The 64,777-nt window shown below is 39.4% G+C and overlaps 3 protein-coding genes across 3 annotated transcripts in view; 2 read left to right on the top strand and 1 right to left on the bottom strand.

The window, feature by feature from the left end:
* Positions 1-965, bottom strand: part of OOSP3 (oocyte secreted protein family member 3) — a 17,719-nt gene extending 16,754 nt beyond the window's left edge. Inside the window, 1 exon segment of the mRNA XM_054437356.2 lies at positions 893-965. Within this exon segment, the coding sequence (XP_054293331.2) occupies positions 893-965 (73 nt within the window).
* A 12,148-nt stretch (positions 966-13,113) lies between these two features.
* TCN1 (transcobalamin 1) lies at positions 13,114-26,769 on the top strand. Its single transcript, XM_054439888.2, has 9 exons — positions 13,114-13,222; positions 15,524-15,703; positions 16,896-17,036; positions 17,914-18,069; positions 20,328-20,518; positions 23,519-23,708; positions 24,741-24,924; positions 26,256-26,374; positions 26,541-26,769. Exons 1-9 carry the CDS (start codon positions 13,144-13,146, stop codon positions 26,600-26,602), a joined length of 1,302 nt encoding a protein of 433 aa, XP_054295863.2. The 5' UTR covers positions 13,114-13,143; the 3' UTR covers positions 26,603-26,769.
* Positions 26,770-33,688: 6,919 nt separating this feature from the next.
* On the top strand, positions 33,689-49,990 carry CBLIF (cobalamin binding intrinsic factor). The gene is made up of 9 exons (XM_054440785.2): positions 33,689-33,813; positions 35,160-35,336; positions 36,064-36,177; positions 36,629-36,769; positions 37,881-38,062; positions 41,905-42,082; positions 43,247-43,448; positions 47,480-47,598; positions 49,718-49,990. Exons 1-9 carry the CDS (start codon positions 33,735-33,737, stop codon positions 49,777-49,779), a joined length of 1,254 nt encoding a protein of 417 aa, XP_054296760.1. The 5' UTR covers positions 33,689-33,734; the 3' UTR covers positions 49,780-49,990.
* Positions 49,991-64,777: the final 14,787 nt, after the last annotated feature.

The following is a 64,777-nucleotide window of genomic DNA, read 5'->3' on the forward strand; positions in this document are numbered from 1 at the left end:
CTGCCAATAAGATGAAGATCTGCACCTGCTCTGTCTTCACCCTGTATCCTTCTATGATGCAAAAGGAAGATAGTCTCAGATTAAAACCTTGTGTGGTGAGTCTGTCAACTCAAAACATTCACAGCTGTGGTGCTGCAACAGCATTTCTTCATTTTGTGTCCATTAATTCTACTACCAGAAGCATATCCAAAAAACATTTGTAGACAAAAACATGTCCTATAGATACAGCAATTCATCACTGTATTTTCATGATTAAAAAAAACTAGAAATAACAAAATTACATGTATTTTATATGTATTATTTCTATCCAATAACTTTTTACATAAAGAAAAATATATAGTTTAGATGAGAAAAGATTACTGTAAAATATGGAAAAAGTAAGTGGAATGCAAATAAAACTATTAATATTAATGATAACAACTTTATGACTTAGGGAGAATAAGAAGTGAAAGGAGAAAGAATGAAGAACTTTATTTTCTCAACCTGATTTATAATCACTAACTCATGACCACTTAGGAGGCAACAGGGCAGGACAGGAGGCAGGTGGCAGGATTATGAGTGGGAGATCAGGATGGGAGGTGGAAGAGCAAGTTGAAACCTTAAATAGAGAAATATTTTTCCACAGGTAGCGTGAATAGGGTGACAAAACACAACAGAAAACACCTAAATCCAGAGGAAGAATAAAACTAGCTCTTTCCCAAGTATTAGGATAAACTAGATAAATCACTTGTTTTGTGGGGTGGTAGAGAGCAAACAAGAGAAAGCAATACCACTACAGCAGTCAGAAAACTATATTGGAAAGTCACTTCTACTCAACACAGCAAAGAGTAAAAGGCCCACAACCACTAAGAAACTATGCCTTCAAACAACAAAACATAAAGGTCACTTGTACCTGACTCTTGCTCAGAAAGAGTCAAAATCGTGCACAAAAGGAAAGACGACTGTAACCTCACAAAATCTTTCATGACGTCAGCTGCCAACTAATGACCCCTGAAAAATTCAGGAAATTGGAAGCAGCTGCCCTGCTTTGGATACTTTTATACCTGCTTCCACACCCAGCTGACTACATTTACAAATCACTTCTGCCAATGGCTCATATTTTCCAGGAATGTATTGTTTTTGCCAATTTAAATTGCTTAATGTTTGGAAAATACAGTAAGTATAAAGAACAAAATTAAAACTCTTTATAAAAACCACTATTTTTATATTCACAGAAAGAATTTTTTCTCCCTGCTGAAACTTGACATTCTCTTGATCACTCCAGAACCAAAATCAGGGCTGCAAATAAAGTGTCATTGACAAATCTTTGAGAACTGTGACTTCTTCAAGCCCTCCAAAGTTCCTAGAACAGAATGTTCACAGAGGGTCAATGCATGTTTATTGAATTGTTGGGAAATGATTTTCAAACTTTAGCAGCACCAAAAACACCTGCAGCACTTGTTAATACACCGATAACTGAACTGTGTTCTGGAGATTCTTATTCAGGGCTGGGAATGGGAGGGCCAAGAATTTACATTTCTGAAAGTTTCCAGGTGCTGCTGATGCTGCTGACACCAGGATCACACTTTGAGATCGTGCCTCAGGCATGGTCACTTTAGAAAGTATTTATTTCAATGGCTCCCAAATTTTAGATTAATTTTCAAAATTATCTGGAACACCATTTAAAAATATGTGTATTCTAACCCCAGTCTAGTCCATTGAGATCTGTTGTAGCTGGAAATGTAAGAATGCATATGAGTCACTGCAGGGTCTTGTCAAACATGCAAGTTCTCACAGTCAAACTCAGTGGGGCAAGACTCAGGAATCTGCATTTTAAAACAACTGCCCCCAGGTGATTCCTGGAGGCTCACACTTTGAGAAACTCTAAGCAGAAGTCCTCAGGGCTGCTGATGAGGGCGGAGGGAGGCAGATCTCCAATTCTTTTTCAGTTATTTTCATTTTATTTATATCTGTTTTATATTAGATCCTTTTGGGTTTTTTTTTTTTTTGAAAACACCAACATTATAAATTCTCAGCATCCTTTGAACTGAAATGTAACATCATTATTTTAAATAAAAAATCAGATGTGCCTGGGGCTACTCATTAAATGACATCTTTGATGGATCAATAAGGAATAAAACAATGAATCCAAATCCTATTTCTCATCATATAGTCTCCTGAGACTTCCAACATCCATAATATAAACTTTGCAAAACATGTATGTTATCTGCGCCACCAGTCATTAATCTTTTGAGAATCTGGAATGACCTAAAAGAAAACAGAGACCAGTCCAACTAGCATGACATTGGGCCAAGTTCCAGAATCAGTAGTCTAAACAAAGCCTTCCCATAAGAGATATAAAAAATAAAATAAAAATTCCTTCACCCAATAAAACATGTCACATCTCCCAGCTTCTTCTACACACCCACAGATTATAACAGAAAAAAAGAGATGGAATAATTCAGTTTGCTACCATACCACTTTGAATCACCCTCAGATCTGGGAAGGAAGAGCCTCTGCTCAGGGACCCATGCATTAGAGGGTATCGCTCTGAACTTCTCCATCATGTTCTTCTCTGGGCACAAGAAATGTGTTGAAACAAAGGAACATGCCATCCAAATCCCAAGCCTTCATAATTTCCTGCCCAAATGGCCTTGAATGGCCATGGGCAGGGGAGGGTAGTACAGTGGAGATAGATGGTGGCTCTCACCACATTGCAGTGTTCCAGTATGAAATTCTAGAGATTCTAGACTCTGAGAATTCTAGACTAAAGTCTATCCTTCTATCTCATTATGAAAGTCAGTTTGTCAAAATAGGAGACATATCTTGTTTAACAGTTTCTTCATTTAAAGCTTTTATATAAATATACATGATATGTGCCTCCACTTGTACCCTTGCTCCAGTCCCCATGCATGTGAGGTGGGAGCAGACTTGGGGCCGTTTGTCCTCCACACAAAGTATTAGTTTGGTGCAAAAGTAATCTCGGTTTTGCCATTACTTTTAATTTGCAATGACTTTTAATGGCAAAAATCGCGATTAGTTTTGCACTACCCTAATAACTTGTCTTGGGAGAGATCTACTGATTTCCTTGGGAACCCTCTTAGGGACTTGTCTTGCTTTGCCAATAAGCCTGAAAGGACCTGAGTTTCACTAAACATCTTTGTGCTTAGGTCACTCGTCAATGTTCACCTTCAGTAAGTCAAGCAAATAATCAGAATTATGTAACTCTTACTGAGCATGGATGGAGAGAGGTGAAACAAAAGATATTGATTATTTCAAAGTGGATCTGCTTGATGAGATAAAGGAATTCTGGGTAAATGTCAACAACATACTTAATGCTTGGGTCACTTTGACTTTAACCCCGGATGTTTACATCCCCATGGCACTCCTGATTTCCATGGAAGGCCCCTCTATCATTTACTTTTTTCCTAGTTTGCTCCTGTAAAAACTTCTAATATTTATCCAATGAGATTATCTACCAGTATGTGTTATTAATTTATCATTTGGCTTAAGGATCTGAGGTTCCTTTCAGCAAACATTTTGATAACCTCTTACATCATAGGCGTTTTGCATGGTACAGTGGAGGACACAATAGTGAACGAGAAAGATGTATCGCTACCTTTGAGGAATTCGCAGTCAGGCAGGGAAACAAACATTAAATACACACAGTTAAGAAATAATTCTGCAAAAAATTAATTGCTATTCTCATAAGTGCTACAAACGAAAGTACAGAATGTCAAGAGAGTGGCTAACAAATGGCCAGAAAGTACTCGTTCTTAGAGATCACATTTCAAGTCTGGAGTTTTATTCAAAATGGAGTGGAAGGCTTCAAGGATTTAACCAGGAATGAGGATTTTAAAATATTTTTTAAAAACATCAGCACAATAACAACATATCTCTATTGCAAAAGAAAATTCAAAACTTCCATTTTCTTGGATTAAAAGTCTTAAGACAGTGTATTTCAGACTGTGTTCCTCAAGAATTCCTTCTCTAAATGTGGTCCATATATGACTCAAGTTGGAGAAGTGCTGCTGTAGGAGTTGGGGCGGAGAATGGCTTGGAGAGGGGTACAAGTGAATAGTAATACACAAATGTGGAAGCTATTTCGGAGAGGGCAAGAAACTGGAAATGTTGACCAGAGTATTGGCAGGAAAGGCAGGGCGAAACAGACTGTCCCAGAAGGTAGAATGTGTCACTCTGGTTGGTTGGTTAAGTGATCAAAGGAGACAGAAGTATCAGGCATAACAACCAGACTTTGGGCAGGTATAACTGAGTTGATGGTTATTAGTGAGACAATAATAGCCATCAATTACGTACTGCTTATTACGCACCAGGTACTACTCTAAGACCCTCCATATATTAACTCATTGACTCCTCATGAAAACCTAGGATATAAGAACTATTTTCTACATTTTGGAGACCTAGAGAAATTAAAGATTTACTGAAGGTCACAGAGCTATTAAAATGGCAAAGATGGCTAAACTGATAAAGAAGTAAGTTTGCAATGGAAAACTAAGAACTCAATTTTGGATATGCTGATTTTTAAATTGCTATAAGACATCCAAGTAGAATTACAGAGAAGGCATTTGGCTATAAGTTGGGACTCAAGAGAATCTAACATAAAAGTAAAAATTGGGAAGATATTAGGCTATTTGATGGTTTGAATGTGGGTGAGAACACCTAGAGAGCGTGTGTAGCATGAGAAATAATATTAGTACAAAGCTCTGAGGTCATACATCATTTAAAGTTTCAAAAAAGATTGGTAGTGAGTACAAAGAGGGAGTCAAAAAAAAACTGGGAGAAAAATTACAGGGCTAAGCGTTGATGATATTGCAACAGAAAACGTGGGGAAAATGTATCTAGAATTTGAAGGAAGAATCAACTATATTCAGTGATTTTTAAGAATTCAGGTAGAAAATACAACCCACAAAATGGGAGAATATTTGCAAATTAGGTATCTAGAATATACACAAAGAACTCTTACAGCTCACTAATAAAAAGATGTATGGAAACCCAATTAAAACAATTAGTTCTGAATAGTTTTCTCTTTAAAAAAGATGCCAGGTGTGGTGGCTTATGCCTGTAATCCCAGTACTTTGGGAAGACGAGGAATGCAGATCACTTGAGGCCAGGAGTTCAAGACCAGCCTAGCCAACATGGAGAAACCCTGTCTCTACTGAAAACAAAATACAAAAAATAGCTGGACGCAATAGCACAGACCTATAATCTCAGCTACTCGGGAGGCTGAGATATGAGAGCTGCTTGAACTCAGGAGGTGGAGGTTACAGCTAGCTGATATCGTGCCACTGCACTCCAGCCTGGGCAACAGAGCAAGACTGTCTCAAAAAAAATATATATATATATATATATATGTGTGTGTGTGTGTGTGTGTATTTGTATATATATTAGATATATACAAATATCCAATAACTTCATGAAAAGATGTTCAACATCATTAGTCATTAGAGAAGGTAGAGACAATGTTACCATAAGACCCAGGAATTCCACTCCTAAATATACACTGAGAGAATTGAAAATGTCCATAGAAAACTTGTAAACAAATGTTTATAGCAGCATTGGCCAAAAAAAATAGAAACAACAAAAATGTCCATCAACTACTGAAAAGAGTCAGGTATGGTGCTCACGCCTGTAATCCCAGCACTTTGGGAGGCCAAGGTGGGCAGATTGCTTGAGCCCAGGAGTTCAAGACCAGCCTGAACAACACGGTGAAACTCCATCTCTACAAAAAATTCAAAAATTAGCTGGGCATTGTGGTGCATGCCTGTAGTCCCAGCTACTCAGAGACTGAGGTGAGAGGATCACCTAAGCCTGGGAGGTCGAGGCTGCAGTGAGCGGTGTTTATGCTGCTCTCTACTCTGGGTGACAGAGTGAGCCCCTGTCTCAAAAAAATAAAAAAAGACTACTACCAAATAAATAAAATGTTATATATCCACATAATAGAATATTATTTGGCCATTAAAACTGAAGTTCTGAGCCGGGCATGGTGGCTCACACCTGTAATCACACTTTGGGAGGCCAAGGCAGGTGGATCACCTGAGGTCAGGAGTTCGAGACCAGCCTGGCCAACATGGCGAAACCCTGTCTCTACTAAAAGTACAAAAATTAGCCGGATGTGGTGGCAGGCACCTGTAATCCCAGCTACTCAGGAGGCTGAGGCAGGGGAATCACTTGAACCCAGGAGGTGGAGATCGCAGTGAGCCGAGATCTCGCCATTGCACTCAAGCCTAGGCAACAGGAGTGAAACTCTGTCTCAAAAAAAAAAAAAAAAGAACTTCTGATACATGCTACAACATAGATGAAACTTGAAAACATTATGCTGAATGCAAAAACTAGTTATAAAAGACCATATATTGTATGATTCCATTTATATGAATGTCCAGAAAAGGCAAAGTATAGAGGCAGAAAGTAGACAAGTGGTTTCCTAAGACTGGGAGGACTGGTTAGTCACTGCTGATGGGTATGAGGTTTCTTTTGAGGTGATGAAAATGCTTTATCATTGATTATGGGGTGATAGTTTGCACATATTTGTGAATACACTAAAAACCATTAAACTATATACTTCAGTTCAGTGAGATGCCAGAAATTTGTAGCCAAAGGCTAAGAGAGATAAGAATTTAGAAGGAGATTTACTATGTACAATATTAAATTGCCTCTAGAACCATCATTAGGATTGGATCCCATTATGCCCCAAGGAGACAAGTACAAAATCTCTTCCAACTCACCTGGCCTCTTTCTTTCCTGGAAAGGCCCAGAGAATACTACCTTAACTAGATATTAACATATGAATTAGTAAAGGGAAGTTGTTGGGATTGACAGTGAAAGATTTAGCCATTGAAATTATCTCAGTCACTGTAATGTGATTCCAGATTAGCCAAAATTAGATGGCAGTACCTAATCATCGAAGACAAGTTGTAGAAATTACCATAGCTGGCTACAGAATCAGAGTGACAACAGAAGTGCTTTGATCCACAGTGATTTATGACATCATCTAACAAAACATGAAGTAACTGGGAATGAAATAGATGGTCAGCTGATTAAAATATTGCTTGAACTATATAACTGGAAAAAATTCCAAGTATAGTGTATTATTTTTCTACTGCCACATAAACAACTACCCCAAGACTTAGTGGCTTAAAACAATCATTTTCTCGCAAATCTATGTGTAGCAGCTTGGGCTAGGTTTAGCTAGGCACTTCTACTGGTCTTGGCCAGTGTTATTCATGTGACTTTAGTCATCTGGTAGCTCAACTAAAGCTAAATAATCTAAAGGCATTTCATTCAATGTCAGGTAGTTGGCAGCCTACAGCTAGCATGTTTCAGTTCTCCTCTATATGGCCTTTCTAGAAGGTCACAGCTATAACAACTAGAACATGAGTTCAGTTTTATACACATTGTGGATCACAGAATTCAAAACACAAAACCCAAAGCAGAAGGAATTTTTAAATTTCCACCTATTTCATATTTGCTAACTACCTCTTTCATATTTGCTAACCACCTCTTGACCCAAGACAGTCACATGACCCGGCCTCAATTTAAATCTAAATTTAGAAAGATGTTCTATATAAAGATATAAATTTTAGAAACACTAGCATATAGGTGTCATTTAAAGCCTTGGGATTAAATGAGAGCAACATAGGAGAACGAAGAGTTTTAGACACTGAACCCTAGAAGATTGCAACATTTAGAAGTCAAATATATTAGGAGAAAGTGGCAAGAAAACACCAAAAAGGAAGAGTTAGAAAGGTAGAAAAACTCCAGAAAAGGATGGTGTTCCAGCCAAATGAAGTAAGAAAAAGAGAGTAATCAACTATCAGTTCAAGTAAAATGAGAATTTAGAAACACTGTTGGAAGCAGCAAAGTAGAAGTGACTTGTTAAAAACCAGTTTTAGAAAAATCTGTAATAGATACACAAAACATTAAGAGAAAGGAATTGAAGTATACAGCTACAAAGTCATCAAATCACAAGGAAAGCAACAGAAGAAAAAAGGAAAAAAAGAACTATAAAACAGTCAGAAAACAATTAACAAAATGGCAATGGTAAGTCCTTACTCATCAAAATTACTTGAAACTTAAATGGATTAAATTCTCCAATCAAAAGACAGAGTGGCTGCATGAATAAAAGGCAAGATTCTTGGCCGGGCTTGGTGCCTCATGCTTGTAATCCCTACACTTTGGGAGGCCGAGGTTACAAGAGACAAAGAAATCGTTACAAGAGACAAAGAAAATCATTATATAATGATAAAGGAGCCAATTCATCAAAAAGATATAAAAATTATAAATATTTATGTACCCAACATTGGGTGCATAAAGCAAATATTAACAGAACTAATGTGAAAAATAAACAGCAAAACAGTAACAGTAGGTGACTTTAATACCCCACACTCAACAATGGATAGATAATCCAGGCAGAAAATCAATAAGGAACTACCATATTTGAACAATACTTAGACCAAATGGACCTAACAGACATATACAGAACATTCCATCCAACAGCAGGGGAGTGGGAGTACACATTCTTCTCAGGCACATATAAAACATTCTCCAGGATAGACCACATTAAGTCACAAAATAAGTGTTAACAAATTTAAGAATATTGAAATTATATCAAGTATCTTTTCTGACCCCAATGGTATGAAACTGGAAATCAATAATGTGAGAAAAATTGGAAAATTTACAAATACATGGAAATTAGATAATACACTCCTGAACAATCAAGGAGCCAAAGAGGAAATTAATGAGGAAGTAAAAAAGTATCTTGAGACAAATGAAAAGGTAAACTCAATATCTGAAAACATATAGGATACAGCAAAAGCAGTACTGAGAGGAAAATTCATAGTTATAAATGTCTACATTAAGAAAAAATAAAGATTTCAAATGAACAAACTAAGTTTAAACATTAAGGAACTAGAAAAAGAATAATCCAAACCCAAAGTTATCAGAAAGAAGGAAACAACAAAGATCAAAGCAGAAACAAATAAAATAGAGAATAGAAAAACAATGGAAAAGATCAACAAAACTAAGAGTTGGTTTTTGGAAAAGATAAAAAAAAATCGACAAACCTTTAGCTAGAATAACCAAGAAAAAAAGAGAGAAAACTCAAATAAGTAAAATTATAAATGAAAGAAGTGAAGACATTACAACTGCTATCACAGAAATACAAAGAATCATACGAGACTACTATGAACAATTATATGCCAGCAAATTGGATAACCTAGAAGAAATGCATAAATTCCTAGAAATATACAATGTACCAACAATGAATCATGAAGACATAGAAAATCTGAACAGACCAAAAATATAAATAAGGGTACTGAATCAGCAATCAAAAATCTCCCTACAAAGAAAAGCCTAGGACCAGATGCTTCACTGGTGAATTCTACCAAATACCTAAAGAAGAATTAATGGCAATTCCTCACAAACTGTTCCCAAAAAATTGTAGAAAGAATATTTCCAAACTCATTTTACAAGATGAGTATTACCCTAATACCAAAGCCAGATAAGGACACTACCAAAAAAAATCACAGGCCAATATCCATAATAAACATAGATGCAAAAATCCTCAACAAATTCAACAGCACCAAATTCAACACACCAAATTCAACAGCACATTAAAATAAGATGCAAAAAAAAGCAATAAAAAAAATTTAGCATCCTTTCATGATAAAAAAAACAACTCTCAACAAATAGGGTGTAGAAGAATTCCACTACTGAGCAATTAAAAGGAATGAAATAACGTTAATAATAAGCAAGAAAATATGTTTTTTGGTTTTCCACTCCTGTGTTGCTTAGAATAATTGCCTCCAGCTCCATCCAAGTTGCTGTGGAATATTTGAGAAAATATTTGCAAACCTATATGTGATAATAGATTAATATCCAAAATATGTAAGAAACATGCAATTCAATAGCAAGACGAAAACAAAAACAAAACAAATAACCTGATTTTAAAATGGGCTAAGGACCTCAACATTTTCCAAAGAAGACATAAAAATGGCAAACAGGCATGTGAAAACATGCACAATATCACTAATCATCAGAGAAATTCAAATCAGATCATCATATGATATCACCTTATACCTGTTAGGGTGACTATTATCAAAAAGACAAAAGATAACAAAGTATCGACGAGGATGTAGAGAAAAGAGAATCCTTTGTGTTTGCAGAATGTAAATTTGCACAACCGTTATGGAAGATAGTGTGGTGGTTCCTCAAAAAATTATAAATAGAACTGCAATATGATCCAACAATCTTACTTCTGGGTGTATATCCAAAGGAAGCAAAAGCAATGTTTCAAAGAAATATATGTACTCACGAATGGGCACGGTGGCTCATGCCTGTAATCCCAGCACTTTGGGAGGCCGAGGTGGGTGGATCACCTGAGGTCAGGAGTTCTAGACCAGCCTGATCAACATGTTGAAAACCTGTCTCTACCAAAAAAAAATAGAAAAGTAGAGAAGCTGGCCTGTATGGTGGCAGATGCCTGTAATCCCAGCTACTCTGGAGGCTGAGGCAGGAGAATCGCTTGGACCCAGGAGGTGGAGTTTCCAGTGAGCCAAGATTGCGCCATTTGCACTCCAGCCTGGGCGACAAGAGAGAAACGCCATCTCAAAAAAAAAAAAAAAAGTATTACATATATATATATATATAAAATATGTACTCCCATGTTCATTGCAGCATTATTCACAATAGCAAAGACATAGAAACAACCTACGTATCTGTTGATGGATGAAAGGATAAAAATTGTGATTTATACACACACACACATATATGTGTGTGTGTGTATATACATATATATTTATATTTATATAATAGAATAGTATTCAGCCATAAAAAAGAAGGAAATAGTGCCCCTTGAGACAGTGTGGATGAACCTGAAGAATATCATGCTAAATGAAATAAGTCACAGACAAATACTATGATCTCATTTATATGTAGATTCTAAAAATTATCAAATACATGGAAACAGAGCGTAGAATGGTGGTTTCCACATATGTTTTATACAAATATATGAGAGAGAGAAAGAGATTTATTACAAGGAGTTGATTCTTGCCGTTATGGAGGCTGAGAAGTCCCACAGTCTACTGTCTGCATGCTAGAGGCCCAGAAAAGTCAGTGGAGTGATCTGAATCGCTCTGAGCCAAACTGAAAGCCCAAGAACCAGGGGAGCCGATGGTGTAAATCTCAGTTTGAGGGCTGGAGAAGATAAGATGTCCTGGCTCAAACAGGCTGGCAGGAAGCAAAAAAAAGGGTAAATTCCCCGTTCCTTCACCATTTTATTCTATTCAGGGTCTCAACAGATTGATTGATGCCCACCTACATTGGAGACGGCATTCTACTTTCCAGAGTCCACCAATTAAAAGCTAATCCTATCTGGAAACACCCTCACAGATACATCCAGAAATAATGTTTAATCTGGGCACTCAGGTGCCAGTCAAGTTGACACAGAAAATTAACCATCACAGAGATACAATGCAAACAGTGGCTCATTAAGTCACGACGTCCTTAGCTAGGCTGACAGTATTCTCTAATAGTTCTCAGAAGAACTGTGTGATAGGCAACACTTCTCACATGTAGCAACTGTCCTGGCAGGGCAGAAATTCACATTTGATGTATAGCTCTCTGGTTTTCCTCCTTGGTTAGGAAACTCTCAGGGAATCTATCTTAGGAGAAAAATCATAGTTTGGAAACCACTATGCCAAAGATACCCTCATGTGCTGGGTTCTCCAATACTGCCTGCTTCAATTTCAGACTTACAACTTTTACTTCCGTTTTCAAAATTTTTTATTTCAATTTTTGTGGGTATATAGTAGGTGTATATATTTATGGGGCTCATGAAATGTTTTGATACAGGCATGCAATGTGTAATAATCACATCATAGAGAAGGGGGTATCCATCCTGTCAAGCATTTATCCTTTATGTTACAAACAATCCAGTTATACTATTAGTTATTTAAAATGTACAATTAAATTATCATTGACTATAGTCACTCTGTTATGCTACCAATAGTAGGTCTTATTCATTCTTTCTAATATTTTGTATCCATTAACCCTCCCCACCTCCTTCCCACCACTACCCTTCCCAGCCCCCGGTAACCATCTTTTCATTCTCTATCTCTATGAATTCAATTGTTTTGATTTTTAGATCTCACAAATAAGCGAGAACATGCAATGTATGTCTTTCTGTTCCTGGCTTATTTCACTTAACGTAATTATCTCCAGTTCCATCCATTTTGTCACAACTGACAGGATTTCATTCTTTTATATGGCTGAATAGTACTCCATTGTGTATATGTATGACATTTTCTGTGTTCATTTATCTGTTGATAGACACTTAGCTTGCTTCCAAATCTTGGTTATTGTGAACAGTGCTGCAACAAACATGGGAGTGCAGATATCTCTTCAATATACTGGCCTTCTTTCTTTTGGGTATATAGCCAGCAGTGGGATTGCTGGATCATATGGTAGCTCTATGTTTAGTTTTTTGAGGAACTTCCAAACTCTTCTCCATAGTGATTGTACTAATTTACATTCCCACCAACAGTGTACGAGGCTTCCCTTTTCTCTACATCCTTGCCAGCATTTGTTATTGCCTGTGTTTTGAATAAAGCCATTTTTAACTGAGATGAGAGGATACCTCACTGTAGCTTTGATTTCCATTTATCTGATGATCAATGATGTTAAGCACTTTTTCAAGCACCTTTTCATATGCCTGCTTCCCATTTGGATGTCTTCTTTCACTTCCATTTTTATATGTTGTATGTGTTTGCATGATCAAATCTACTTTATCAGGAAACATAAAACATAAAGTGAAATGGAAAAAAAAGGAAAGATTACAGGAAACAGTCATTTGCCTAATATATGTTCACTGGGCAGAAAGCAAATAATAGATGTGAATCCCGAAGGTTTAGGACAGGAGACAAAGGAAAGTTATTGCCTCATTCTCCCTAACCACATCCTTCAAGTCTTCTTCCTTATTTATTACATCACATGGACAAATACACTTGACCACACCTCCCGACATTGCTCAATATTTGCTTGAGTGAAAAGAGACTGAGGCAACCTGAAGGAGGAGCTCTCATTACCTTCTGCCCATCACTTAATAAATAGCCAGCCAATTCCTCAACATTCTGGTACACTGTTGGAGAGATGAGACAGTCACACCAGCTGCCCCTAGTGGGGCTCTTACTGTTTTCTCTTATTCCAAGCCAACTATGTGAGATCTGTGGTGAGTAAACTTTGAGCTAAAATTACTCTAGAATGATAGTCTACTGAATACTGTTGACAAGAGACTCTATGTAGAGTTACCTGAGAAAAGATCCCATTCCAGTTTCATATGTGGTTGGACCCCATGAATGATGAAAAGGGTGGCAGGAGATGATGGTGAGGAAAGTCTCACAATGCATGTTGTTGTAAGAGGAATTATAGATTGTGTGTTCACTTGACTAACTGCTCTTTCTATGCTCAGATCCTCTCTAGCACAGCATCCCTACCAAGTAACTCTCTATTCATGTGAATTTCCAATGACAGAAAATGTATGCTCCCAGAAACTTTTCTAGATCATGGAAAGTTATATTTTGGTCTTGATATGCAATCTTTTTTTCCTGAAATTCAACGCATGATTTTTGGGTTAACCCCTTGTAACTACATAGAAAAAAATAATAATCTCTTTCAAATAGTGATGACTGCTGTCTTGTCATAAGTGAGTTTAGATGTTCCAAGTTGCATGTCCACCTTCCTTCAACTCTTTCCCAGGACACATGGGATAAAGTTCCATCATCTCTTGCATGGGTGTTGACCCCAGAGATTGTGTGGTTCTGTAAAAGAACATTAAAGTAAGAGAAGGGAAAACTGAATTCAGGTTTAGTTTGATCCCTTAGTTATTGAATGACCCAACGTTTCTGAATTTCTTTAGCTTCATTCATAAATAAAGGATAATGAGGGGAGACTATTGAAGCAAATTGTCTCATGAAGTCTGGTGCAGTTCTCAAGCGCATGACTTCTCTTTTGTGAGACTTTACTCTGAAATTGAGCTTCAAACCAGTCCAAAGATTACTAGGTGGCACTATCTGTGCTCTCTAACCAGTAAGAAGAGAAACCACAGAATACAGGCTTGTATACATACAGGCTAAAGCACAGACTCTTCTGACTCTAATTTTTCTTCTTGGCCTGACATTTCCCCTGTTGGATCCTAAGAATAGGGGATGGCTATGTAGGTTTTGGCTTTCAATTCATTTTAAATAATAATGATAATTATTAAATTTATCTTTGAGATTCAAGGAAGCTGATTTGAGTTGTTGACCAGGAACTAAAAAGTCTGTTTCAGGGCCAGAAAATCTGCTGAGCTGGATGCTTCCACAAAATCTCAGAGAATTGACTCACGATTGTTCCATTGTGTCTGCAACAAACCATGACCTTTCTACAATCACTCTCTTCAGATCTTCTTGACTCATTCTTTTAAAGTAAAGAAAACTGGGCAAGGGAAATTACATTTCCTTGATTCTCAAGTATAGTGATAAAAACCCCAGTTGAGCTGGAAATAATAGTATGTGCAGCATTTTACAGTTTATTCGGTGATTTCTTGTCCAATATCTGTAAGGTAAGTGTTAATAGCCACAATTTTTAAATGAGAAAACTAAGGGTAAAACGAGTTACATAACTTATTATTCACAGTCATAAGTTAAGGAGCACAGAATGTGACCAAAATCTGAATCCAAACCTCATGTTCTTCTCACTCTCCCACTAATCCATTAGATAATCTGGAGATGTGTAGGATTTGGGGCTACTCCTCAAGATTATGGAAAAATATATTGAGAAAGTGTCCTGTGTTTTAAACAGTAAATCTTTTTATTCTCCTCTATTTCCTTGGGAGCTATGGATTCTCCTACTTCCACAGTATAATGTGACTTCCCTCCATCTCTGGAATTGGGGCATATTGTAGGCTAAAACTGGAGAGTTTTTCACAGGCTGCATAATGCTAAATAATGATCTCGATGCCCAGACAGCTGAGCAATCAGACAATGAAGTTTTGGGGCCAATCACCAGTATAACATAGAATTTTTACCTGCATTTTCTCAACATTAACCCAATTGATTTAGAAGATGGAGAAGGAAAGAACTGAATCCAGGAAGTAGAAAGTCCTGCTTACTGAGAGTCGGAAGACATGTAGTCTAGTTTCAGCTCAGCCTCCAATTATGGAAATTTCTTTAAGGACACTCTATCTAAACTTCATATACAAAATTAGGGAATGATGCTAGATTTCCCAGGCAGGAGTCTGCCAGTACACAATAAGTCTGCACCAGTTGTTAAAATATTAAAACATTTTCATGTTGATTGTTAAAGGAGTAATGTCTGGCATGGGGGTGGGTTCAAGACCCACCTTTGTATTATTCCACCAACACAGTCAGCAGCCACTGGATTGGTCTAGGTCTGTGCCATATCTGTTACTAAATATTTTTATATAACCCCTGCTGCAAGTCTTACTATTTTCTGAGTATGTATTTCTTATTTCCTTTCTTCTCTGCCACAGAGGTAAGTGAAGAAAACTACATCCGCCTAAAACCTCTGTTGAATACAATGATCCAGTCAAACTATAACAGGGGAACCAGTGCTGTCAATGTTGTGTTGTCCCTCAAACTTGTTGGAATCCAGATCCAAACCCTGATGAAAAAGATGATCCAACAAATCAAATACAATGTGAAAAGCAGATGTAAGTTTCTGTATTCTCTGGAAGATTTAGAAAAAAAATCTACCTATTTAAAGATTATCTGCAACTAATCCTAAAAATTATGCATCCAAAGTATCCCTGCTACATCCCTTCTAATGGTACTAAACTTGAGGTAACAGAAACATGCCCAAAATACAATCCCACGCCACTCACCCTAGAGCTAGGTCTTGCTTCTTTTGGTCTTAAAAACCACTTTTTTTCAAGAAGCCACAAACAAAAGCTATGGATTCTTATCCATTAATGCTGTTATATAAGCCAGCTTAGTTCACAACCACATGGGAATATAGATCAAAACTAAGAAAGCTGGTGATTGACAGGCAACCATGGAACAATCCAGATTTGGATTGGGTGTGGGTGGGCCTTGAACCAGTCATGTTAATACTGAGCCTCAGTTTTCTAATTAGTATAAGGGGAAAAGAAGCCACTCTTACCTACCTCATAATATTATTATAAGAATTATGAGAATCCTGAGAGTTTGGATACTCTAAAAGGCAGAACATAAAAAATCAAGTATTACTATCCTAGCAAGCTGGTACCACAAAGAGAAAAAAAAAAAACCCCAAGATCTTGTTGTTTATCTATTTTTCCTCTTTTTTCACTTTCATAAGGATTGTATGATTCCAAAACGATTCTGGGATTTTTATGGAAAAGACCAAGATTTAGTTTGCATTTATACAGTACTGCTCTAAAAGGCTCTGCTTTGAGGATAAAGAAGAGAGGAATCAAATATTCGTACAGGAATGTATCACATAATGATGAATATATATGACTGTGGTCCCACAAGATTTTAATAGTGTATTTTTATTGTACCTTTTCTGTGCTTAGATATGTTTAGATGCAGAAATACTATTGGGCTACAATTGCCTATAGTATTCAGGACAGTAACATGCTATACTGGTTTTTAGCCTGAGAGCAACAAGCTGTACCCTATAGCCTAGGTGTGTAGTCAACTATACCATCTAGGTTGTGTAAGTACACTCTATGATGTTTGCACAATGACAAAATCGCTTAACAACCAGTTTCTCAGAATTTATCCCTATCATTAAGTGACACAAGACTGTATAGAGTGCAATAGAAGAAAAAAGTGATAGGCAATATAAGTCTCAAGGAAATCAGGAGGCCCAAAAAAATCACAAGCCTGTACCTTGTTAAGCTTGAATACTTTTCTTTTCAGTGTCAGATGTAAGCTCGGGAGAGCTTGCCTTGATTATACTGGCTTTGGGAGTATGTCATAACCCTGAGGAAAACTTAATATATGATTACCACCTGATTGACAAGCTAGAAAACAAATTCCAAGCAGAAATTGAAAATATGGGTAAGAATCAAATATTTAGAGACCCTAGACAACCTTGTCTTCTCCTCCACTGATTCAGAACTATATGAAGTTCCCCTCCACTCTTTCCTTCTCCTCTTCATCCCGTTCATCTCATTATGTCTTTGCAGGGCACTTCCCTTTTTCCCTTTCAGTATGCATCTTGAATTTTCTTTTTAAATATGTTCAGCTGAGCGTTGAACCTATGTCAAGTACTACTTTACATATGATGGCAGACACACACGCACACACACACAAGGCACCATTCTCTAATCGTCCAGGAGCTTGGCTTTAAGTCAAATGATGAATTACACCAGAAATAGCTGAACAATACAGGACACAGTGTCATAAGTACCAAAATATACAATGCTAGTTTATGAGCTAAAGGTGGCCGGAGTATATCATCACTGGGAAAAATCAACCGGCCATGGTGGCCACTAGTGAGGTGCAGTTTTTATTTCAGTTCCCACCCAATATTTATTCTATTTTTCAGTAAGTCCATTTTCCTTTGAGATGGCCTCCAACCTAGGTTTCTACTTACAGTTTCAACACCTTACTATTGAAAACGCAAGAGGCTTGGAGGTTGAAAACCTGTATTCTGGCCCTAACTCTGTAACCATCTGAATATCTAGATAGCATCTTAATCTCTTTAAGACTGTGTCCCCTCAGTTATAAAATGAAAGAAATTGAGTGGAATTTAGTGGCCCTTAAAAGCCTTCACATTTCTCAGGTTTTCTGATTCTAGGGGTGACCTCCCCCTTCTATTACCCATCTTTCCTTAAATGTAAAGAAATTGAAATAGAGTAAGTAGGAATAGATGGAAAATGCATACTCCATTACCACTTCCATGATTAAGGGAGGTATTTCTTCTCTTTTTTAGAAGCACACAATGGCACTCCCCTGACTAACTACTACCAGCTCAGCCTGGACGTTTTGGCCTTGTGTCTGTTCAATGGGAACTACTCAACCGCCGAAGTTGTCAACCACTTCACTCCTGAAAATAAAAACTATTATTTTGGTAGCCAGTTCTCAGTAGGTGAGTTACTAAGCCCAATTCCCTTGGTACAGAGGACATGGTCACCAGTAGGTCTTGCTCTTTGAGTTTTTCTACCAGTAAGTACCTGGATTTTATTTTCTACCCTCTTTGCTCTAGTCCCCTCAAAAGGGGATTTTCTTTTTGAGAAGAATGGATGATGGACGGCATTTAAGCTTCTTTCTAGATGTGTGGTGTACTAGAAATACCCGGTTTCTGCTCCAGCTCTTCTTTGGGTTATATAAACAATGAATGTTAACTCTTGATCTTAATTTTTCCCTCTGTAAAATGAGGATAAAGCATGAGCATATCCACATGAAATATTTTAGAAAGGGTAAGTTTTAGACAAGGGAAATGCAATGGAATTTGTTTATCTTAACACTGTCTCTTTCTCTAGTTTATTGGGACAATTTGGATACCTCGATAGTCTTGAACAATACCACCTCTCCAATGACAAAGTCCAATATTTTAATCAATAGATTATATATTCACCTTGGGAAATAAACCAGAAATTTCCCACTGTGTCAGCCTTAATATCCATAAAGAAGTCTTTAGACAGTTAGTATAGGTGCTTAGCCTCTATGGATCCAGATATACAAGTTCATCTTTCTCCAAATTCAAAGTTCAAATTGAAGTTCAAAGCAAATCACCATTTAGTATTTCTGGATAGTAAGGAGAATGTGAGATTTCTCAGACTTCTTTTCCCATGAGAGAGGAAAGGTCCCATGCTAAAGAACGCAGGAGACACCAAGTATCAAGCCAGAAAACGAGTCCTTATCTTTCCTTCTTCCAGTCTCTTGCCTCATCCTCTTTTGTAAAGAGGTTTACTGGGTAACAACTCTGTAAAGTACTATTTTCTAATCAGTCTAATGAAACCCTTGAGAGCCTTACAAAGACATAGTTTATTTGATGACTCGTCCTAGGTTTTCTCAGTCCCTCAGCCAACATAGCTAAAAGATTAGAGAAAGATGGAAAAGACAAGAGCAATCAAGATGTAAAAGTGAAATACTGTTTATGTGTATGCACCTACAAATCCATAGGTGTTTTATGACCAAAGTATGTGTAAAAAAAGAAACCCAGAACTGTAGTTAAAAAAAAAATAAGGCAGGGCGCGGTGGCTCACACCTGTTATCCCAGCACTTTGGGAGGCCGAGGCGGGTGGATCACCCGAGGTCAGGAGTTCAAGACCAGCCTCGCCAACATGGTGAAACCCCGTCTCTACTAAAAATACAAAATTAGCTGGGCATGGTGGCTCACTCCTGTAATCCCAGCTACTCAGGAGTCTGAGGCAGGAGAATCGCTGGAACCCAGGAGGCAGAGTTTGCAGTGAGATCGGACCACAGCACTCCAGCCTGGGCAGCAAGAGTGAGACTCCATCTCAAAAAAAAAAAAAAAACAAACAAACAAACAAACAAAACACTCCAGACAGCAGCAAGAGAGCTTTAGAGATTTGTGCTACATCCCACCCTAAACTGTTTTTAAGCTAATTTCCTGGCTCTTTACCTACTATGTGTGTGTGATGGGTCTCTTTTCCTTGGCAAGTTCTTAGATACTTTCCAGGATGTTTGGATTCTCAAAGACACCTGTTCCTCAGCTGGGTTCCATGGCCTGAGCTTCAGAGTTCAGGCAGCAGACATATCTTTGCAGGGCACTTCCCTTTTTCTCTTTCAGCATGCATCTTGAATTTTCTTTTTAAATATGTTCAGCTGAGCACTGACCCTATGTCAAGTACTTCTTTACATATGATGGCAGACACACACACACACATACAAGACACCACTCTCTAATCCTCCAGGAGCTTGGCTTTAAGTCAAATGATGAACTACACCAGAAATAGCTGAACAACACAGGACGCAGTGTCATAAGTACCAAAATATACAATGCTAGTATATGAGCTAAAGATGGCCAGAGTACATTATCACTGGGAAAAATAAACCGGCCATGGTGGCCACTAGTGAGGTGCATCTCCCTTAAGTAACCTTAAGTGGGAGGCCCATCGCACTACAGTATGAGGTATGAACTATGGAGTACATGGCAACTGAACATTGGGAAGAAATCTTTAAATATTTGAGTGGTTAGTGCTGGAGAGATGATTGCTGTATCTAGAAATCTTTCTTCACCAATTAGCATGACCAACCATCCCAGTTTTTCTAGATCGGTTTTTCTTTTAGCACTGACAGTCTCACATCCCAGGAAACCTCTCGGCCCAGGACAAACTGAGATGGTTGGTCGCCTATCAACAATGTTTTGTTTCCTGACAGATACTGGTGCAATGGCTGTCCTGGCTCTGACCTGTGTGAACAGGAGTCTAATAAATGGGCAGGTCAAAGCAGATGAAGGCAATTCGAAGAACATCAGTATTTATATAAAGTCACTGGTAGAAAAGATTCTGTCTGAGAAGAAAGAAAATGGTCTCATTGGAAACACATTTAGCACAGGAGAAGCCATGCAGGTAAGTCAGAGGGTGAAACAGGAGGCAGAGAAGGGAGTCTTCTCGGAAGAAAGCAGTATCTTTTTTTTTTTCTTTAGATGGAGTTTCGCTCTTGTTGCCCAGGCTGGAGTTGCAATGGTGCGAGCTCAGCTCACTGCAACCTCCGCCTCCCGAGTTCAAGTGATTCTCCTGCCTCAGCCTCCTGAGTAGCTGGGATTACAGGCACCCACCACCACACCCGGCTAATTTTTTCTATTTTTAGTAGAGACAGAGTTTCACCATGTTGGCTAGGCCGGTCTCAAACTCCTGACTTCAGGTGATCCAGTCACCTTGGCCTCCCAAAGTGCTGGGATTACAGGCTTGGGCCACCGCGCCCCACCAGTATCTTTTTCCTTTCTTATTGGCCTCCTAAGACCTTATTATCCGTTCTGCGGTTCCTATACTAACTTTGATTTTGCTCATATGATTCCCTTCCCCTGCCTAACATGTACTCTTTTCATCTTCAGCTTTACTTCCCCATAGCCAATGCTTCTAGGAAGCTTTTCCTAACTACAATTTCTCTAAGAAACTCTAGAGTCTACTACAATCTACCTTGTTGTTCTATCACACGTAGTTTTACACTTTCACACACACAGTAGTCCCCCCTTATCCACAGTTTCACTTTCCACAGTTTCAGTCACCCAAGGTCAACTGAGGCTTGAAAATACTAAATGGAAAATTTCAGAAATAAACAATGCATAAGTTTTACATTGTGCATAATTCTGAGTAGTGTGATAAAATCTTGCACCTTCCCGCTCTGTTCCACCCAGGAAGTGACTCATCCCTTTGTCTATGCTTGTTAATCACTTAGTAGCCGGTTATCAGATCAACTGTCCCAACATTGAAGTGCGTGTGTTCAAGTAACACTTATTTACTTAATAATGGCCCCAAAGCACAAGAGCAATGGTGCTGTAGTATATTATTATAATTGTTCTATTTGATTATTGTTGTTGTTAATCTCTTACTGTGCCTAATTTATAAACTGAACTTTATTATAGGTGTGGATGTATAGGGAAAAAACATAGTATATTTAAGGCTCAGTACTATCCATGGTTTCAGGCATCCACTGTAGGTCTTGGAATGTACCCCCGCTGATAAGAGCAAACTACCCCATTACCTCCATTTCCTAAACTAGGAGCATGAGTCACAGTAACTGTGTCAGTAATCTAACTAATCTCACAAAACCAGAAGGTGGTGTAGATTGGGATGGGACCTGGGCTGTTGTTCTCAAAACTCACACTCAGTACGTACACTGTCATGCATACGCTCTTTGAGGTCTGAGATTTTATTCCTGCATTCATTCAGCCATTGATTTACAAACTCTAAGGGGAAGAAGATATAAGAAGCGATCAAGGAAGGTTTGCAGAAAAAAAAAAAAAAAAACTTTACTGCATCATCAGTATGAATAGATATTTTCCAGGCTGACTCAGGGCTAGAGGACTTTCAAGGGAGAGATGACAGTGAGGACAAAGACCCAAAAGCACAAAAGAATGTTAAGCATTTTAAGGTCAAGGTGTTCGGCATGATCAGCACAGAGTCCTTGGGAAACATAACAGGAGGCTGGAGGTGTAAGCACCGGTCCAATCATAAGGTTATCTGTATTGTTGTTGTTACTATTTATGTTGTTGATTGCCTTACTAAGTTTGACCTGAATATAAACTGCTTTCCCATTTTCGTTGCATATTTGAATCACCTGAAGGAGCTCTTAGAAAACACTAATACCCAGGCCCACACCAGCCAGGTAGTACAGAAATTTAGAGGTGGAGCCTGGGCCTCGCTCTGGTTTAAAAGCCCTACAGGTGATACAAATTCACAGCAGGATCAAGAGCTAATTGCCTACAAGACATTGTTGGGTATTTTTAAATATTAATAACATTTAATTTATTGTTATGTATGTGAATAACATTTATTGATGTGTCTTAAGAGGAAATGTACTATGATGAGTTTTTCTTTTTTCTTAATATCCCACAAATGCTTGTGGACAACTTGGTCAGCTTAAGAACCTCCAAGAAAAGATGAAAACAAGAACTGTCCATCCCTGGGAAACTACAGAGCAGCACGTTCAAGTCCGACCCACCTTAGTTCCTGTCTTGCGTACCCCAATGCCCTCCTAACTTTTACTACCTCACAATTCTGCCCCTTCAATCGAGCTTACATTCTGCTGCCAGGACAGTTTCTGTTTAATGAACTATTAGACTCCCCATTGTCAATCAAATAATGTCAGACACCTCCTCATCGTTGTCAGTCAAATGAGGTCAGACATCTCACCATAAAATTCAAGCATATACTAGTCTAGCCCAACTTCCTTCTCCAGCCTGTTCTTCCACAGTTGCCTGCAATGTTCCCCATACACCAGTTCTCCTAAACCAGGAGGAATCCCCTGAGGAACTTTGCTAAAATGCAGATACTCTCATTACTGCCAGGTCATGTCCTGGCCATTCCTACCTAACACCTTTGTTCATGTTGTTCCTTTTGAGTGCTCTATCCTACTCTCCAAGTCCTAACTCAAATACCACCTTCTCCAGGAAGCTTTTTTTTTTTTTTAGCTTCATTAAATGTTTGTGAGCTCCTCTCCTCTTCTGAAAGAGGCATCCCACTAGATGCACCCCTTAGGGCATTCCTCTGGCATCTCCTTTTACAGTAGTTTGTTAATATTTATTGAGTGTCTCCTATATGACAGGTATTTGCCAGCATTGGGATACAGAAATGAATGTGGCGAAGTCTGCCTTCATTGGAACTATTATAGCTTGTGTTATTAAGCAGTTCCAACCTCCCTGCCCAAACTAGTTTATAAGCTTCTGGATAACAAGAAAGATAACTGAGTTATCTGAGGTGCTTCCTAGGTAGTCAATGTTCAATTAATACTGAATTAGTTATATATATAGTTATATATAAGGCTTCCGCCTTATTTGAAGTGTCTCATATTCTCTCTCTGTCTCTCTTTATCTCTCATCACCCCCCACCCCTGCCCTGCCTCATTAGGCCCTCTTTGTATCATCAGACTATTATAATGAAAGTGACTGGAATTGCCAACAAACTCTGAATACAGTGCTCACGGAAATTTCTCAAGGAGCATTCAGTAATCCAAACACTGCAGCCCAGGTCTTACCTGCCCTGATGGGAAAGACCTTCTTGGATATTAACAAAGACTCTTCTTGCGTCTCTGCTTCAGGTATAAGCATTAAACAGCACACTGTTTTGCTTTTCACCATAGCACCCAAAGCATGTGAGATTCAGGTGTCCTTTGAAACCAAAAGTGACCAGATAAACCTCCAAAACATAACAGCTGCCAGAGAGAATTCAGTTTTCATCATGTTATCAGGGATTACAGTCACCTGAGGATTTGTTCTTAACTGAGTGCTAGACGTCCTTCTTAGTTCAAACATTAACAAGGCAGACCTGATTAAATAATGCCTATCTCCAAAGGCGTATTTTCTGACTGTTGGATATAGAAGGATCTGAGCATCATTCTCATCCTAAATAAAGTATAGAGGATTGGTACCGTGACTCTGACTTTGCACAGTGAGTGATCCCTCAGGGAAATGAGACATCTGTGTGGAAGGGATATGCCAGTATTCAAAAATTGTAGCATACATTACTTATTCAAACAAACGACTTTGCAACCAGGTACGAGGAAAGGAGATATTGTCTTACATCTCTGTCCATTCCTGGTTCAGCCACTCACAGGTTTAGGAAACTTGGACAAAATGTTTAACCTCTAAGCTTCAGTTTTCTAATGTAAAAGTTGGGAACAAGGACAGTATCTAACATAGGTTTTTGTAAAGATTGAATGAGACAATCCATGTAAAATGATTAGTATAGTACCTGGCACTTCATATGTTTTCAATAAATGTTAAGCAATAAAAAGGAGAAAAGACAAGCATTATTGTACGCTGTGCCAAGGCAAAAAAAGAAAAAAAAAATCAGGATCCTCTGTGAGAAACAGAAGTTAGAGCAACTGAATTGCTTAAACAGCTGGGAGTTGGGCCAAGTGCCAACATTCACAAGCTGGTGAGTTTGGGTCTTAGTTTCTGTTTTAGTTATATGAGAAATTTGCCCCTTGAGTGATGATAATTGCTCCTTATAGTAAATCCATCTCTGCATAAAGACAAGGAGTCCTTGGATAGGGGTTGAGTAGGTCTGCAAACTCTAATATCATTTTCATTTTTCTGAGTATTGCTCTGGGCTTTTCTGTCTCTGCCAGGTAACTTCAACATCTCCAGTGATGAGCCTGTAACTGTAACACCTCCTGACTCACAATCATATATCTCAGTCAATTACTCTGTGAGAATCAATGAAACATATTTCGCCAATGTCACTGTGCTAAATGGCTCTGTCTTCCTCCGTGTGATGGAGAAAGCCCAGAAAATGAATGATACTATATTTGGGTAGGTCTGTACCTAACCTAAGGTTAAGACGTTTGCTGTCATTTCTAAAGATGCAGTAAGAATGCATTTGCACCTAAATACAAAGTATATTTAAAATGCTTCTGGGTCAGTAGCTTTGCTGTCCATCTACATCTCACAGCAGGAGTTTAAAATAGGAGGTGAGATATTTCATCTTCCTGCACATAATAGGTAGTAAATTAATGTTCGCTAAATAAATTAATGAATCTCAGGGCTCTCTCTTATTTCAGTAAAATTCTTTCAATAACTGTAACTTCTAAAGTCAAACATTTGAGATCTAGAACAGTGGTTCTTAACTCTTTTTGAATCACTGACCCCTTTGAAAATCAAGTGAATGTAATGAATGTTCATCCAGGAAAAAAATGAACATACACACAAAAATCGGCATTTGTTTATTTATTTATTTTACAGACAGCATCTTACTATGTTGCACAGGCTGGTCTTGAGTTCCGTGGCTCAAGAGATCTGCCCACCTCAGCCTCCCAAAGTGCTGGGATTACAGGCATGAGCCACTGCCAAATTTAGCATTTAAACTGAGGATTTCACAGATACCCTGAAGCTTCTCCCTGCCCTCACTTTCAGAAAATTCATAGATCCCTAAACTAAAGTAACTGGTCAAGGAGGTCAAGTATTAAAATTAAAATAATGGCTTTGCCTCTGAAAAGTATGACTTATTTGGCTCCTTAACTCTAGTTGACAGTTATTTATCATATCTAACATCATAGAGTAGGATGCTATAAAGAAAATCAGAATAATAATATAATATATATTATAAAGGCTACCCTCAAGGGCTTTAAGGGAGGTAGAAAAATGACTATGGAATATAAAACAGATACTGACCTGTCACTTTTTAATAAACACAATATGAAATATCAAATTATCCTTTCCTGTTCCTCTTTTCTAAGGGAAAACTCAGTAACTTATGGTGTCTCTAGCACATGAGGATAATATGTTCTTCTACTGAATCAGTATCTTCAGCAGTTACTATCTTGGGGTGGAAGGTTGAAGCTGTTATCTGAAAAGTATCTACCATGGCAGGTGGGGAGAGCAGAAACCATGAGCATCATTTCTCTAATTTAGCATGAAGTGTGAAGTGCCTGCATTAGAATCAGCTGGAGTGTTTATAAAGCACGCAGATTCCTGACCCCCAGCTCATATCTAAAAATAAAAATATCTATGGATAGGGCCAGGAAATCTGCATTTTTTGTAATGTCATCAAGTGATTCTCAGGTACATTAAAGTTTGAGAAATGCCTATTGTTGGTTTCCTTTGACAATTCTAAGTTCCAGTAACCTACTGGCTGTCACCCACAGTTTCACAATGGAGGAGCGCTCATGGGGGCCCTATATCACCTGTATTCAGGGCCTATGTGCCAACAATAATGACAGAACCTACTGGGAACTTCTGAGTGGAGGCGAACCGCTGAGCCAAGGTAAGGGAGAGACATGCCAAAAAGTCCCATGCTAAAAAGGCCCAAATGGAGAGGGGTGTGAGCCTTTGTGGGGATTGGGCCAAGGGGTTAGTAGACATGACATCCATTATTTGGTGATTTAATGGTCAAACCATTTGACCCAGTTCTCTTTCTTCTCCCTCTTCAGGAGCTGGTAGTTACGTTGTCCACAGTGGAGAAAACTTGGAGGTTCGTTGGAGCAAATACTAATAAGCCCAAACTTTCCTCAGCTGCATAAAATCCATCTGCAGTGGAGTTCCATGTAGATTGTCTTTATGCCTTCTTCTTCATTTATCCCAGTATGAATAGGAGAGTTAATAACCTCCCCTTCTCTCTCTACATGTTCAATAAAAGTTGTTAAAAGATTAACAACTATACAAAAAGAGCATGTTCTAATTAGTTCATTCTGAAAGGATTTTAAAATTTATTAGAGGAAAGTCCACCTAAGGAAGAACTGAAGTGAAAAGAAATGAGACCACATGTCTAATAAGCGGGGTTCTACTCAAGGTTCTCCTACTAACTATCTCAGCGGCAATGGGCAACTGGGTAAAACGGGGATAAGGTTCTAGGTCTAATGTTGCAGCAACAACCAATGAGATCAAGCAGAAAGTCTGTGAGAGACTGAGCTCTCTGAGGCCCAGATGCAAGAGAGGAACCCATTGGTCACACTGATTTCATACAGGTAGTGGGTAAAAAAACATGTTGCTCAGAAGAAAGGGGGAAACATAAGGCATATACATAAAAGGTCCGCCCGTAGTTTGAGAGACAATCTCATCTCCTGCCTCCAGCTGTCTCCCTTGGGTCCCACTTATTCTTCTTTTACATTTATTTTCCCTTTATTTCCCCATAAAATCACCCTGATATTCATATCATCAAAATACATATGCAAAAAAAGTCACTTATAATGTTCATTTCCACAGAATTCACTTTTTTCCTTTTTTATTTTTCTAATCAATTTTTGTCATGCTAAGAAGTCACATCTTAAAGGAAAAAAGTTGAATCACATCAAGGCAGTACAAGCTTGTACTTATACTGAGTACCTGGGCTACATGCAGTACAGTCAGAAACTAGAAGATACCAAAGGACAAAAGGTACTTTATGTAAAGTGTACAGTAACCCATTTAAAGTAATTTCCTGCAAATAAAAACCACAATGAGACACCATGCCACACCAGTCACAATGGCTACTATTAAAAAGTCAGAAAATAACAGATGCTGGCAAGGTTATGGAGAAAAAGAAACACATACACTGTTGGTAGGAGTGTAAATTAGTTCAACCACTGGGGAAAGCAGTGTGGAGATTGCTCAAAGAGCTAAAAACAGAACTACCATTCAACCCAGCAATCTCATTACTGGGTATATACCCAAAGGACTATAAATCATTCTACATCTAAATCTAATATAAACCACGTGTATGTGTATCACAGCACTATTCACAATAGCAAAAATATGGAATCAACCTAAATGTCCATCAATGATAGACTTTTAAAGAAAATACAGTACATATACACTATGGAATACTATGCAGCCATAAAAAATGAGATCATATCCTTTGCAGGAACATGGATGGAGCCAGAGGCCATTATCCTTAGCAAACTAACATGGGAACAGAAAATCAAATACTGCATATTCTCACTTATAAGTGGGAACTAAATGATGAGAACACATGGACACATAGAGGGGAACAACACACACTGGGGCCTAGGAGAGGGTGGAGGGTGGCGAGGAAGGAGAGGATCAGGAAAAATAACTAATGGATACTAGGCTTAATGCCTGGGTGATGAAATAATCTGTAAAACAAACCCCCAGGTCATGGGTTTATCTACATAACAAACCTGCACATGTATACCTGAACTTAAAGTAAAAGTTTAAAATAAAGTAATTTTTAAAAGAAAAATGCATTCAGGTAGAATTAGTTGAATTATTAATTTATTTATTCATTTTATTTTTTTTTTTATTTTTTTTTTAGACAGAGTTTCGCTCTTGTTGCCCAGGCTGGAGTGCAATGGTGTGATCTCGGCTCACCGCAACCTCTGCTTCCTGGGTTCAAGTGATTCTCCTGCCTCAGCCTCCTGAGTAGCTGGGATTACAGGCATGCACCACCATGCCCAGCTAATTTTGTATTTTTAGTAGAGGCGGGGTTTCTCCATGTTGGCCAGGCTGGTCTCGAATTCTTTTTTTTTTTTTTTTTCTTTTATTATTATTATTATTATTATTATTATACTTTAGGTTTTATGGTACATGTGCGCAATGTGCAGGTAAGTTACATATGTATACATGTGCCATGCTGGTGCGCTGCACCCACCAACTCGTCATCTAGCATTATTAACCTCAGGTGATCCACCCACCTTGGCCTCCCAAAGTGCTGGGATTACAGGCGTGAGCCACTGTGCCCAGCCAGTTGAATTATTTTAACAATGTCTTCCTCATTTCTCCTGTGTTTTCTTCATGATCGTCCTAGCTTCCTCTCCTTCACCAGTGACACTGCTTCACAGTCAGAGATTGAGCCCTCTTCCAACATACTGCTTTCTGCTATTGATACTCAATGCTCAGGTTCAACTCTGCCCTGGTCTTCATTAACTGGGTGTAACACATGACACTCATGAGTGGACAGAAATGGATTCTATCCCTTGAGTCTGTGTCTCATCTTTAAAGCTAAGTTAGAAAATATATACACCTACTGTGTACCCACAAAAATTAAAAATAAAATAATAAATAACAATAATAATAAAGCTAAGTTAGAGAAGCTGGGAGGCATGTTACCCTTCCAGGATCCCTGGTGCTGTTAGTGGTCAGATCTGTTTGTAGCCTATACAAGCTATGTGAAATTGAAGGATACTGGTTTAAGGTGAGAAATATGCAAAATGTCAGAATTGCATACTAGCAATTAGCACTACTAGCCTTTATTTCTAACAGAGAGAGCCTAGTTTCTCCCAGCCGGAGGTCTTAAAGTATAATGTAGGCCGGACGCAGTGGCTCACGCCTGTAATTCCAGCATACTGGGAGGCTGAGGCAGGTGGATCACGAGGTCAGGAGATCGAGACTAACCTGGCCAACATGGTGAAACCCCGTCTCTACTAAAAATGCAAAAATTAGCAAGGTGTGGTGGCGTGCGCCTGTAGTGCCAGCTACTCAGGAGGCTGAGGCAGGAGAATCACCTGAATCTGGGAGGCGGAGGTTGCAGTGAGCCGAGAATGCGCCATTGCACTCCAGCCTGGGAAACAGAGCTAGACTCTGTCTCAAAAAAAAAACAAAAAGTATAATGTAGTAACATTGCTGTCTGATATAAATGCCTTTAATCTCAGAAGTAGACATGAAATAACACTCCCTTAGGGTTCCACTAACATCGGCTCGTGAAACCTAGTTCTGAGGACAGGCACGGTGTGGCTCATGCCTGTAATCCCAGTACTTTGGGAGGCCAAGGCGGGCAGATCACCTGAGGTTAAGAGTTTGAGACCAGCCTGGCCAACATGGTGAAACCCCGTCTCTACTAAAAATACAAAAATTAGCTGCGCATGGTGGCAGGCAATTGTAATCCCAGCTACTCAGGAGGCTGAGGCAGGAAAATCACTTGAACCCAGGAGGCGGAGGTTGCAGTGAGCTGAGATCATACCATTGTACCCCAGCCTGGGCAACAGAGCCAGACTCCATCTCAGAAAAACATAAAAATAAAAATAAAAATAAGAAACCTAATTGGCCACACTTGCCTTACAAGAAGCTCCTACAGCTTGAGACTATTACAGAACCTGAACTGTGTCTGAAGAGAGAAACTTCCTTTTGCTGCCACAGCAAAGAATAATCACCACAAATAAACCTTACTTATGCCCAGAGAGAGTCTAGGTGCTTTCATACCAAAATATTAGGCACAGGAGAAACAAGGAAATAAATGAACACATCATCCCAGTCAATAGTTAACCAAGGACTGTCAAAATATCCCTGTTAAGAAATGTATGGCCTGTGTGGTTCCTGTTCTGGGAATTATTTACTAACTGCAACAATTGTGTCATGATCAATCTTGCAGCAGCCCTGGTTGCAAATGGTAATTTATAATACAAGGAAGTGAGTGGTTAAAGAGCTGGCAGGCCAAGGGTGTGTGGATCATCTCAGGATGATCAGGAGCAGGCTCTGGAACCCAAAGTCAGCACCATACTGTACTCATAATCCTGTATTAGATTCTTATTGTTGCTGTAACAGATTACCACAAATTTTGTTATTTAAGACAAAGTTATCATCTCACAGTTCTGGAGGTCAGAGTCTCACTGGGCTAAAATCAAGGTGTCGAAGGAGCTGTGTTCCTTCTACAGGTGGCACCAGTAAACCAAGTTCTTTCCCTACTTTGTATGGGTCACAAAGAAGGAACATGCAATTGGACAAAAGCAACTGGGTTGTATTCACTGGCCAGGGAATGGAAAAGGGGAGCTCTCACTCTAAAGGCGCCTTCTCCTTAAGCAATGGGAAGCAGGGGAATTTTCAAGAGTTAGACATGGGGTGGGGAAGTATGTAAGCAGGCCGAGGGGGGAGTTCCAAACACGCAGGCGCAGTCCCCAGACATACTTCTTCATACCCCGCTTGTACACAAAATGGCAGCAATTTTCTTTTAAGGGAGAGGAATCTAGTATTATAATGATAGGTTAATGATCTAAAAGTAACTAGGGGTTGCCGGTTCTGGTTTGCACCAGTCTGGTGCAGGTCTTATCTTCCTCTGGTATTTGGCAAGGGATCATGAAGCTCCTGCAGCATCCTGGGCAATCTGGAGCTCTTTAAGCAGTGGCACCTATGGATAAAAAGGCTAAGGGGAAACAACGGTTTAAGAAAATAAGGAGCCCTCCCAGCTATTTCCGTAGGGCTGCCCTAGTAACAGAGCTTGTAAAGAAGAATTCATTTCCTTGCATTTTCCAGCTTCTGGAGGCTGCCCATGTTGCATGGCTCATGGCCCCTGTCCACCTTCAAAGCCAGCAATTGCATCATTCTGACTTCTGCCTCTAACATCACATTTGCTTTTCTGACTCTAACGCTCTTGCCTTCCTCTGCCACTAACAAGGACCTCTGTGATGACATCGAGCCCACCCAGATGATCCAAGCTAACCTTCCTCTCTTAAAGTCAGCTCATTAGCCACCTTAATTCCATGTGCATCTTTAATTCTTCCTGGCCATATAACCCACGTAACATGTTCACAAGTTCCAGGGATTAGGGCATGGGCATTTGGCGGTGTGTGGGCAGTGCCATTATTCTGCCTCCTACTCCTTCACACAGCCTGCCAGGCTATCCACCAAGTAGATGCCAACTGTCTTTCCAGCCTCATCTTCCACCATATACCATGTATTGGATATATATTGCTGCATAACAAGTGACTCTAAACCTTAGGGGCCTAAGACAACATTTATTATGCCACAGTTTCTGTGGGTCAAGAATCCAGGGAGGGTTTACATGGGTCCTCTGGCTTAGGAGGGTCTCTCCCAGGGCTGCAATCAAGATGTCAGCTGTGGCTGCCTTCATCTCAAAGCTCACTGGGGAAGGGTTCTTTCCTCCCTGGATATCGGCTGGAGGCTACTCTCAGGGGCCATATGTGGGCTTCTCCATAAGGCAGCTCACACTTGGCAGCTGCCTTCATGAGAGCAGGAAGGGCAAGAGAGACAAGGCAAGCAAGAGGGAAATCGGTCTTTTGCAACCACATCCCATCACCTTTGCTGCATTATATTCATTATAACAGAATGTGGCCCCAGGCCAGCCCACACTCTAGGGAAGAGGACTACACAAGGCATGAATACCGGGAGGTGAAAACACAGGGCCATGTTAGAAGTTGTCCAGCACACCCCAGTACGTACCCTGTGCTCTCATCTCACAAAACTCACCCATGTTTCCCAAGGGAGAAAAAATGCTTTATTACCCATGTCTTACATTTGCTCATTAATTCACTCATTCAAAAAATATTTTATTTCTACTGTGAGCTAGGTAGTGTTGTAAGGGCTAAGGATAGAGCAGTGAGCCAAAGAGACAAAGCCCCTCCCGCGTGAAGCAGACATTCTAGTAGGGAGATAAACAAACGATAAACAACCACACACTTAGTGCGACAGAGGGCGATGAGTTATAGCAGGCGAGGGGCATCAGGGGTGTCAGTGGAGGTGAGGATGTAGGATCTTATGTAGGGCGGCCTGGGAAGACATCTCTAAAAGCTTACCTCTGAGCAGAGACATGAAGGATGTGAGGAAGCCACCATGAGGCTATTTAAAAGAAGAGGGTCCTGGGCTGAGGGGACATCATGTGCAAAGGTAGCTGATGTGTTCAAGGAGCACAAGAAGTTCTGTGTGATGGGAGCAGTGTGAGCAAAGGGGAAAACGCCTGGAGCTGAGGTCAGAAAGGAAACCAGGAGCCAGATCTTCTAAGGTCCTGTAGGTCATGAAAAGGGCTCTGACTTTTATGCTAAGATGGGCACCACTGGAGAATTTCCCCTTAAAATGAGCTACTTTACATGCAAGGAAAAAAAAAAAAAAAAAAAAAAAAAAGCTCCTTTCTTTATAATTTCAAGATACCATTTTCGGTTCTCCCTTATAAAGAAGTATAATTTGCATTATAATATAGCTACACATCTGAAATATGTATACTTAATGGATCTCACATTTTCTAATTACTTATTTTAAAAGATAATATCTGAAAGCTTTAGGTGTTTGAGACGGCTTTTATCTCCAGATAAGGAAAGAGAAATCAAACAAAACCATTTCTGGGAAACCGAGGTCCATTTCTTGCCTAAAGTCAAACAACTTCAAAGAGTCTAGGCTAGAATCCAGGTCCAGGTAGACATCACTAACTTCACAAAGCCAGATGTCACCTGGCAGATCCCTGCCTGAGAGACTAAAAGGGCATGTTGTAAAGCAGGTGCCTAGGATCATAAAATGAGCTGATGCCTATGAATGGCCTAAATCCCAGTGAAGTAGTTACTAAAAAGCAGCCTGGTAACTGATTGGATACAATAAGGGCTAGAAGAAGTCTTGTTGATAATAGCACATTATCCAAACTTCCTGATGTCTGACCCAGGCCTTTGGTAAAGGACATTTTCTCAACATTGCCTTCACTGCATACCCAGCCCCAGGTTTCTCATATGACTGTGTAACCTAGAAGTCACCTCCAGACACCTTGGAGGGTCTATAGTTGGTAAACTTAGATAAGCAAATGAAAATTTACTTACTTGTATCAGGAAAGGAGAGGTCAGCACAGGGGCAGTTAGGAGAAGCTGGGTTGGGGACAGATTATTTAGCAAAGGGAAACACATATAAGAGAAGGTAAAGAAATATTCCACTTGCAAATCGCGGTACCTGTGGATGAGAGACGTAGATGGGAGAGTGAGATGGCCTGGTTTGCCCTCTACCTCCTGAGCCTTCTCTGGGCTATGGCTGGGACTAGTACCCAGACCCGGAGTTCATGCTGTGAGTATGATGTTTTTCCAAGGAGGTCAGGGAGGCAGTTGCCCTGGGGAAGGGGCTGTGACCTCTGACACTGAGCTCTGCTGATGAGAAAGTGGTTGAAAATAGCAATCACTATAGGAATTCCAAAATGGGTAAGTCTGAGTGTGATTGTGTGCTGTTCATCTTTCCTGACTCAATAGCATAAGTTCTTTGAGAGGCAAGTCTATACGTTTTTTATTAAGAGATGGGGCCAGGTGCAGTGGCTCACACCTGTAATCCCAGCACTTTGGGAGACTGAGGCAGGAGCATTGCTTGAGCCCAAGAGTTCAAGACCAGCCTGGGTAACATGGTGAGACTCCATCTCTACAAAAAAAATAAATAAATAAAAATAAAAAATTAGCTGGGCGCAGTGGCATGCACCTGTGGTCCCAGCTACTCAGAAAGCTGAGGTAGGAGAATCGCTTGAGCCCAGGAGGTCAAGGCTGCAGTGAGCTATGATCACACCACTGCACTCCAGCCTAGATGACACAGCAGCAGCCTGTCTCAAAAAATCAATCAATAAAAATAATAGAGATGGAAGTACTACTGCAGGAATAATGGTTGATGGTACAAAGACAGACACTCAGTGGCTATTGTGACCAGACACCACTACATACTAGTGAGAGATTTTGGTACTCGCTGAGGATAAATTATATCCCAAATCTTTAATATTCTTCATGAAAGAGTGAGGGAAAAAATGAATGCAAGGGAATCAGTGATTTCCAGGAAAGTGATAGAAACTACGAGAAATGTCATGAGCCATATTGCTTGAAGTTACTAAATTTAAAAATCACTTTCTTAAGGATATGGATTATTTGAGAAGATGTAGAAACTAATTGTCCTCAAAAGTAAAATCTCACCATTTTCTCCATTTCTCTTTAGTCACTTAGGATACTAATGCTAACCAAGTGTTCTCCTAAAAGGCATCAAAGACGGCCAGGCGAGGTGGCTCACCCCTGTAATCCCAGCACTTTGGGAGGCCAAGAAGGGTGGATTATCTGAGGTCAGAAATTCGAGACTACCCTGGCCAACATGGTGAAACCCCATCTCTACTAAAAATTCAAAAATTAGCCGGGCGTGGTGGTGCGCGCCTGTAATCCCAGCTACTCAGGAAGCTGAGGCAGGAGAATCATTTGAACCTGGGAGGCAGAGGTTGCAGTGAGCCGAGATCGTGCCATTGCACTCTAGCCTGGGCAACAAGAGCGACACCGTCTCAAAAAAAAAAAAAAAAAGAAAGAAAGAAAGAAAAAAGCATCAAAGACACAGGGATAACGTTTTTGAGAAGGAATGAGGGTTAGAAGGTGAGTAAATGGCTTTCCTCTTCTCAGCCGTTCCCTCAGCACAGGAGCCCTTGGTCAATGGAATACAAGTACTCATGGAGAACTCGGTGACTTCATCAGCCTACCCAAACCCCAGCATCCTGATTGCCATGAATCTGGCCGGAGCCTACAACTTGAAGGCCCAGAAGCTCCTGACTTACCAGCTCATGTCCAGCGACACCGACGGTGAGACATCTGAGCCGCTCGCACCCTCCCTGAATCTCACACATCACATACCACCTCCAGATTCCAACTCAGTGTCCTTCCCACCCCAGTGCTGCCTCTGACTGTAAATAAACTACCCAAACACCTTTCCCTACATACCTGGAAGGTACCTGGAAAGAAACACATGTGAAATCAGAGCATTCATGGAGGAGGTCAGTAAAGCAGGGAGAGTTCTGGACTAGACGTCGAAAGAGCAGCCTTCTGGTTCTGGCTCTGCCACGTCATAACTCTGGGATCTGAGACAAGTCACTGGATACTGCTTAGCTTCACCTTGCAGATGATTCTAATAATAATAACCCTACTACTAATAGCAATGATAATAATGATATAAAATCTCTGTTCTGCCTATCTCCCAGGAGCTGCCTGCAGGCTCAAGTTAGATAAAGTTTAAATTATTTTGTAACTGTAAATTTCTGTATATAAATCTATGAGTATTTTGCTACTTTTCTAATCATATACCAGGGATTCTGAAATACCAAATACTAGAGTCATCAAGTTACACAGAGGCCACTAGATTAAATACTCCCTTATGTATTCTTCCATATTTTTTTCTTTGGAAAGACAGATCAAAGAACTGCTCGTGTTATTAAAAAGTCAAAATGCTCTAGATAAAAAGCAGAGAACTCATCACTGGCTCCTGGAGAACTGTCCCCGTCTCTGTCTAACTGTTGTGTTCTCTTCTCTGCAGATCTAACCATTGGGCAGCTCGGCCTCACCATCATGGCCCTCACCTCCTCCTGCCGAGACCCTGGGGATAAAGTATCCATTCTGCAAAGACAAATGGAGAACTGGGCACCTTCCAGTAAGACCTCACTGGAAGGGAGAAAAGAGTCAGGCACATGGTTTTTGCTAAGAATTTTAAACCCAGAAAGGAAAAGGGTAGGGGTGGAGAGAAAGGAAAGTTAGGGAAGAGACACAAGGTATCCTTCACTCTGGTCCTTCTGATAATCACACAGCGGAAAGATTCATTTCCAATCCAAAATGAACTAGAAAAGGTCATGATCCCAAGGACACAAGCTTGTCGAGCTATCACCTGTCTGAAGACACAGAGTCAGTCATCCCTTTTATTCTTTGCAGATGCCTGATGACATTCTTTTGAAAAACACTGAAGTTGCTCTTTGCCTATGCTGTGTGTCTCTTTGGGGGCAGGTTTTCTAGCAATTTCCTTTTCAAAGGCTTGGCTTTTCCTTCTTTGCAAATGTCCTCATCGTGGTGAATGTGAGTCTGATGAAGGTTCTCTGTCCCCTTCGGAGGCCCCAACGCTGAAGCATCAGCCTTCTATGGGCCCAGTCTAGCGATCTTGGCACTGTGCCAGAAGAACTCTGAGGCGACCTTGCCGATAGCCGTCCGCTTTGCCAAGACCCTGCTGGCCAACTCCTCTCCCTTCAATGTAGGTGAGTAGGTCACCACTACCCCGAGCTGGGAACATCAGAGGCATTGTGCACTGAATGGTGGAGCTGGCAGGGAACTGGGAAAGGAAAGCATTCCATGGAGGAGGAGCTAAGGACGTGAACGTGCCTGTGGATGGGAGAAACTTATCAGATGTTTGTTGGGCAGGTGAATTGAGGAGTACATGAAGGAAGGGGAGGGAGCATTATGTAGAAACAAAGACAATTGATAATACTTGATATGTCTGGCAGCTACAGAATCTCCGCTGGGAACAATAGTCATGTCATTCAAGTCAGAAGTTCCTCCCAAAATAAAGAACTTATTAATGTCTTGCTTCAGTTCTCCTCTGCGTCCTCTTTTTAATCACTACCGATGCTCCCACACTCCATTCTTTTTGATGCTTCTCCTCATTACATCCAAATATCCTCTCTCCATTTAACAGCTACTCTCGGAACCCTAACTCATGATATTTCCCTTCATGGAAACTCGAGCACCACCTTTCGTCTTTGTTCTGCAAGCATATGGCTGCTTGTGAATGGAAGGTTTTCCCTCTACAACATCATGTCCTCCTTCTGTCCCCTTGTATGGATAATGATCCTTCTCCGTGGGGGCCACTGTCACAGCCCGCATTCATGGTCACCTTTTCTCCTCTGCCAACTCTCTAAGCAATAGTATTATCTCAGGTTTTCACTCCCTTACGCATGCCCCATCAGCAACCTCTTGTTTCAGTTTCTGTCAGACAAACAGGTGAACCACTGCTCTAGGATCCTCCCTGGGGGTTAAGAACAGACTGGTCTCCCTTTCACATCTGGGACCTCACACATTTCTGGGGCATCTCTGCCTCCAAAAATTTGGACTTATTTGCTTGTAACACTAGCACCCTTAATGAAGTTATGCAACTTTCAAATGGGGATTTGGCCCTGCTGCTTACTTAATTTTTCTGAGCCTCCATTTTTTGTCTTTTAAATGGAGATGATTACAGGTACTATTTCACAGGTTGTTCTGAGGAGCAAATAAAATCACGGAGCCAGAATATAATAAGCACATAATAAATGTTACCTGTTCATATTGCCGTGATGGTGACTATGGTGATCTTATCCCCTCTGTCATTCACAGACACAGGAGCAATTGCAACCTTGGCTCTGACCTGTATGTACAACAAGATCCCTGTAGGTTCAGAGGAAGGTTACAGATCCCTGTTTGGTCAGGCACTAAAGGATATTGTGGAGAAAATCAGCATGAAGATCAAAGATAATGGCATCATTGGAGACATCTACAGTACTGGCCTCGCCATGCAGGTAAACATGTGCTGGATGCTCTTGGTTGGGTTCCTGCCAATAAGCCTGGATTGCAGAATCAAGAGGCCAGGCTTCTACTAACATCTCTGTGAAAGTCCAGCTAGTATGACCTGAGATATATTCTTTGTGGTGCCTGGGCCTCAGTTTCTCTACTGGTAAAATGCAGGTAAGTGTTAATTCCTCCCTACCTCCTATGTAAAGTGTGAAAACAAATCTATATGAACTCGTTTCTCTTCCTTGGGGAAAAAAAATGAAACAAATAAATCAAGAAATATATTAATTTATTATTAATAATGATCAGTTTATTTGTAATAGTTCAGACTATTACAATTTTGATGTATAAATAATAAGAATATTAAAGCAGGCCCTCTAAAAATATACAATTTTTATATATATATGATGCAATCTTTTATATATATAAAATCTTATATATATATCTTATATATAAGATGCAATCTTACCAGCCAAGTGTTCTTTTTCAGTGTTTTACCTTGATCTAAAAATAGCAAGTTTATACTCAAAATGATTAAGGAAAATAACCTAAAGTTGACCCAGCCTCACAAAAACCCATAGTAAATGGTAAAGCAGATCTATCTGTCAGCCAAGTCCATACTCAATTCTATGCTTTAATAGCATGCATTCCCAGGCTTCGATTCTGTAAGATGTGTTTGGTATTCATAGTTCCAAATCCAACAACCCACCCTACCCTACTTGATTAGGGCAGCAGCCTCCATAGAAGACAGATGCACCAATGGTAGTGGGCAGAAATAACCAACTAGAATCAGAAACTAGCAGCCATCTGTGGCTGAATCCTCTAATCCCAACTAAGAAGTTTTAGCTCCAATGACTCAAAATATCCTATGGGGATTAATAGGACCAGGAACTCTTCAACTCAGAAAGCCCAGGAAAGGGAGAATCATGGAATGATGATGCCAGCCCTAAACCTAACATAGTTGCGGACTATTAGAAAGAAATTGTCTCCTGGGGAAAACAATGGAGACTAGTATTGAGATTTCATACATTAAAAATTAGAAAAGGATATAAACAGCCTAAGAATTGGTTCATGTTAAACATAAGAGCAAAAAAATAATTTCCACTTCAATGGACCACGTATAGAAGTGACTAATAAATATAAAGTTCACTTCTATGTCACAGTCAAGGAGACTTTGTCATAGAACAAAACCCTGTTTTTTCCATGGCTGAATTTTACAAGAACATTCCCAGTGCTCTTGTCTAGAAGCTTTTTGGAAAGAAAAAGGCAGTCTGGAAGAGATATAAAAGATGGTTTGGGGACTTTTTTTTTTTTACATGTGACTCTCTAAAAATAACCTTGCTTCAATTTAGCACCAGAGAAGTGTTTACTTTTGCTAACTTGGTTTGCGAATTCTGTTTGGATTTTATCACCTGCCAAGTACACTCTGATAAGCTGTACCTGGGAATTAAAGCTTTTCCTATCAAAAGGCAGGACTATGTCTAGATCCAAATACCACAGGCCATGTGGATTTCTTGTCAGAATACATAATCTCTCCCTACCCTTTTTACTGCCTCTATCTGGAATTTACTTAGGCATCCTGAAGTCTGGAATCAATAGGTGTCTAATATATAACATTTTCCTAATCTAAAATATTCTGATATAGAAAATCAAAGGGCTCTGGAACTATCACAACTTAGGTTTGACTCCTAGACTTGCCACCATCTCAGACAAATATTGAATTTCCCCAAATTTTATTTTCTCCATAATAATAAGGTTGCAATTCAGTTAAATAAAATGTGGTATGCAAAAAAATGCATGCATAATGTCATGCTTAACAATTGTTCAAGATCTGTCTCAGCAGAGCAGTGATGCTAGTAAACTTCCTTTTCAGCCTTTGTTCACCTTCTTCCAAGATGTCAGTACACTTCCAGTGGCCCAGGCCATGCTCATCCCTACCCAAAGACGCTCATGAGGCATTTCCTCTGTTCCAGAACTTCTCATCTTTCTTCCATGAATATCCTATTGCTTTCAAGTTTCCTCTGATAGGCGCTTATCTTGAAAAGGGATCTGATAGGCCAGGCGTGATGGCTTACACCTGTAATCCCAGCGCTTTGGGAGGCCGAGGCGGGCAGATCACTTGGGGTCAGGAGTTCAAGACCAGCCTGGCCAATATGGCGAAACCCCATCTCTACTAAATATACAAAAATTAGCCTGGTGTGGTGGCAGGCACCTATAATCCCAGCTGCTCAGGAGGCTGAGGCAGGAGAATCACTTGAACCCGGGAGACAGAAGTTGCAATGAGCTGAGATTGCACCAATGCACTCCAGCCTGGGCGTCACAGCGAGACTCCATCTCAAAAAAAAAAAAAAAAAAAGAAAAGAAAAGAAAAGAGAACTGATAAACTTCTTGATGGAAAGTTATTAATGACATCTAACCACTTAATGTGTTATCCTCTCTAGAGTGTTGGCGTTGGTGATGTGTAATCCCAATGAATATATCTTGCTTAGTGAAATTTGGGAGGTGCATATGACAAGTGGACAAGATATTGTTGCTGAGGAGCACCCACCTGATGGCCCTTAAACCAACTGCCTTGTAAAGTGGCCTCTGTCCAGAGCCATGCTTTATGGATGCTGAGGTTCAGTGATGGTCGTCCCTGTCACAATTGCCCAGTTGTGCATACTGACCCTAGCTGAGACAGCCATTTATGACTCCTCTCTCTCTCTTCTCCCATTTCCTATTCCAAGCTTCAGGTGAAGCAGTCATTAACAATCTCAGCCTATTAACATACTCTGGTGGCCATAATTGCACTGTAAAGGAAGGGAGGTGGTAATGACAGCTTCCATATCACATATCACACATCACGAAATGCTTTTATATATTAGCCCCTTGGAACCGCAAATGACTCCCCCAACAATAGACAGAAGTTATTATTTCTATTTTATTCATGCGATAGATAACGCAGCAAAATAGGTGAATGGCTGCATGGCTTGGTGTATTACTCAAGACTCATTTTGCAAGTAACAGAAACCCAAATCCTTTTAGCTCAAGAAAAAAATGAGGATTTACTATTCACATACACTGGGAAGTCTAGGGCTGAATTAGGTGGTTTCAGGAATAACCAGAATAAAGGGCTCAAATCATGATATCAGGAGCCACTCTTTTTTCATCGTCCAGCCGTGATTTTCCTCATTCTTTCCTGCTGCAGGGCTTCTTCAAAGTGTCTGAGAAAGATGGTCACTAGCAGCTTACTGTTTACTGGCATGGTCCAGTTGAATAACCTTAGCAGGAAAACAAAAATCTTTCGGTGTCCCAACGTCTGTATGTCAGGGAATGACTCTGATTAGTACATGTGTCCACCAATCACTGTCATCAAGGGGATGGTGACCACCATCAGCCCAGCCCAGGTCATGAGTCCATCCTGGGCCAGGGTTGTGGAGCCTCTGAGAGTCCTGATGCAAGCACAAAGTGAGGGAAAATCCACCAAAGAGGGCACATGACAACATAAAACAAGGGGTTTACTCCGTTTATGTGGCTAGATTGTCCTAGGCTAAAGCTCCCTCTGGAGCCCAGCTCTCACCCTCACTCTACATTCAAGAGTCGTTCGTAAATATGACTGCCTAATAGTGTTCCCTGGATCTGATCATTGCACAGTTCTGTGTCTGCTGTCTGACAGACACTGTGCTAAGCGGTGGGGACATAGCATTGAAGACAAATGTGTTCCAAACCTTACATAGCATTGGCTTTGCATTCTGGGTGACTACGTGATCACAATGATTAGTGATCAAGTTTATCTCTTAAGACATGTAAGAGCCAACTCTCAGCTATGCCTAATTCCTCTTTCTCTCTCTCTTTCTCTCTTCCTTCCCAGGCTCTCTCTGTAACACCTGAGCCACCTAAAAAGGAATGGAACTGCAAGAAGACTATGGATATGATACTTGATGAGATTAAGCAGGGGAAATTCCACAACCCCATGTCCATTGCTCAAATCCTCCCTTCCCTGAAAGGCAAGACATACCTAGATGTGCCCCAGGTCACTTGTAGTCCTGGTAAGACATCCACCTCTCCTTATGTCATAAAGCAGCAACTTATGCCAGAAATGACATGTGGATCAATGTTAAGTGGCATATAGGCTTGTAATGTCCATTATTCCCATGTGGGCAGAGCACATCTGACTCCCAGTCCTTAAGAGTGTGTGCTAGCACAGACATACCTTCCTGCACTCAGAACTCAGCCCCATATCTACTTCATTCAGCATATATTTATGCAGCTCCTACTATGTGCAAAGCATTTTGTGGGATACTAGAGGTAGGAGAAGCAAAATGGTCCCAACTATCAAATAACATATATAGCTTCATTTATTCATTCGACAAATGTACCATCAAACACTATGCATATCTTATCATATCTGCCTTTCGCAAAGTCAGAAGACAGATGTGTAAACAAAAACTACAATATTTGGGACAAACAAGTAAGTATTAAATAGAAGTTAAAGCCACACATAGTGCAAATGCCAAAAAGAAAAATAGTGACCAGTTGTTGATTTTGTTTGGGAGGCTTCGGAAAAGAACAGAATTCATATTTAAGTCGAGCCTTAAAGATCTAAATACGAAAGCTCGATGCACGCAACATATCAGTGAGATGGAGTGGAAACCTAGCATGCCACTTTTTAATTAAAAATATCTTTATTTTATTCAATTATGCATACAAATGAAAGACACTTAAAATTCAAACATTACAGAAATATGCATTTAGAAAGTGGAGGTCTTGCATAAAAACTTATCACTCCAGAGATTACTAGTGTTTGGTATGGATCCTCAAACTCTTTTTTTTTAAATAAAATGCTAACATAAAGCATCATTCCTCTTGCATTGCATGAACTTCCTAAGACAAGAAGTGATTAATAAGTTTCTTGTCTAACTCAATGCAGAATGTGGAGAACAAAATCAAGCAAACTGATCCCAATCCTACCAAACACTACCACATTCACTCGACCCCTTAGGCTGCTTCCCAGTGATGTCCCAACCTTAACAAGGTGGCCATGGAGTTTTTGCCGGAATTCTATGCTAGTTGTCCAAGTACTTTGTTAAATGGTATGAAACTCACTACTTTCTTGAAATGTCTTCTGGGGTGAGTTGCCAATAACAGAGATTTTGCACCTATGATACAAACCCCATAATCTTTGACAAATGTGGCCTCTTTGCCCTTCACAGATCATGAGGTACAACCAACTCTACCCAGCAACCCTGGCCCTGGCCCCACCTCCGCATCTAACATCACTGTCATATACACCATAAATAACCAGCTGAGGGGGGTTGAGCTGCTCTTCAACGAGACCATCAATGTTAGTGTGAAAAGTGGGTCAGTGTTACTTGTTGTCCTAGAAGAAGCACAGCGCAAAAATCCTATGTTCAAGTGAGTATTACAAATGTCATTCATCATTCTCTCAAGGCCTGATGTGAATTCCCATTTTTTATCCATCCTCTGTTTTCTTAATTTTTTTCCTTTTGATAACAGATTTGTATTTAATAGCCCCTTGAGCAGCTTACAATCTAATAAATAGGTAAGGCTCTCATGAAAACTTAAATCATGCAAGTCAATGTATGATGAAGTTTTAAAAACAAAAATTCAGAGGAGATTCGAAAGTCCATTGCAGACTAGAATAGGCAAAAGAGACTTTGTAGCTTTGAACCACAAAGAATAGGTACTATTTACAAAGATGTGGGAAGAGGTAAGTCCAGAAAAAGAAATGGCCAGAAAAAGCTGGGCGTAGTGGCTCATGCGTGTAATCCCAGCACTTTGGGAGGCCAAGGCATGCAGATCACCTTAGGTCAGGAGTTCAAGACCAGCCTGACCAACATGCTGAAACCCCGTCTCTACTAAAAACACAAAATTAGCCAGGTGTGGTGGCACATGCCTGTAATCCCAGCTATTCGGGGGGCTGAGGCAGGAGAATCGCTTGAACCCGGGAGACGGAGGTTGAAGTGAGCCGAGATCATGCCATTGCACTCCAGCCTGGGCAACAAGAGTGAAACTCTGTCTCAAAGAAAAAGGAAAAGAAAAGAAAAGAAATGGCCAGAACAAAGCATTTGCGATAAGACTGAGCAACGAATTTGGGGCCAATGAATAGGCCAGGTGGACACACCAGGTTGGGTGACAGTGTAAAAGTCTTGAAATACCAGGTTCAGGAGACTGGACTGCGTTTTGCAAGTTTTTGAGTAAGAAAATCCACTTTGTAAAATGTTGCTTAGGTCATGAGAATAGGAGACAAGGCTAAAACATAGGACATGACTCCAATAATGGAGCTGTGAAGTGACGATGACTTCCTCTGGGATACACGGACCCACACCAAGGCTCTGTGAGTGATGGGACATACAGATTAAGAGAAAGAAGCTTCAAAACTATTGATTAAAGGGTCAAGAAGAAAGAATATCTTTCAAAGAAAGGGATTAAATTCCTTAGATATGTTTAATGGTGGGCATTTGAAATAGGAACATTAGAAGGCTTTTAGAGGTATAGTCCAGGCACAGTGGCTCACGCCTGTAATTACAGCACTTTGGGATGCTGAGGCGGGTGGATCACTTGTTAGGAGTTCGAGACCAGCCTGGCCAACATGGCGAAACCCCATCTCTACTAAAAATATAAAAATTAGCCAGGCGTGGTGGTGCGTGCCTGTGGTCTCAGCTACCCGAGAGGTTGAGATGGGAAAATTGCTTGAGCCTGGGAGGTGGAGGTTGCAGTGAGCCAAGATCGTGCCACTGCACTCCAGCCTGGGAGACAGAGTGAGACAAACAACAAAACAAAACAAAAACAAAACAAAAAAAGGAAGGAAGGAAGGAAGGAAAGGAATTGAGAGAGAAAGAAAGAAAGAGAAAGAGAGAGAGAAAGAGAAAGAAAGAAAAAGAAAGAAAGAGAAAGAAGAAAGAAAGAAAGCAAGAAAGAAAGAAAGGAGAAAGAAAGAAAGAGAAAGAAAGAAAGAAAGAAAGGAGAAAGAAAGAAAGAGAGAAAGAAAGAAAGAGAGAAAGAAAGAAAGGCTTTTGGAGGTATAGAGGAAGTACTAGGAATAGAGGTCAGGACAGGCAAAAAAAAATTGGACGGTCATCTGTTAGAGGTGATGACCTAAGTCAAGAACCCATGCAGTAGGTAGCAGATACATGCACCCAATAAAACCATAAGACATATTTAGTTATTCTCATTTTACAGATAGAACCCTTAGGCTCAAAGAAGTTAGTAATATTCCTAAGATCACATAACACATAACTGATAGAGTTGAGAGCAGAATCCGGGTTGGACTGAATCTGATGCTCATGTTCTTTCCATGCCTCCTCTCAAGGTAGGGGAAAATACAGAAATAAATCACAGAGGAGAAAATTAACTTTTAGAGAATGTTTATAGTTTGCAAAAAGAGGAAGCAATAAAGAAACATGGAGAAGTCTAAGCTACAGGAGGAGAGGAGGAAAAATGCCAAGTCATGCAAAGGAAAAAAGCATCTTTTCTTTTTCAAAGAAAAGATGATCCAAATTCTTCAAGAAGATATCAAGAAGGAATACTGACAGAGGCTAAGGAATTGACAACTGAGTGATACCACGTGGGTGTCTATTCCACCCGGTTCTGTTGAGCACATTGTGTCTGCTGCTTACTGCACGACTCCATAACTTCCCTAACTTCCATAGACAGATCAGGATAAAAATTGCACTTCAAAACTATTTAATTTTTTTTTTTTGAGACAGAGTTTTGCTCTCGTCAACCAGGCTGGAGTGCAATGGCGCGATCTCGGCTCACTGAAACCTCCACCTCCCGGGTTCAAGTGATTCTCCTGCCTCAGCCTCCTGAGTAGCTGGGATTATAGGCACCCACCACCACACCCTGCTAATTTTTGTATTTTCAGTAGAGATGGGGTTTCAGCATGCTTGCCAGGCTGATCTCGAACTCTGGACCTCAGGTGATCCACCCACCTCAGCCTCCCAAAGTGCTGGGATTACTGGCGTGAGCCACTGCATCTGGCCCCAAAATATTTAATTTTAAAACCCTCTGGATATACCGTACTTCACTTCTCTGAAGTTAGCTTTAATTTTGCCTAATTTTTCTTTTTCTGATTATAAATGTAATAAATACATATAGCAGAAATTTTGAGGGAAAAAGTATAAAGAAGAAAAATCATCTACAGTCCACACACAGTATCACAACTGTTAATATTTTTTATAACTTTTGTAGGTTTTTCTATGCATATTACAAATAGGTGTGATCCATCATATACATGAGACAGATATTTCATGTAAAATTTGTATCTCATATTTTCACTTAACATTATTGCATAAGTAGTTTCCTATGTTACTGAAAATTATTGACAAATATTTTCACAGCTTCCAAATATTTAATCTTGGATATTCATTCCATCACTCATAATTATTTACCCATTTGGGGGAATTCACATTTTTTAAATTTGATTATTAATAGGTGTTTTCAAAATCCATTCATTTTCATTTCATTTCATTCTAAGTGAAGTAATTTCATATTCATTAGTCATTTGCATGTTTGCTTTTTTAAAATTTATTTATTTATTTATTTATTTATTTTGAGATCAGGTTATGAGACTGGCTAATTTTTGTATTTTTGTTAGAGATGAGGTTTCACTATGTTGCCAAGGCTGGTCTCGAACTCATGGGCTCAAGCAATCTGCCCTCTTCAGCCTCCCAAAGTGCTGGGATTGCAGGCATGAGCCACCATACCTGGCCCATTTTCTCTTTTTTTTAACTTAACTTTTATTTTAAGTTTGGGGTACATTTGCATGTTTGTTACATAAGTAAACTGTGTCATGGGGGTTTGTTGTACAGATTATTTCATCACCCAGGTATTAATTCTACTACCCATTAGTTATTTCTCCTGATCCTGTCCCTCCTCCCAACCTGTACCCTCTGATAGGCCCCCGTGTGTGTTGTTCCCCTCTGTGTAGTCATGTGTTCTCATCATTTTGCACCCACTTATAAGTAAGAACATGCAGTATTTGGTTTTCTGTTCCTGTGTTAGTTTGCTAAGGATAATGGCCTCCATCCATGTCCATTGCAGCACGATTCACAGTAGCAAAGACATGGAATCAACCTAAATGCCCATCAATAGGAAACTGGTTAAAGCATTTTCTCATTTGATTTTATCTGATCATTTTATCAGATAAAATCATGCTCAAAAGAGAATATCATTTAAAATGTCTGAAGCATTTATCTGAAGCATTTAAAGTGTCTCTATCCTGGCGGGTGGATTGCTTGAGCCCAGGATTTCGAGGCTGCCATAAGCTAGGATCTCACCACTAGCCTGGGTAACAAAGTCACACCTTGTCTCTAAAAAAATTAATTAACTAATTAATTAATTGGCTGTCTCTATCCCTTCATCTTACCCCTTATTCCCTGACCTAAAGTGAGATGTTAATCATATATAAACTTTTTTTTTAGATTTGAAACCACGATGACATCTTGGGGCCTTGTTGTCTCTTCTATCAACAATATCGCTGAAAATATTAATCACAAGACATACTGGCAGTTCCTTAGTGGCGTAACACCTTTGAATGAAGGTGAGGGAAGAAAAGGCACAGGCGTTATCTTCCATAGTTTGAAGGCTACATTCCTTAATTATTTTTTCATTTAATGTATTCATTCATTCACTTAATGAATAATTATGAGATCATATGTGTATATACAATAATTCTATAGACAGTGATTGCTTATATATGTATACACATACATATTTTGTATATATATATATAATCATTACATAGAGAAAGAGATTAATTCTGTAGGCAGCGATAATACTTTTCACAGAGAAGGAAAGTAAGTCTTAGAGACATTAAAGGGTCTTGTACAAGGCATGCATCTAGAATGTAAAAGTGGATAATCAAACCCAGGTTTCCAAACTCTAGGACAAATGTGCTTTGTACAAAAGTTTCACTCAAAATTCGTGCTTCACCTTCTTTTTTAAAAAAAATCTCCAAAGAGAGAAATGCCTGCATACGGATATTGGTGCATGTGTCCCCTGAAAAAATTAGGAGAAAGTGGGAAGAATAAAACTCAGACTTCAGCAAAACCTTAACATTTGTTAAAGCTTTTGCACACATATTAAAATATTCCCTAATTTAAAGAGCATTGCTGTATGGTTTTAGTCTAAGCATGATGTTACCTAGTTAACCTGATGTTGACTGTCACCATGCAGAGACATGTAAAGCCAAATAAAGTCACAGTAGAGCCAAGGCCACTTGGCTTGGAAAGGTGCTTCATTATCCAATATTACAGTGGAGGAGATGTTTTTCTTAGAGTCTATCATGTATTTAGCAAAATCTTGCCAGTCAGAATTTGTGGAGTTATAGCAAAGCATATAATAAAGATCTTGGAGTCACAGAGGACTTGGTTAGAAGCTCTTTCTCTTATTTAATAGCTGCATTACATTAGTAGTAAATCTGTGAGCCAGTTTCCACAGCTTTAAAATGGAAATTGCATTAATCATTTATTGGGTTATTGTAAGGATTGGAAATAATATACTCAGAATGATTAAGTACAATGTTTTTCAAATGGCACGTATTCAAAAATACTAATCATCATTATTATTAGTTTTCTATTAAATGTCTCTATTAAAGAAATGTCTCTATTAAAATATCCCATATACCCCATAAATGTACACACCTACTATGTACCCATAAAAATTAAAAATTTTTTAAGTACCCAGAATTTTTTTTAAAAAAGAAAGTAATTCACTTTGGGAGACTGAGGCGGGCGGATCAGGAGGTCAGGAGATTGAGACCATCCTGGCTAACATGGTGAAACGCCGTCTCTACTAAAAATACAAAAAAATTAGCTGGGCGTGGTTGGCGGGTGCCTGTAGTCCCAGCTACTTGGGAGGCTGAGGCAGGAGAACCCAGGAGGCAGAGCTTGCAGTGAGCCGAGATTGTGCCACTGCACTCCAGCCTGGGTGACAGAGCGAGACTCCATCTCAAAAAAAAAAAAAAAAGGAAAGTAATTGCCCCAGGAACTTAAATGAGGCATATTCTCATGTCTACCAATTACTTTTCTTCCCTGGGAGAAAGAATGGTAAAGGCCTCTGAGAAACAAAAATATTTGGGCCTGAAACTGTCATTCTTTCTGTTGCCCAGCTACCTGAAAGGTAACAGATATTGCCATCATCTGTCTTTCCTGTTCTGAAAGACAAAATTCTCAACCCACTGCTCTTTCTTAAGTCTTACAAAATCTTCAAAAATGAACAGGAGGTTCTCCCTTGAATGCCCTAATTTTGGCCTATATAAGCCATTTTAACAATAACCACCATTTATTGCACAATTATTCTGTGTCAGGTACTGTATTAGGTACCCAGCGGTCATTATTCCTAATTCTGAAAATAACTCTTCAGAGTAAATATTATTAAAAAAATCTTGTATGTGAGGAAAAAGAGACTCGCGCATCTTAAAGGGTATACCCAAAGACTTACTCCATGAAGTGGTGACCAGAGACTGGAAACAAGAACTCCCTAAATCTCAGTTTCATGTTCTCTTCATAATCAAACTGCCTATTTCTCTCTAGGATGATTTTACTCCTTTAAAAAAATTTAATGGGTTCACTGCATCTGGCTCACTGCATCCTCCCTTGGGGGACAGAGGTGGTTACATGCACCACAGTCACCTCATGTTATTCTCTGCTTATTTCCAGGGGTTGCTGACTACATACCCTTCAACCACGAGCACATCACAGCCAATTTCACACAGTACTAAGGAAGAGGTGGGTTCAGCTTCTATCAAACATCTCCAAAGGATGGGTGAAATTTTTTCCACTTCATCTTAAACCTATGCAAAAAAGCGAATGCCTGTGATGCTACCAGATTCTTGGTAAAAACATGGAAAACCGCTATGTAGAATAAAAATGCAAAGTTCACTGGAGTCTCAACATCTATGACTCATGAAAATAAAATTTTCATCTTCTCAACACAATGACTGCCAATCATCGTTTAAACCTAAGGTGAGGGGAAAAGGGAGAGTAGCTGATATTTTTGGATATCATTCTGATTTCTTGATTAATTAAATAGCACACTCCCTATTTCTACAAATGATATATTTTTTAAATTTCATATTTTCTTATACCAAGTACTCCTTTTTAAATTGCCTAACGTAAACATGCCCACGTATGGCCAAACATTTCAACATATAAAACTCCCAGATGGTTCAAAACTTGGTAATTGATGTTATGTCTTAACTCTCTCCTTCTGTTTCCAATTTTTTTGGTTAAATTCATATTTAAAATATATATTTAGATCATTTACATATGTAATATGTAAATTAACTTATATTCAATATATTATACATAATTTAATATACTATATATTTACATGATTATATATAACAATGTATTTTATATGATTACATATAATTTAACATATTATATATTTTATATGATAAATAGATACAGATCTTTGAAAAAATTTTAAGCTTTCAAAGATAAACATAACTCTAATCTCTACTGGTAGGAGTGAACACTGGTACAAACTTTCTAGAGAATAACATAAAAATTTGTATCAAAAGACCTAAAATGACCGGGCGTGGTGGCTCATACCTGTAATCCCAGAAGTTTGGGAGGCCAAGGAAGGTGGATCACCTGAGGTCAGGAGTTTGAGACCAGCCTGACCAACATGGTGAAACCCGTCTCTACTAAAAATACAAATATTACCCTGGTGTGGTGGCATGTGCCTGTAATTCCAGTTACTTGGGAGGCTGAGAGAGGAGAACCACTTGAACCCAGGAGGCAGAGGTTACTATGAGCCGAGATCACACCATTGCACTCCAGCCTGGGCAACAAGAACAAAACTCCATCTCCAAAAAAAACAAAAAACAAAAACAGGCCTAAAATACGCACACCTTTGGCCAAAAAAAATCCCAATTCTGATATTTATACATATATATATATATATATATATATATATATGAGGAACACATAAATATACAAGAATCAAAAGGTCAGCTGTAACTATTATAGACAAGAGCTTAGGTGTATAGCCACAAAACACTTCCTAAAACTGAACCCCAGAATCAGACAGACTGAACTGCCCAGGCACAAGCCTCCCATCTGAGCATCTCAGAGCAATTACCTGCTCTCTGCTAACAGTCTGGCTCCTAGGAGAAGGAGGTGTGGGCCACACAGGCCCAGGTCCTCATTTCAGACTTATCTATTAGGTAACTCTCTCTATCCCAGAAAAAGGCCAAGACTGTCACTATAATGGAAGGAAATCTCAGGGGTGGTGAGCAAAGTGCTCTCAAATAATGTTTATAATATGGGAAAAAATAGAACAATGTAGATGTCCAACAATAGGACAGGACAAACTCTGGTGCAGCCACATGATGAGATACTTAAAAGTTACTAAAATTCATGTTGAAGATAAATTCTTACCGACATGAAAAGACGTTCATGATGAACATGAATGAAGTGAGTGAATGAAGTGAATGAAGGCAACTCCAAGTGAATGAAGGCAAGTACATGACGACATTATAATATTTTCCATGCTGGAGTGTTTCAGTGGTGATCTCTGTGTGCAGAATTATTGGTGATTGGGTTTTTTTGTTTGCCTCTCTGTTTTCTAAGTGTTAGCCATTCAACACATAATAATTGAGCAACTGGAAAATGGAAAAAACATTATTTTATACAAAGATTATTTTTGTTTCTTTAACAATAAATTGGGCAACCAAAGAGATTTCTGTGTGTGTGTGTGTGTGTGTGTGTATGGGATAGTTCTGTCCCCAACCTTTGCTCTAATAATAAAAATTGAGGAAACAAGCCTAAGGAGGAAACAAAGAGAGGGAAATCACAGATTTGTTTCATATAATGAAAACCTTGTTTTAGCTACCTATCTAGGACTTAATTGTGTGTGTATTCATCTATATTGGCAGAGCTAGAGACAAGGAAACGGCTTCAGAAGTTGTAATTCAGTTTTGAAGAAGTGCTTTATTTATTTATTTATTTATTTATTTTTGAGATAGAGTCTTGCTCTGTTGCCCAGGCTGGAGTACAATGGCGCAATCTCTGCTCACTGCAACCTCTGCCTCCCAGGTTCAAGCAATTCTGCCTCAGCCTCCCAAGTAGCTGGGATTACAGGTGTCCATCACCATGCCAGGCTAATTTTTGTATTTTTAGTAGAGATGGGGTTTCACCATGTCGGCCAGGCTGGTCTTGAACTCCTGACCTCAGGTGATCCACCCGCCTCAGCCCCCAAAGTGCTGGGATTACAGGCATGAGCCATCATACCCAGCCAAGGAAATGCTTTAAAATGTACTTATATTGGCATAGACTATAAAAATGAAGGCAGTTGTCATAAGTAATTTTCTTAACATGAGAAAATACAGCAAAAGAAAATCATATTAAGTACTTTGGGGCAGGAAGTTAAGTATCTTGGGGCAGAAAGTCACATAACTTCTGTTTATAAAATACACCTCCAGCCTGAGCAACATAGGGAGACCCTATCTCTACAAAAAAAAAAATAAAAATAAATTAGCCAGGCGTGGTGGAACATGCCCGTGGTACGTGCCACCTACTTGGGAGGCTGAGGTGAGAGAACCACTTGATACTTGAGCCCAGGACGTCAAGGCTGCAGGGAACCATCATCACTCCACTGCACTTCAGCCTGGGCTACAGAGCCAGCTCCTGTCTAAAAATATGTACCTTTTTTAATATATAGTATAAGTGTATATGTATAAAATATACCACTATATATACCTATAATATATATTTATATATAATATATAATATATATTTTTATATAATAGGTATATATTTTTAGATAACGGGTATATAAATATATAAACAATATTTAATAGGTATATATACCTATTATATAGGTTTATATATAATCGATAAATACACCTATTATATATAAATCTATATATATAATATCTATATAATACACAATATTATATTTATGTATGATATATTATATACTAATATAATACTTATATGATGATATATGATATATAAATATATCTTATGTATGATACATAAATATACGTATGATACATAAATATATCATACATATGATACATAAATATATCATACGTATGATATATAAATATATAAGTATTTATATATCATATATATGATATATAAGCATATATATCATATATATGAGTGCATATATATAAAAATACCCATTTTCCAAGACTTATTTCCACTTTTTAATACGTTTCCAATAAATTTTCCAGCTTGTTTCCATTTGTCATTATCTCAGAGATTAAGGATTTCTACTCTTTCCTTGTTCATTTGGGGACTACTACACAGTTTAAGGATTTTTTTCCAAGCATTGCTTCTCTAGTTTCTCTTGCCCATAATTCCCATGTTATAGTCATTTAGCACTAGTAAATTATCTAAGAATAAACAGTTCAATTGGGTGACTTATTAATATACAGTACCTGATTTCTTTTAAAAAAGTGGTAACAATGAAACAGAATACCCCTGAAACAAAGCCACAGCCTACAACCAACTGATCTTTGACGAAGTCAGCAAAATAAACAATGGGGAAGGATATCCTACTCAATCAATATTGCTGCCATATACAGAAGAATAAAATGGGATCCCTACCTCTCACCATATACAAAAATTAACTCAAAATGGATTAAAGACTTAAATATAAGACTTCAAACTATAAGAATCCTAGAAGAAACCCTAGGAAATACCCTTCTAGACGTTGGCCTAGGCAAAGAATTTATGACTAAGCCCTCAAAAGCAAATGCAACAAAAACAAAAATTGACAATTGAGACCTAATCAAACTAAAACTCTTCTGTTCAGCAAAATAAATTACCAGCTGGGCGCGGTGGCTCATGCCTGTAATCCCAGCACTTTGGGAGGGTGAGGTGGGCAGATCACTTGAGGTCAGGAGTTCAAGATCAGCCTGGCCAACATGGTGAAATGCCCTATCTACTAAAAATACAAAAATTAGCCGGGCATGGTGGTGGGCACCTATAATCCCAGCTACTTGGGAGGCTGAGGCAGGAGAATCGCTTGAACCTGGGAGGCAGAGGTTGCAGTGAGTCGAGATCATGCCACTGCATTCCAGCCCGTGCAACAAAAGGAGACTCTGTCTCAAAAAAAATAAATAAATAAAAATAAAAACAACCAAGGAAAAAAAAAAAGAAGTTACCAACAGAGTAAACAGACAACCTACAGAATGGGAGAAAATATTTGCAAACTCTGAATCCAGCAAAGAACTAATATCCAGAATCTATAAGGATCTTAAACAAATAAACAAGAAAAAAAATCCCATTAAAAAGCAGGCAAAGGACATGAACAGAGACTTCTCAAAAGAAAACATACAAGCAGCCAATGAACATATGAAAAAATGTTCTACATCATTAATCATCAGAGAGATGCAAATCAAAATCACAATGAGAGGCCATATCACGCAAGTCAGAATGGATATTATTAAGTGATCAATAAATAACAGATGTTGGCAAGGTTGAGGAGAAAAGGAAACACTTATACACTGTTGGTGGAAATGCAAATTAGTTCAGCTCCTATGAAAAGCAGTTTGGAAATTTCTCAAAGAACTAAAAATAGAATTACCATTCAACCCAGAAATCTCATTACTGGATATATACCCAAAGGAAAATAAATGGTCTGCCAAAAAGACACCTGCACTCACATGCTCATCACAACACTATTCACAATAGCAAAGACATGGAATCAACCCAGGTGCCCATGATGGTGGATTGGATAAAGAAAATACGTTACATATAGGTCATGGAATACTACATAGCCATAAAAAAAATGAAATCATGTCCTTTGTAGCAGCATGGATGCAGCTGGAGGCTGCAATCCTAAATGAATTCATGCAGAAACAGAAAACCAAATATTGAATGTTCTCACTTATAAGTGGGAGCTAAGGCTGAGGGGAGTGGCTCACACCTGTAATCCCAGCATGCTGGGAGGCCAAGGTGGGAGGACTGCTTGAGCCTAGGAGTTCACAGACCAGCTGGGGCAACATAATGAAATACCGTCTCTATGAAAAACTTGAACATTAGCCGGGCATAGTAGCACATGTCTATAATGACAGCTACTTAGGAGGGTTAAGTTGGGAGGATCACTTGGACCAGAGCGGTTGAGGCTGCAGTGAGCAATGACCACACCACTGCACTCCAGTCTGGGTGACAGAGCAAGACCCCATCTCCAAAAAACATAAAAATTAAAATAAGTGGAAGCTAAACATTGGGTACACGTGGACACAGAGATGGAAACAATAAACACTGGAGATGAGACGGGAGACAAGGAGTGGGGCAAGGGTTGAAAAACTACTTATCAGGTACTACGTTCACTACTTGAGTGACGGGCTCATTAGAAGCCCAAACCACAGCATCACACAATATACCTATGTAACAAACCTGCACGTGTACCCCCGAATCTAAATTTTTTTTAAAAAAAAAAAAAGGATGGATGCAGCCGGGCGCGGTGGCTCATGCCTGTAATCCCAGCACTTTGGGAGGCTGAGGCGGGCGGATCACGAGGTCAGAAGATCGAGACCATCCTGGCTAACATGGTGAAACCCCATCTCTACTAAAAATACAAAAAATTAGCCGGGCGTGGTGGCGGGCGCCTGTAATCCCAGCTACTCGGGAGGCTGAGGCAGGAGAATGGCGTGAACCCGGGAGGCAGAGCTTGCAGTGAGCCGAGATCGTGCTACTGCACTCCAGCCTGGGCGACAAAGCGAGTCTCTGTCTCAAAAAAAAAGGATGGATGCACATAGATTTGGAAGATGAAGCAAATACATTTATCAAACACTGTAGTGTTTCCTTTCACTTGGAAATTTAATGTTTACTTCAATTTTTATGAGGGGAGCTTTATGGAAAGATGCATTTGTATTTATTATGCACTCAGTTTTATGTTGGGTAGCAGTAAACTCTCATAGGAATTAATGAGAAGAAATTTGTGATATGATAACTGTTTTTCTTCATATTATTTCATATGATTATAATTAAACGGAGTTGTTACACTTTAATTCATTCTTCTCTATTACACTCAGTACATTAGGATAGAGAGCTTATTATAAGCAGTATACATATCTCAGAGAATACAATTTATATTTTGAAGTTAGAATGCAAATTCTAACTTCAAAAAATAAATTAAATTTTAAAAATAGAAAGACACAAAATTACTGAACATACCAAACAAAATCAGTACTGAATATGCATAGAAAGTACCTATGAGGAAGAAACCTAACATTACCTCTGAGGTTCTTCTGGTCATTATTTTACTCCCTCTACTCACATTTTTCTCATAGTCCCACAAGCAAGGATCATTTTTGCTTAACAATATATCTTCACCACCTAGCACAGCACCTGGCATAAATATTTATATTGAATTAATTAATTATTTTAGTTCAGAAAAGATTAAGTTACTATTGGAAAACATAGTCTACAGATACAGTGTGAGAAGAAATCTGATCTCGGAATCAAAAGATTTTGAGTTGTCACTCCTGTATTTGCTCGTAAACAAGCTGAGTGACCCAGACAAGTCTCTAATTAACTCAAAGATCAGTTTCTTTATCTATACAATCAGAGATTTGGCATAGAATCATCTCTAAAGTTGTCTTTATTTTTGGAAAAGTCTTAAGAACTGTATTCCCTGAGATATGTATACTGCTCATAATAAGCTCTCTATCCTAATGTATTGCATGTAATAGAGAAGAATGAATTAAAGTGTAACAATTCCCTCTAATTATAATCATTTATGTGTGCTCATTATTGCATACTGCGAATGCCCAAGCATGCATCTGGTTGAGGTTTCAGTGTCTACAATAAGCACTTTGTGACCTCTACTGGACATAACACGGTAAAGTCTTGTAGGAGCCCAGGAGTTCGTAGACCAGCTGGGGTGACATAATGAAACACCGTCTCTGTGAAAAATTTAAGCATTAGCTGGGCCTAGTAGCATAGATCTACAATGACAGCTACTTGGGAGGGTAAAGTGGGGAAGGGTCGATTGAGCATAACTATTTTGTGAAGATGCAGAAAAGAAAGAAGGGAAGATTGCTAGCAAACATTTTCCCTCCATTTAGGGATTGTATACAATTGCCCTTGTCTTTAATTAGATGTATGAATAACCTATAACAAGTATGTGGTTGAAGTACACTGTAACCTATAACAAGTATGTGGTTGAAGTACACTGTTGAGGAACTGGAACTAAGTATCTGACACTTCCAGTCACCTCAAACTGAGATCCTACAATTCTTTGAAATAGCAAAAGCCGCAACTTGGTCAGAAGTGCAAATGGTTCTCAGATTAAAATGAAAAAAAAAAAAAAAGAAAGGAATGAGAATTCTAGCCAAGAAAATGAAAATAGAGAGTGTGGAACTTAACAAAATAGTTCTAAATTTTATCTTGAAGAACAAACATGTTAAACATAGCCAGTATGTTTTTTCACAGAGTGCAAAAACAAAGAACTTGACTGAACAGATATAAAAATGTGTAATAAAGTGACAATGACTAAAACAATGTAGCACCAGTCTCAGAGCATGGGAATGGAAGAAAATGTCAAAAGGAATTCCCAAAAGCTGTGAGAATTTAGTACATTATAAAGTCACACATTAAGGCCAGGCCCGGTGGCTCACGCCTGTAATCCTAGCACTTTGGGAGGTTGAGGCAGGTGAACTATTTGAGGTCAGAAGTCCAAGACCAGCCTGGCCAATATGGTGAAACCCCATCTCTACTAAAACTACAAAAATTAGTCAGGCATGGTGGCATGCGCCTATAATCCCAGCCACTTTGGAGGCTGAGGCAGGAGAATCGCTTGAACCTGGGAGGTAGAGGCTGCAGTGAGCAGAGATCACGCCACTGTACTCCAGCCTAGGCAAAAGAGCAAGATTCTGTCTCAAAAAAATAAAAAATAAAAATAAATAGGCCGGGCGCCGTGGCTAACGCCTGTAATCCCAGCACTTTGGTTGGCCAAGGCAGGCGGATCACAAGGTCAGGAGATCGAGACCATCCTGGCTAACACGGTGAAACCCCCTCTCTACTAAAAATACAAAAAATTAGCCGGGCGCGGTGGTGGCCACCTGTAGTCCCAGCTACTCGGGAGGCTGAGGCAGGAGAATGGCGTGAACCCGGGAGGCAGAGCTTGCAGTGAGCCGAGATCGTGCCACTGCACTCCAGCCTGGGTGACAGAGCGAGACTCTGTCTCAAAAAATAAATAAATAAATAAATAAAGTCATATATTAAATGAGAATTTTCAACTTTGAGAAAGAATTATGTTATATCCCTACCTCTGGCCTTTATGAGCACTATTAATATATTTTGACTTATCAAAGTAAGTCAAATATTAATATTATTATTAATATATTTGACTTATTCTTTTTCTTTCTTTCTTTTTTTTTCTGAGACAGGGTCTTACTATGTTGCCCAAGCTGGAGTGAAGTGGCACAATCACAGCTCACTGCAGCCTCAGCCTCCTGGGCTCAAGCAATCCTCTTGCCTCAGCCTCTCAAGCAACAGGGAGTACAGGCATGAGCCTCCAAGTCTGGCCAATATTTTATTTTTGTAGAGATGGGCTCTTGCTGTTTTGCCCAAGCCAGTCTTGGACTCCTGGGCTCAGGCAATACTCTCATCTCAGCCTCCCAAAGTGTTGGGATTACAGGCATGAGGCACTGCACCTGGCTGAAAGTCAAAATTCTTAAGACTATTACTGACAGATTTTTACTGCATAAAAATTATAAATGGTCCTACTTCAAAAACAATCAAGATATATTGAAAACTGAAAAAAATGAAAATATACAACCAGCCAGGCACAGTGGCTCATGCCTGTAATCCCAGCACTTTGGGAGGCCGAGGCCAGCGGATCACCTGAGGTCAGGGGTTCAAGACCAGCATGGCCTATATGGTGAAGACTCATCTCTACTAAAAATACAAAAATTGGCTGGGCCTGGTGGTGGGCACCTGTAATCCCAGCTACTCAGGATGCTAAGGCAGAAGAATCACTTGAACCTGGGAGACAGAGTTTGCAGTGAGCTGAGATCACCCCACTGCACTCCAGCCTGGATGACAAGAGTGAAACTCCGTCTCAAAAAGAAAATAAAAATAAAAATAAAACATATACAACCTAATAGGAGGTAATATACTTAATACATAAGCAATTTTGAATTGATAAGAAAAAAAGCAAAAGAATTAAAAAATTGACTAAGTATACAAGCAAATCACACATACAGAAAACAGACAAAAATATGTGAAATCAAAGACATGAGAAAAAGTTTGACATCACTTATCATTAAGGGAATGCAAACTAACCTATAATCAGTATGTAGGTTATATTAAGTAAAACTCAGAGACTGTCATCAGAAATCAACTTTACTTTACTACTGGTTATCCAAATCAACTCTGTGAGGCTGGGTTGGGTTTGATTTTTTGTGTGTGTTTTTTGTTTGTTTGGTTTTTGTATTTTCTCATTACTCTCTTATTTAAAACATAAAAATTAAAAAGTTGTGTTGTCACTTCTAATCACAGAAAACATTCTCACTTCAGGACCTAAAACGTCTAATTCTGTGTAACAGTCACAACTCTGAATTCCATTTAAAAGAAAAGTGACTCTCCTCCCCCAGCTCGGCCCTGCTTCAGACAGAGAGATAATAGTAAAAACAAAATGGGGAGCATGGGGTGAACCTGTTTCCTCATCTTGCACTTTTACTAATCAGATAAGATCTTTCCTATCCCCAGTCTGTCACTATTTACAATGCCTCTGGGATGGTGGCACCTGGTGTGAGCTGAATAGGATCCCTCAAAAAATATATCGTCTTGAAGACCTAACCCCTAGCACTTCAGAATGTAACCTTATTTGGAGACAGTATTTTTACAGAGGTAATCAAGTTAAAATGAGGTCATTAGGATGGGCTCTAATCCAATTCGCTGAAATTTGTATTCACACAGACAGGCATATACAGAAGAAAGATGATGTGAAGAGATGTAGGAAGAAGACAGTCATCTCCACGCTAAAGAGAGGCCTGGAAAAGATCCTTCCTCACAGCCCTTAGAAGCAACAAGCAACCCTGCTGACACCTTGATTTCAGATTTCCAGCCTCCAGAACAGTGAGGCAATAAGCTTCTGTTGTTTAAGCCGCCCAGTGTGTGGTACTTTGTTTTGTGTTTGTTTGTGTGTTTGTGTGTTTGTTTGTTTGTTAGAGACAGGGTCTCACTATGTTGCCCAGGCTGTTCTTAAAGTCCTGGGCTCAAGCAATTCTCCCGCCTCAGTCTCCCAAAGTGCTGGCTTACAGGTGTGAGCCACCGTGTCCAGCCCGTGGTACTTTGTCATGGCAGCTCTAGGAAACTAATACAGCACTCAGCAGTACTTTCCTTCTTAAAGAAGAATTCATAAAGCACTCATGAGAGAAAGAGGGTGCTTTAATAGTGATATCTTGTCTCTAAATAAACAAAGTACCACACACAGGGTGGCTTAAACAACAGAATCTTATTGCCTCACTGTTCTGGAGGCTGGAAGTCTGAAATCAAGGTGTCTGCAGGGTTGCTTGTCACTTCTAAGGGCTGTGAGGAAGGATCTTTTCCAGGACCTCTCTTTGACATTCTGAAGTGCAAGGGGTCAGGACTTCAAGATATCATATGTTTCACATGCACACACATGCGCACACACACACACACCTGCTGTGGATCTCTCATCTGCTGTTCCATTGATGCAGGCAAATTCATCTCTGCTGAGTTGTCGGCTGGTTGCACGTGATTCTTCCCTCAGGCCCAGGACATCCATCATCACACCTACTCCACCTTCTTTCTCCCTGTCTTTGATGCAGTTCTGTTGATGTAAGAAACCCTACCTTGGCACTCTACACTGGAGTCCACACCTAGTCATAGAGTCCACACCTAGTCAATAGGACATGCGTGCCTTTGCCCCACCATCAATGGAAATGTGGCTACTTTGCACCTGCAGCTCTCTACTTTTGATGCCACAGGCAGCTTCTACCAGCCTCCAAACATACCATTTTCTCAAGCCAGTGTCAAACCCCAACGCCCACTGTCCCTCAAACTGCAGAAGAATTATATTAAACTCTCTGAATGGTCTAGAAATGTCTTTCACTGGGCTTGATGGAGCACCCCCCAACCCTTGCCATTGAAGAGAGCAAGGCATGAAACTCACAGTACACCAACAACTCTGTTAACAAAATCTTTATTATAATCTCCAGTCTCCACTTCCTTTCTTGGCTTTTCTAGTGTTTTTTACAGGCTGGCAGAGAATGGGCAGCTAAAAATAGCAAAGCCAGTTCCTACCACCTGCTGCATAAGCTTCGCCTGAAAGGCCCAGCACCTCACTTTGAAATGTGGAGATTACCTTGTGGTCCCAAGCAAAACTGAGGCAGAAACAATCGCATTTTAACATCCTGTTATAAATGTAACACTGAGTGGTGTTTTTCACCTTTCATATTGGCAAAGCTGTAGAAAAATTATAATATCCTTCTTTAGCAAGAGTGTTGATCAAGAAAACACTCTGATAGGCTGTTCGTGGAGGCCAATTTTGCACAACTGTATAAAGTCAAAAGACATAAAATGAACATTCCCTTTGATCCATAAATTTCTCCTTTTGAAAGTGCCCAAAAGAAGTACAAAATAACAAAAATGTACAAGGCTGCTTATTGCAGCATGGCCTATAATAACAGATTTGTAAATAATTTAACTGAGCAGCAATAATTATTCATTATGATGAACACATTCATAGAAATACTTTAATATAACCCATGAATACTGAGACCGAAAACAATAAGATTAATTGGCATTGTTCTTTCTTCTTGGTCACACAATTAAAGAGTTGATGCATTTTTTGCACCTGTTGACTTAATAGATGAGAACAGCTGAAATAGCTTTCTTGTAAAACTTCAGTAACTCTTCCAGTTGAGACTGAATTTAATTTACCTTGAAACCTCTGGAATAAGTGTAGACACACTAATTTTGCTCATGGCACTATGCTAGATGCTCAAGAGATGTTTGTTGAATGAATAGACACTTGACTGGAAATCCCAGCTCTGTGCAATGATCTTAATAATCTTAATGATTTCTGTGTGTTATATCCACCATTATCATGTACATAATAGGATTCCAGTAAAATAATCTATGTGTATGTGAAAGAGTAAATCATGCTAATATGTTAATGGTTAATATTTTATTACAGAATATTGTTTTTTGTTCTGGCAAAATCTATGGTATCATTGCCCTTTTAGAAATGCTCTAAACCATGTAGAAACTAATTTTTTTCTTTTCTTTTCTTTTTTTCTTTTTTTTTTTTTTTGAGATGGAGTCTCACTCTGTCACCCAGGCTGGAGTGCAGTGGCACAATCTCAGCTCACTACAACCTCTCCCTCGTGGGTTCAAGTGATTCTCCTGCCTCAGCTTTTCGAGTAGCTGGGATTACAGGTACGCACCACCACACTCAGCTAATTTTGTATTTTAGTAGAGATGGGTTTTCACCATGTTGGCCACGCTGGTCCTGAACTTCTGAGCTCAAGTAATCCACCCACCTTGGCCTCCCAAAGTGCAGGGATTACAGGCGTGAGCCACCACCGTTGGTCTGTAGAAGCTAAATTGATGAGGAAGCTAACATTAACAAGTCCCTTGAGGAGCTCTGCACGCTTGGAGTGAAGAAGTTTCAAGGTAATTTATTATGACATTATGGTTACATTTTGATCAGCAAAAACCCAAGTGGTTTATTAAAAGATAGTGTACATGCACATGCATGCACACACAAACACACACACAGAGTTTTTTGAGGAACTTCTATCCCATTTTCCATAACAATAATGTACTAATTTTCATTCCCACTAACAATGTACAAGAGTTACATAATTTTCTCCATATATTTGCCAATGTATTATCTTTCATCTTTTTGATAATTGCCATTTTAACAGGTGTGAGGTGATATCTCATTGTGGTTTTAATTTGCATTTCCCTAATGATTAGCTATGCTTAGCATTTTTGCATGTACCTGTTAGCTCTTTGTTGGTCTTCTTTTGAGAAATGTCTGTTTAGGTCCTTTGCTTATTTTTTAATTGGGTTATTTGTTTTCTTGCTGTTGAGTTGTTTGAGTTCCTTATACATTTTTAATATTAACCCCTGCTGTTTAATTTGCAAATGTTTTCTCCCATTCTGTCTGTTGTCTCTTCATTTTGTCAATTATTTCCATAGCTGTGTAAAAGTTTTTTACTTTGATGTCATCCCATTTGTCTATTTTTGCTTTTGTTGTCTGTGCTTTTGAAGTCATTTCCAAAAATTCATTGCTCACGCCAATGTTGTGGAACTTTTCCTGTATGGTTTTGTGAAAGAAAAATATCTTGGGCCCCCAGAATCACTAATCTAAAGGGAAAAGTCAAGCTGGGAACTGCTTAGGGCCAACCTGCCTCTCATTCTAATCAAAGTCACTCCTCTGCTCACTGAGATAAATGCATATCTGATTGCCTCATTTGGAGAGGCTAGTCAGAAACTCAAAAGAATGCAACCATTTGTCTTTTATCTACTTGTGACCTGGAAGCCCCTTCCCCACTTTGAGTTGTATAGCCTTTCCAGACTGAACCAATGTTCATCTTACATATGTTGATTGATGTCTCATGTCTCCCTAAAATGTGTAAAGCCAAACTGTGCTGTGACCAACTTGGGCACATGTCGTCAGGGCCTCCAGAGGCTGTGTCACAGGCACACATCCTCAACCTTGTTAAAATAAACTTTCTAAATTAACTGAGACCTGTCTCAGATTTTTCAGGGTTCACATTTTGGTAACCACAGGGGGATTCTTAGTGGAGGTACGTCTTACCTTTGACAAATCTCCTATTGGTCCTTGGTACCAGCATGGCTAACTTTATGGCTCAAACCAAAAGGACAATTTGCTGAGGTCTGGGAGCACCCCCTCCAGAGCATCCCTGATCTCCCAAAATTTGGTCAAGATCTAAAGTTTATTTTGCTGTATAAACCCCTTTTTTTATTTTTTTTTGGAGTTTTACTTGCTTCCAACACAAAGAAGGCAAGTTTTTCCTGCTTCCATGACAATGGATGGTGGGTAACTCCTTTATGGAGTTTGAGCTACTTCCAACAGGGAAGATGAAGGGGGTTTTTTGCTGCTTCTAGGATAGTAAAGAGCGGTCTTCAGCCTGAGAGCCATCCCTGGGTAAGTAACTGAATTGGGATTTGTCTTGGATAAAGTTAAAATTAACAACCAACTGGTCTTAATTTCTCCTTACCATTAGAGCGCTCAGTGATCATATAAGTTGTGCGATCACTTGTTTTGCTTAACTGGTTATTTTTGTTGTTGTTGTTGTTTGTTTCTGTTTTTGTTATTGTTTGTCTTTTCCCACTGGGTTTGACCAATTCTATCCAACTTGATCAAATCCAAGGGAATGTTCCAAATTGTGGGGAACGAGGCCTCTGAAGTGGCTAAATTCCCATAAAAAAATATATATATATATATTTTTTATTTTGACTACCTAAGGAGCTTTATTTACATAACAAGGCCACCTTTTTGCTAGCCAAGCCAAACTGAAAGAACAATGGCTGTACTTCTGAAAGAACAGAAATACAGTAATAAGATTTAAAACCATTTTTTTAAAAGCAACTCAATGGTTAAAAGTCACCCTAATTAAAAGCTAACATCCAAGATGTGTATATGTATGTGTGCATGTGGATGTGTTTGTATTTAAAAGACCCTCACATTTTTGTTTTGTTTTTCTTCTAGGACCCTGTCTTTTTTTGAGCAAAAGTTTTTTCCCA

Source organism: Pongo pygmaeus, chromosome 9 (genome assembly GCF_028885625.2).
Source record: "Pongo pygmaeus isolate AG05252 chromosome 9, NHGRI_mPonPyg2-v2.0_pri, whole genome shotgun sequence".
NCBI lineage: Eukaryota > Metazoa > Chordata > Mammalia > Primates > Hominidae > Pongo > Pongo pygmaeus.

Excerpts from the sequence above, each read along its gene's own strand:
- CBLIF (XM_054440785.2), top strand. The coding sequence starts at position 33,735 with ATGGCCTGGTTTGCCCTCTACCTCCTGAGCCTTCTCTGGGCTATGGCT. Across the intron at positions 33,814-35,159 it reads CCAGACCCGGAGTTCATGCT|CCGTTCCCTCAGCACAGGAG; the intron begins GTGAGTATGATG and ends TCCTCTTCTCAG. Across the intron at positions 35,337-36,063 it reads CATGTCCAGCGACACCGACG|ATCTAACCATTGGGCAGCTC; the intron begins GTGAGACATCTG and ends TCTTCTCTGCAG.
- TCN1 (XM_054439888.2), top strand. The coding sequence starts at position 13,144 with ATGAGACAGTCACACCAGCTGCCCCTAGTGGGGCTCTTACTGTTTTCT. Across the intron at positions 18,070-20,327 it reads TGGTAGCCAGTTCTCAGTAG|ATACTGGTGCAATGGCTGTC; the intron begins GTGAGTTACTAA and ends GTTTCCTGACAG. Across the intron at positions 20,519-23,518 it reads GCACAGGAGAAGCCATGCAG|GCCCTCTTTGTATCATCAGA; the intron begins GTAAGTCAGAGG and ends CTGCCTCATTAG.